The following is a 71444-nucleotide window of genomic DNA, read 5'->3' as shown; positions in this document are numbered from 1 at the left end:
TCCTTAGAATTTAAGTTTTATGTAGTAAATTGCATAGTTTTTGGGTTAAATAGAAGTCGAATATCAACTGCTAAATGAATGAAGCATTAACCTATGTCTTTTGTCCTAGACAGCAGATGCACAGTGATTTTGTTTTGCATTAGTATTTCAGGGCAAACTTCTACCAAATTCAAATTTTTAAGCTGTATTGGCAGTTTTTGCCTCTACATACACTGGACTTCTATAGGAAATGCAGATCTCCTAGCTGACTCGCTTTCTTTTAATTTCTTCATGAAATTCTCCCTCTGTTTTGATTTTATTCCCCTCACTACTTTGATGATACTATCATAAAAAATAAAAAAACTCTAAGCTTTTGTCTTGATTAACTATTCATTCTTATCATTATTTTTTTATATGCTCGTCCAAAATTCAGTCCATTCATTTGTTTACGATTTTTTGTTTGGCTGATACATATTCTAAGATGTATATAATCTAATTTCATAGCGTATTTCCTTTGGGTTGTATTTTAAAACTTAAATCCAATATATGAATCCAGTTTGAATATATTTAATTATGTCCATTAAAATTGGGGAGATTGTCACAGGCAATTTGATTCTAGCAAAGAGCAATTGTGTCACTTTCTAGGCATCTTATACCATGTCTTCTAACAAATATATCATTATTGTAGTTTTTATTAGTAATGTATGAGCATTTCTTATTTATAAAGGCTAGCTGAAGCATTAACAGGACTTGGTTATTTCTGCGGTCTCTGTTATATACGATGTTGTCAAATCAAGTGTTACTATTCTAAACAACTACAGGGTACCTGACCTGATTCCTACGCTGGTACCAAATGTATCCAAGTTTTATTAAGGTCTTTCCCCCTCACCCAGTTTTAGTCGTAATATTTTTCCTTGCTGCCCCTTTTTAGGCCACTGGAATTCTTGGACTTATGATCAAATTAAAGCCACTATCAAGTAGTGCTTCTGCACTTTTGCAAGTATGAATTATTTTAGATATTCAACTGTTCCATTTCATTCGATCAAGACTTGCTGTGTAAATTGGTTGTTTGAATATGAACCATGCAATGATAAAAGCAGCATATACTATTGCCGCTTTACTTAGTTTAAGAGGAGATTATTAATTGCATAACAATGTAACACTCAGGTGGAGGATCACTGATGCGAAGGCTGGAATTGCTCTCAATGATCACTTGTTCAATGATCACTTGTGAAGCTTGTTTCATGGCACGACAATGAATGAGGCTACAGAAGAGATCCAGTTACACTTGAGGATCTGACGTACCTATTTCACCACAACATGCATTTTTGTTCTTAACTTCATGTTCTGAGCTTCTATAACTTTGCTTTGGTTACTTATTCTATGTACGTAAAACTTCAACTGAACTATTTTGTCGTATAAAATAACCTACTGTTATTGCTAGAATGTTTGGGTTTGCATTTGCAAGCATGGGCCTGAATGGACATTTACATGAATAAGTGTTACTCTAGATGTATTGCTTCTGTAGATATCTCAAGCATAGCAACAACAAATAATTATTTATTTCTTTATGTGTTTCTTTGTTCCAATATGAGCCTTCTACATATGTTTACCGGACAAACTTCTGTCAGCAACAACAAAAACCCTGCACTGTTAGAATGTGGAGATGAATTCCTCACTGCATTAACACTTTTTTCCTCCTCTTTCAGTTCATGTCCAAAGAAACACACTTAGCTATTACACTTTTGTGTTAATGCTTCTGTTTAGTTTGATGTATCTTAATTTCATAACATAAAATATTTTTTTCAAAAATATTAATAGGAAAACATTCTTCACTCGCGCGGAGCGCGTTTTTTTCCCTAGTTATAAGTGTGTTATGTAACTACTTAAAATCTTAATGTGAATTGTGTGAAAAAGTCTTAATCTTTATAATAAAGATTAGAGAGAGTATATTTTATTAGAGTCCTTGAAATGCGTGTTACAATTGAGATACCGAACGGGGTAAGATACCCAAATGCGTCATTGGCTGTTAGCCTGTTACTCTCCAGGGAAACAACCCATTGGTCAAAGTCCACCAGTCCGAAGATCTTCTTCCAACTGTGTTTAACCCAACAAACCAATGCTTAATTAAATGCCGTTCACACATTAATAAATTATGATGCTGAGTCTATGATATATTAGTGGCATGAAAACACAGTTTCGTTTTAGATAATATTTGTATGATAGTAATATTTGTATCATTGTGTGTGATCATATTATTTAAAATATAAATTCTATTTTTTTAATACTTTAATAACGTATGTGGATATGAAATGTAATATTTGCAACCTAACTAACCTTAAATAATAATAAAATATTGATAAATAAAAATAAAAATAAATTTAATATTAATATCAAAATCAAACCAGTTATTGTATATATTACAAGAATAAAACTTTTTAACCTCATCATCAAAACACATAATAACAATATTATATGTATTTAAATATTCATTATTAAATATAAGCAGTATTGAACCGATTATCTATAAACAAATAAAAAAAATTAAGGTTACATTAGTTTTAAATTTTAGATTTTGAATGTAATAGTAAGTCAATTGTCACATTTCTGAATTACACATAAAATAGAGCATAACAGTTAAACAAACTTATTATTCTACTATTTGATCAATGGTCAATTGACCAATTATCCGGAATAACTATGGTAATAATTGAATCATTAGATTTCAGTCAATGTACTTATAATCTTATGCTAAGTTGTTTCATACAGTCGGTTATTTTAATAACTAGATTTACTAAGAAAACAGATCAAGGGGGAGCTGTATGATTAAGGTCAACTAATCCAAATGATTAAACATCATTTCCTGTCAATAACTTGTCTAATCCTTAAGACCAAATCGGCTTTGAGTTTGTGTAGATAGACTCTGAATTTCCTGCAAGAAATCTGAGAAATCTGGAAATCTGGTCATGCTGACCCAAGATTTTCATTTACGTCATATTAAAAACTTTTTAATATTCTTAAATTATTCTCCCATAAATAGAAGTGTGCATTGTAGTTTAAATGCAGTATCTAGCATCAAATTTCATGTTGAGTGCAAGCATGGTACACTTTGAAAAGCTTTCTTATCACCTTTTATTTGTAGTATTTTCTCTCCTCTTACTTCCATCCAGCCTTGCAACAAGAGCAGAAGCAGAAGCTCTAGTGACCTGGAAGAACAGCCTATCCCCGTCCACGTTCCTCGAATCTTGGTCCTCAATTGATCTCAACAATCTTTGTAACTGGACTGGCATTACCTGCAACTCCGAGGCCTCAGTATCTGAAATCAACCTTTCACAAAAACAACTCCAAGGAACGCTTGCTGAGTTCCGTTTCAATTTGTTACCAAGTCTAAAAACTTTTACCATCAGCCGTAACAACTTCACTGGGCCAATTCCGTCAGATATTGGAAATTTAACAGAGCTTCAAGACCTCGATTTCAGCTTTAATTATCTCAATGGTTCTATACCATATCAGGTTAGTCATCTTCAGAGGTTGCGCGCCTTAGACCTGTCATATAATCTCCTGGAAGCTCCAAATTGGTCCGAGTTTTCGCCCATTCCTTCCTTGAATAAACTTTATCTCAGGTCAAATAATCTTGCCTCCAAATTTCCAGGATTTATATCCGGTTGTCATAGCCTGACTTATCTTGACCTTTCACATAACTTTATAACAGGCGATCAAGCGCAAGAATCAGCATTCAACAAAATGATAAATCTTGAATCCTTCTCTATCCGTAATAATTCTATTCAGGGGCCGTTTTCACCTAGTATATTTTCTCTTGTCAAATTACGATTTCTTGACCTCTCAAGAAATAACTTTTTAGGTTCTATTCCCCGGAATATAGGATTGCTTCGTGATCTTGAATATCTTAGCTTGTTTTTTTAATTCATTCGAGATCTTTGATTAGGGCTAACAGATTTGTCCACTGACTCTCCCTCGGTATCTTTCCGCCAGAGAATTGATATCGCGACTAGCCTCTTCTAGATGTGTCGTCGTCCTCCTATTTTCTTGACGCGGGGTCTTCCTCCCTCTCTGGCGTTCTCCAATCGCCTGTCTTCTCCCCCAACCGTAAGCTGACCACCTGATGCGACCAGGTTACGCGGAACAATTCCATGCCTCCTTTCATCACGATGGCCTGACTGACTTTCTTCTTCATAAGGTTGTTTCCCAGAACGATGTGTTCTTGGCAAGAGAGACTCGAGTTGTCCGACTCGCTCCTTGAGTGCTTGCTGCTCTCTTACCTGACTTCTTAGATAGTGCAATTCCTTGAGTAAGTCGTTGTTGCTTATGAAGGTTGGCGATGAATTGGCGATGGGGCGTCGTAAGCCGACGAGCTCCCCATCGGTTATTATTATCGCCCTGTCTTGGGGAGTGTCGGTGTATTGTCGACGGGAGTGTTATTGCCTCCCCAAGATCTTGGATCGGGTGGCTGGTTCTCGCTCGGCGTTGTCTCGCCATGATTCGACATATTTCTCCTTGATAGAAAATCTTGAACTAGCCCCTCCTTCTAGCGCCAATTTGTTAACGGAGAAAACTTGGTTTGTTAACAAAGACGAGGTTCACGGCGTGGATCAAGATTCTTGGTGGCGAGTTTGCCAGAGGTGGTTGGTGGTTTGTTAGAGATGTGGCTGCAGTTGTAAGCAAGGTGTTCTAGATCGCTAACTGGAATAGCTCTCGAGAATGATCGATGCTTACAACCTGCCTACTTACCCCTATTTATAGGGGATCAAACCGGTACGTAGTTCTTTCTCCTAAGAGACCCATGTCGGTTGTGCCTCCCCTTCTGGAATCTTCCTCCCGAAAGGGGCCCAATACGATGAGGCCTAGCCTTGGGCCTTGTAGACTCTCGACCACCCAAGACTTACCCCAAATGTACGGACACTACTCTACTCCCTGACAAGGACAACCCGCTAGACTACAGAGATAGGGCCTTCCAGGGTGCGTCTTCTCTTTATCCTCTACCTCCCAAGGAGGGCAACTCCTCAGACTATAAGGTAGAGCTCTTGGTATACCAATAGTGGGATTTACCCCTGCCTAAGGGCGTCCCCTCAAACAAGATGCATCTCCCTCTGCTCTTCTAAACTACTGCCAACCAGACTATCCTCGGCAAGATGGCGCGCCCTATCTTTCCACAGGGTCCCTTCGAAGTTATGTTGATCTTGATTCTCCTGGCCTAAATAGTTCTTAGTTTATGGGCTTGGCCCATTCAGTTAGTCTTCATAATTTTGCATATAACACCTACAAATTTAATGAAATAGGCTCCTAAACTGTAACACCCCCATCTTAAATTAAGACGAGAGGTTACCTACGAATCCAAAACCTGCGAACAGAGCTCTAATATCCGACAAACATGAGTAAATAGGATCACTAAACAATAAAATCTTAATAACACTAAAGGTCCAAAAATCTTTATCAATATAACTGAGGGTAGCTCTCCATCACACGGTCCCGAATATCCCTCAATACCACGGAGACTGCTAATCACACGGCGGAGCTCATCAGTAATGGCGGTCAAAGTGATACGGCTCTCACGCTCGCGGTAGGGTGGAATAGCTGCCAAACGGTCCTCGGCCATGCGAATGATCTCCTCGACCCTAGAAATCAAACGGGGACGGTTGCCCTCATCATCAAAGTCCTCACGGTACAGCTGGTCAATCCGGTGCTGGAGAATCGTGTTCTGGCCCTCGAGTCGGTCAGTAAGTCTCACCATCTGCTCGTAAAGCGGGAACGGAACAGTAGTCGGGAATCCGGGACTAGAAGATGACGATGCCTGCCAACAGTTATATATATATACGCGGTTATAGTAAAAAGGGTGAGAAAACTTAAAAGATTCTAACGCCCCAAGTCCCACATGATCTAAGTTCATCTTAACCTCTAAATCCTATCTTATGTTCATTTATCCTATGTTGTTCAGTGACTCAAACCTGTCGCTCTGATACCAACTGTGACGGACCCAACTTAAATAACCGACTAAAGCATGCATATCGGTATATATAATTAAACTACAGAGTTATAAAGATTAATCTACAAGTCTAATCCACAATCCCGGAATCACCAGGAATGAGTATGAACAACAACTAAAGTTATTACAAACCAAATAGAATCCAAATTAAGTCTAAGTCAAACTACAGTTTTTAAATCCCAAAAGTTCAAAAGAAATTAACTAGGGAACTACGAGTTCCCAACCTGTCCCATCATACGGCGGAAAGCAATCCCGTTGCCTGAGGTGGTCTTACGAGCGGTCTGCTTGAAACGGGCCATTCTCGGGTTTCACTGAAGGGTTATAACAACAACAATATATATGAGCAAAAAGCTCAGCAAGTGAAAACAGTAAATAAAACAGTTCACAATATGCAATATATCAAGTGCAAAAGCAACAGCAGATATCACAAGGTATAAACACAAATAAAGGTGCAATGTGGGATATCAATTTATTGGAATTGGAAACACACAGCGCTACGAGCATTGGGGGGTGATCAGCCCACACCAAGCTCCGAACCACATAAAGTGATTCAACCAGGGAGGATCCTCGGCACACATTGGCCATAAACAGACATCAGGCTCCCCGCTACTGATGCTGCAATAATAGACTGGCGCCTCAGTCTTAATATAAAATTATTATCCAATTCCTTTTAAGGTCATTTCAAATCAACTCATTTTCAAAAGAAGGGGTCTTGATCAAAGACAAGTTATAAGCAAGGATGTTTTCAAAATACAAGTGATCTTTCAAAAGTAAAGGATGTTATTAAGATCAGGGTTCCAAATGAGATAATTCAGGTTAATGTGGGGTATAAAGTTCTCATTATTTATCAAGGACTATTGGAGTATAATCATGTGGTTGTAAGGTGATACCATATGAAAAAGGTAATTCAAGTGTTAAGGGTATTATTGGAATCCAAAGTCATGATCACAAGGGGTGATAAGGTAATTCAGTCCTAAATAAACAGTAATTCAACGTTCACAGGGTATACAATTGTAAAGCAAGTATAAAGGAAGAGTTTCACTTGCCTGGATAAAGCTTACTAGACTCCTGAATAGATGCTTCTAGAGGTTCCTTGCCTGGCCTCCTACTTGCACCTATAATTAATAGTATCCTCGTCACTAACTACCCCTTCGCGTATGAATATATATACATATATATATAAATAAATATATATACATATATATTAGATATACACTTAAACTTAATTAAAACAAGTAGCATGATCATCAAGTAATACACATAGCAAGTAAAGCATGGCACTTTGTTACTTAACTTATATCACTTATTAATCTCTAATTATTCCTAAGTCAATTAAGCATTTAATCAAGTAGCACATAAGGTCTAAGACCAATACTTCCTAACTATACCCTACTGACCTCCAATTAACAAATTAATAGTAAGGCACACTTGTGCCCCACCTCCCAAGACTTACAAGTGAAGTGCAACCTAAGTGACTCACTAGTATGCTTACCTTGGCGACACTTGGGTGCCTTCGTAAAAATAATGCATCTACACTAAGTGATTTGACTTGAACTAACTTGCACTCTCTAATATGACTTAAAACTAACTCATGGACTCAATATGAGGTCAAGGCCTCACTGATGACACACTAAAATGCAATGCATCCTAAGTTGGTACTAGAATGTGACTACATGTGTGACACTTGTGTTCTTAAGTGGAAATAAGGCATCTCCACTAAGGGTATTGACTCCAAACCAATTTCTAAAGGTTGACACAATATTAAACTAATGTTATGAAGTGGTGTGACTCAAAGGCATTGCCTATATGGGTCCTTAAAATTTAGTGCACTAAAGTAACCATTCTGCCTTGGCAGTTTGGCACCTCTTGGGGGTTTTGGCAAAAACAAGTGTTTACACTATGTGCCTTGGTGAAATTGTGACTCTACTGGATACTTAAGACTTAAATCTAAGTTGTGCACTTGGAATGACACTAAGGCCTTGCCCAGGCCTCCTTGGGCCTCTAAACAAAGTTGGCACAGAGCACCCTGCTCTGCTGTGGGGACTGCCATGAACTTAACAACTTGAGACTCACTAAACTCACCCACTACACCAAACTAATGACTCAAATAGCTTCCTAATACTTCCCTAAGCTCATCTAAATCAAGGCCCCATGGGGGCCTCATCAATTACAAGGTTTTTAACACTCAAAAGTGCAAATGACACAATTGTGCCCTGTTCTGGGGTGTACTCTGAAATGTGTGTGTGCATCTATGTAAATGATGGTTTTTATGACTCTTATGGCTACTGGAGACTTGTATACATCAAGTCCCAACTCCAGGAGACTTGGGCCTATGAGGGCCTAAGCATGACACATCTAATTCTCATGGTTTCTAAGGTGCAAAAATCTGCCATGGTGTGTGTGTGTCTCCTTCCACCTTAACACCCTCCAAAACTCCATATACCAACAAACCAAGCCACAAATCCTACTCTACCATGTACATATACCTACTGACTAGTCACACAAGGCAAGATATCTCAACATTTAACCATTTAAAAGCACAAAACCGAGGCATTTATATAGGTAAAACAGGGCAGAATTTTCATGAGTAGTTTTTAAGTACTTTTCAAGCCAATACACATACATATAGTTTCATTAAGCATTAAAACTAAGCATAATACATCAAAGCACTATCTATATCATCATTTTATGGCAAGAGCCGAGACATGCATTGATCAAAACCATGTTACAAACTCCAAATTCTCACACATAGCATCCATTCGAATTATCATGGCATGGAATCACTAGTTTCATACATTTCTTGTATAAATCATAACATGCAAGGTCTAAAACTTTGTAAAACAAATTGTAAAGGATTAAAACTTCTTGAAACCACAAGCATATCATCTATCCATCACAAAATCTTATTCACAAAACCCACTCCATTCGGCTCCCAAGAAGGTCATGGCCGAATGGTTTGAAACCAAATGCATGGCTTGACAATGGGAATGAATACTCCCTCAAGACCATGTTTTGTTCAAATCTTTAAGCCATCCATGAGTTTAACTTGAATCCACAAGAATCCAAGTCAAATTCTCTAGGCTCTTTGACATGCAAGTATAAACTAACCTCCAAAATGAAGATACAAAGCTAGGTGATGAAGATCTTGACTTGCTCAACTTGAATTAATGAAGAAGATGAAGAAAAAATGGTAGAGAGGGAGAGAAATGGGGTTCGGCCGAGAGGAGAGGAGAGGGAGAGAGAAGAGAGAGATGAGAGGGTTTTGGGTGAGTGTGTTGTGAGAAATGAGTGTGTGGTGGAGTGTTTTGACTCATTTTGACTAGTCCAAAGTGGTAGTGGAATGTGGAAGTTACCAACTTGTCCTTCTTGCTAGTGTTAGAGAATTTGCATGCAAGGGTAGAGTAGACATTTGATAAATAATAAAAGTGCGATTTAAAAAGTATTAAAAAAAGAGTTTTAATAAATAAAGTACCAATCTATAAATCATGAAATTAATACCATAAATAATATGGGATTTTAGAAGAGTAATAAAATAGTTTTCAAAAATTTTGGACAAGAAATGAATTTTAAAAGTAATATTACAAGTAGAGCTCTATTATACACATTCACATAAATACAAAGCACGAGTATAATACACGTAAAATCTCGAGAAGAATATATACACCAAAACGCTATTTTACAAGTTAAAGTTTATCGGCTACTCGCAATTTAACAAATATCACTAAATCGCATATATCTTTATTATTATTTAATCGGGTAACGGCAACGATCACATTTATTAATACAAAGTCAAAACCGTCGCAACTAGTAATATTATTTAATCGCGTAGCGAGAATTATTCGTCAAAAGTCACATAAGTACATTCTAACGATATACGAAAGTCATGTAACGATAAACGAGTCAAATTCACATAGTTTGGCAATTAAAACACGAAATTTAATATATCACCAAAATGAAATACTGTAATATATATAAGTCAAATATTACAGGCGTTACATCCTTCCCCCCTTAAAAGGATTCTGACCCCAGAATCTAAGTAAACAAATGAGGATACTTATCTAACATATCACTTTCTAATTCCCACGTTGATTCTTCAACCTTGGGATTTCTCCACAAAACTCTAACTAAAGGAACTGTCTTATTCCTTAACACCTTATCTTTTCTATCTAGAATGCTAACCGGTTGCTCGATATAAGACAAATCAGGCTCTATTTCAACTGGTTCATTCTCTATAATGCACTTGGTGTCGGGGTTGAACTTCTTAAGCAATGAGACATGGAAAACATTGTGAACGTGTTGCATTTGAGGCGGTAGGGCTAGTTCGTATGCCACTTTCCCTATTTTGCTTAGAATTTCAAAAGGACCAATGAATCTTGGGCTCAATTTCCCTTTCTTTCCGAATCTGGCTATTCCTTTCCAAGGTGACACTTTCAACAGAACAGCTTCTCCTACTTCATATTCAACATCTTTTCTGTGCGGGTCAGCATACTTTCGTTGTCTATCTTGAGCTGCAACCAATCTGCTTCGAATCACATCTATTGCTTCTCTTGTTTGCTGGATCAATTCTGGACCAATTACTTTCCTTTCTCCAACTTCATCCCAATATATCGGAGATCTACACTTCCTTCCATAAAGAGCTTCGTACGGGGGCATTCCAATGCTGGCATGATAACTGTTATTATACGAAAACTCAACTAAAGGCAAATGCTCGTCCCAATTTCCTTTGAAGTCCAAAGCACAAGACCTTAACATGTCTTCGATAGTTTGAATTGTACGCTCGCTTTGTCCGTCCGTTTGTGGATGATAGGCAGTACTCATCTTGAGTCGGGTTCCCAAATGTTCTTGAAATTGCTTCCAAAATCTCGAGTTAAAACGAGGGTCTCGATCTGACACAATAGATACTGGAACTCCATGACGAGTAACAATCTCTTTCAGATACATGTGAATCAACTTGTCCATTGAAAATCTCTCGTTAATTGGCAGAAAATGAGCCGACTTGGTCAATCGGTCAATGATTACCCAAATAGCATCATGATTAGATTTCGTCCTTGGCAATCCAACTATGAAGTCCATTGCAATGTGCTCCCACTTCCATTCTGGTATCTCTAAAGGCTGTATCAATCCACTTGGCTTCTGATGTTCAGCTTTTACTCTTTGACAAGTGTAGCATTTACTGATCCATTGAGCAATTTCCTTCTTCATATCTGGCCACCAAAAGTTTTGCTTCAGATCTTGGTACATTTTTGTGCTTCCGGGGTGAATAGAAAACTCTGAATTGTGAGCATCCTTCAAAATTTCATTCTTCAATTCCTCCACATTTGGTATCCAAATTCTTGATGAAAATCTCAAGATTCCTTGGTTGTCTTTCTGTGTGCAGATTTCTTCTCCGGTTAACTCATTCATCTTTTCATTCATCACTTCTTCTTGGCACTTCTTTATCTTCTCCATCAATTCAGGCTGAAAGGTCATGGTATGAATCATTTCTGTAGGTGCACTAGGAGCTCGAATTTCAATTCCCATCTTCTCAAATTCCTGTGATAGTTCTTGAGCCATAGTCAACATATTTAACCTTTCTTTGCGACTTAACGCATCTGCCACTACGTTCGCCTTTCCGGGATGATAGTTAATCGTGCAGTCGTAGTCTTTAATCAATTCCAACCATCTTCGCTGCCTCATGTTCAACTCTTTTTGCGTGAAAATGTACTTCAAGCTTTTGTGATCCGTGAATATTTCACACTTCTCGCCATAAAGATAGTGTCTCCAAAGCTTTAAAGCAAACACAATTGCTGCCAATTCCAAGTCATGAGTCGGATATCTTTGTTCGTGTGGCTTGAGTTGTCTTGACGCGTAGGCTATCACTTTCCCGTGTTGCATTAAGACACAACCTAATCCTTTGTACGACGCATCACTGTAGATAACAAAATCTCCTTGATCATCTGGCAAAGCTAGAACTGGAGCGGTGACTAATCTTTGTTTCAACTCTTGAAAACTCTTTTCACATTTGTCGGTCCATTCAAACTTCTCATTCTTCCGAGTCAATCTTGTCAACGGTACTGCAATCTTCGAAAAATCCTTCACAAACCTTCGATAATATCCGGCCAATCCCATGAAACTTCTAACTTCAGTTGGGGTCTTCGGCCTTTCCCAATTCATCACAGCTTCTATCTTTGCTGGATCCACTCGAATACCTTCACTTCCAACAATATGTCCTAAAAACTGCACTTCTCGTAGCCAAAATTCACATTTTGAGAACTTTGCATACAGTTTCTCCTTCCTTGAAGTTTCCAAAGCTATCCTCAGGTGTTCAGCATGTTCTTCTTCAGATTTTGAGTATATGAGAATATCGTCGATGAATACAATGACGAACTTGTCTAAATACTCCTTGAATACACGGTTCATCAAATCCATGAAGGCGGCTGGTGCGTTTGTTAATCCAAATGCCATAACTAGAAACTCGTAATGCCCATAACGAGTTCTAAAAGCTGTCTTTGGGATGTCTTCTGGTTTAATCTTCAATTGATGATATCCCGAACGCAAGTCAATCTTCGAAAAGTGAGTTGCTCCTTTGAGTTGATCAAATAAGTCGTCGATTCGAGGCAAAGGATACCTATTCTTGATTGTTAACTTGTTCAATTCTCTATAGTCGATGCACAATCTCATACTTCCGTCCTTTTTCTTCACAAAAAGAACTGGAGCTCCCCACGGGGATACACTCGGCCTTATAACTCCTTTATCTAACAACTCTTGCAATTGCTTGGCCAACTCTTTCATTTCTGCCGGCGCCATTCGATACGGTTGCTTTGAAACTGGTTCCGTGCCGGGTGCTAAGTCAATAGAAAACTCAATTTGACGGTCGGGAGGCAAACCAGGAAGATCGTCAGGAAATACATCAAGAAATTCATTAACTATCGGAATGCTCTCTATATTCGGGGTTTCTTTAGATCTATCAATTACATGAGCCAAATAACCTTCACAACCTTGCCTTAACAACTTCTTAGCTTCAATTATCGTCAAAAATGTCTTAGCTTGTTTCTGCCCTTTGAATCCTACTTTCTTGCCTTGTGGAGACTTAAGGATTATCTTCTTCTTCTTACAATCTATTTGAGCACCATTTTCTGCTAACCAATCCATACCTAATATAACATCAAACTCTCCTAATCGAAAAGGTATAAGGGAAGCAGGAAAACTAAAGCCAGAAATCTCTATCGTACATCGGGGGCAAATATTTCTAACAGATACTTGTTCTTGATTAGCAACAATGATAGATAAGGGTTCAGCTAAAGGTTCAGTTTCACAATTCAACTCGCCAACAAAAGATTCAGATATGAAAGATCTAGTAGCTCCAGAATCAAATAGCACTTTAGCATGGATGTTGTTGACAGAAAGCGTACCTGCCACAACCTCAGAACTCTGAACGGCATCCTTGATATTCATGTTGAATGTCCTTGCTTGAGCCGGATAAGAGGGATGGAAAACAGGAGTTGCAGACTCAAAAACTTGAGTAGAAGGTAGTTGCAGAATCGGAACAGAAGATGTCATTCCTTGATTGTAAGGGGTAGCTGCCAACTGCATCAACTTGCTGGTTCCAGGAGCCTTACAATCTCTCGATATGTGACCGGTCTTTCCACACTTGAAACAGGTAACAGACGGCTTCGAATTCTGGCACTCGTTTGCATAATGACCCTTCGAGTTGCACTTGAAACAGACAATATCAGCCTTATTACAAATTCCCGTGTGTTTCTTGTTGCAGAACTTGCATTCTGAATTTGCTTGTTGACTCCTTTGACCACTCGGTCCTTGAATCTTCTTCACATTCCTATTATCTCCCTTCTTGAAACCTCGGGGACCTCCTTGATTCTGAACTCCAAACTTCTTGAAATTTCTTCCACTTTGGCTCCCCTGAGCCGAACCTTCACCTTTACTCACAAACTTTCTCTTCTTGTTATCCTTCTCCTTCTGGTTCTGATCACTTTCTCCTTCAATTACCATTGCCTTCTGGACCACTTCAGCATATGTGGCCAATTCAAAAGCAGCCACTCTGCTTCGTAGCCAAGGCTTCAATCCTTGTTGAAATCTCTTCGCTCTTTTCTCGTCCGTGTCCACATAATCTCCCACGAACCTTGCTAATTCTGTAAATTTCTTCTCATATTCCCCAACAGTCATTCCCTCTTGCTTCAATTCAAAGAACTTTAACTCCATCTGAGTTTGCAAATACCTTGGAAAGTACTTGTCTAGAAATATCCTCTTGAATCTATCCCAAGCAATAACCTCACCTTCTTCTAAAGCACGGGCTGACTCCCACCAGTAGTTTGCTTCGTCTTTCAGAAAATATGACGCATACTCAACCTTCTTATCATCGGTTACAACAGCCAAGGTGAAAGCCTTCTCCATCTCCTTTAGCCAGGACTGAGCTTCAACAGGGTCTTGAGTTCCTCGGAACTCGGGTGGTTTCACAGCTTGAAAAGATTTGAAAGTAGTAGGTGGTGGTGGCGCTTGTTGTTGTTGCTGGAGTTGTTGTTGGAGTAGTTGTTGTTGTTGAGCAAGGGTAACAGATTGTTGGTGAAGAAGTTGCATAAGTTGAGCCAAGGTTGGTGGTGGTTCTTCAGTATTTTCATTGGTGGTGTTGCGGGTTCTTCGAGGAGGCATGATTCTGAATGTAGACAAGAAAAGCTTAATTGCAGTTCAATATATGCATACAAGTTATATCAAAGGAGAACATTGGGTACAAAGGTATTATTCAAGAGTTATTGACATGGTAACGGTTTATGGTAATTATTATGGCATCATGGTATGTGTGTGTATTATTAGAGTTTAAAGTATCGTATTGCAAAGGTACAATTATTCGGTCAAAGTCACATCATGGTATATTGGGAAAAGTTTAAACATGATCAAGTTCTAAAGGGTTTAACATGGCAATTCTATCTAAGCATGGTATAACAATATAATAGAAACATGAGATAAAAGGTCAAAGTGCGAGATTAAACATTAATCCAAATGATAAGTACGGAACAGTACGAACGGAAATAAAGTGCAAATAAAAGTCTTCCCGAAACAATCCGGGGGTACAAGTACGAAATGGAAAGTCAAAGTACGGATAGCATGATAATAAAGATAAATAGACTAAGGAATAGTCTAGGGGGATGGTGATGATGCTGGTGAAGCTGATGGACTGGCAACTGGCTCACGGAGACTGCTAATCACACGGCGGAGCTCATCAGTAATGGCGGTCAAAGTGATACGGCTCTCACGCTCGCGGTAGGGTGGAATAGCTGCCAAACGGTCCTCGGCCATGCGAATGATCTCCTCGACCCTAGAAATCAAACGGGGACGGTTGCCCTCATCATCAAAGTCCTCACGGTACAGCTGGTCAATCCGGTGCTGGAGAATCGTGTTCTGGCCCTCGAGTCGGTCAGTAAGTCTCACCATCTGCTCGTAAAGCGGGAACGGAACAGTAGTCGGGAATCCGGGACTAGAAGATGACGATGCCTGCCAACAGTTATATATATATACGCGGTTATAGTAAAAAGGGTGAGAAAACTTAAAAGATTCTAACGCCCCAAGTCCCACATGATCTAAGTTCATCTTAACCTCTAAATCCTATCTTATGTTCATTTATCCTATGTTGTTCAGTGACTCAAACCTGTCGCTCTGATACCAACTGTGACGGACCCAACTTAAATAACCGACTAAAGCATGCATATCGGTATATATAATTAAACTACAGAGTTATAAAGATTAATCTACAAGTCTAATCCACAATCCCGGAATCACCAGGAATGAGTATGAACAACAACTAAAGTTATTACAAACCAAATAGAATCCAAATTAAGTCTAAGTCAAACTACAGTTTTTAAATCCCAAAAGTTCAAAAGAAATTAACTAGGGAACTACGAGTTCCCAACCTGTCCCATCATACGGCGGAAAGCAATCCCGTTGCCTGAGGTGGTCTTACGAGCGGTCTGCTTGAAACGGGCCATTCTCGGGTTTCACTGAAGGGTTATAACAACAACAATATATATGAGCAAAAAGCTCAGCAAGTGAAAACAGTAAATAAAACAGTTCACAATATGCAATATATCAAGTGCAAAAGCAACAGCAGATATCACAAGGTATAAACACAAATAAAGGTGCAATGTGGGATATCAATTTATTGGAATTGGAAACACACAGCGCTACGAGCATTGGGGGGTGATCAGCCCACACCAAGCTCCGAACCACATAAAGTGATTCAACCAGGGAGGATCCTCGGCACACATTGGCCATAAACAGACATCAGGCTCCCCGCTACTGATGCTGCAATAATAGACTGGCGCCTCAGTCTTAATATAAAATTATTATCCAATTCCTTTTAAGGTCATTTCAAATCAACTCATTTTCAAAAGAAGGGGTCTTGATCAAAGACAAGTTATAAGCAAGGATGTTTTCAAAATACAAGTGATCTTTCAAAAGTAAAGGATGTTATTAAGATCAGGGTTCCAAATGAGATAATTCAGGTTAATGTGGGGTATAAAGTTCTCATTATTTATCAAGGACTATTGGAGTATAATCATGTGGTTGTAAGGTGATACCATATGAAAAAGGTAATTCAAGTGTTAAGGGTATTATTGGAATCCAAAGTCATGATCACAAGGGGTGATAAGGTAATTCAGTCCTAAATAAACAGTAATTCAACGTTCACAGGGTATACAATTGTAAAGCAAGTATAAAGGAAGAGTTTCACTTGCCTGGATAAAGCTTACTAGACTCCTGAATAGATGCTTCTAGAGGTTCCTTGCCTGGCCTCCTACTTGCACCTATAATTAATAGTATCCTCGTCACTAACTACCCCTTCGCGTATGAATATATATACATATATATATAAATAAATATATATACATATATATTAGATATACACTTAAACTTAATTAAAACAAGTAGCATGATCATCAAGTAATACACATAGCAAGTAAAGCATGGCACTTTGTTACTTAACTTATATCACTTATTAATCTCTAATTATTCCTAAGTCAATTAAGCATTTAATCAAGTAGCACATAAGGTCTAAGACCAATACTTCCTAACTATACCCTACTGACCTCCAATTAACAAATTAATAGTAAGGCACACTTGTGCCCCACCTCCCAAGACTTACAAGTGAAGTGCAACCTAAGTGACTCACTAGTATGCTTACCTTGGCGACACTTGGGTGCCTTCGTAAAAATAATGCATCTACACTAAGTGATTTGACTTGAACTAACTTGCACTCTCTAATATGACTTAAAACTAACTCATGGACTCAATATGAGGTCAAGGCCTCACTGATGACACACTAAAATGCAATGCATCCTAAGTTGGTACTAGAATGTGACTACATGTGTGACACTTGTGTTCTTAAGTGGAAATAAGGCATCTCCACTAAGGGTATTGACTCCAAACCAATTTCTAAAGGTTGACACAATATTAAACTAATGTTATGAAGTGGTGTGACTCAAAGGCATTGCCTATATGGGTCCTTAAAATTTAGTGCACTAAAGTAACCATTCTGCCTTGGCAGTTTGGCACCTCTTGGGGGTTTTGGCAAAAACAAGTGTTTACACTATGTGCCTTGGTGAAATTGTGACTCTACTGGATACTTAAGACTTAAATCTAAGTTGTGCACTTGGAATGACACTAAGGCCTTGCCCAGGCCTCCTTGGGCCTCTAAACAAAGTTGGCACAGAGCACCCTGCTCTGCTGTGGGGACTGCCATGAACTTAACAACTTGAGACTCACTAAACTCACCCACTACACCAAACTAATGACTCAAATAGCTTCCTAATACTTCCCTAAGCTCATCTAAATCAAGGCCCCATGGGGGCCTCATCAATTACAAGGTTTTTAACACTCAAAAGTGCAAATGACACAATTGTGCCCTGTTCTGGGGTGTACTCTGAAATGTGTGTGTGCATCTATGTAAATGATGGTTTTTATGACTCTTATGGCTACTGGAGACTTGTATACATCAAGTCCCAACTCCAGGAGACTTGGGCCTATGAGGGCCTAAGCATGACACATCTAATTCTCATGGTTTCTAAGGTGCAAAAATCTGCCATGGTGTGTGTGTGTCTCCTTCCACCTTAACACCCTCCAAAACTCCATATACCAACAAACCAAGCCACAAATCCTACTCTACCATGTACATATACCTACTGACTAGTCACACAAGGCAAGATATCTCAACATTTAACCATTTAAAAGCACAAAACCGAGGCATTTATATAGGTAAAACAGGGCAGAATTTTCATGAGTAGTTTTTAAGTACTTTTCAAGCCAATACACATACATATAGTTTCATTAAGCATTAAAACTAAGCATAATACATCAAAGCACTATCTATATCATCATTTTATGGCAAGAGCCGAGACATGCATTGATCAAAACCATGTTACAAACTCCAAATTCTCACACATAGCATCCATTCGAATTATCATGGCATGGAATCACTAGTTTCATACATTTCTTGTATAAATCATAACATGCAAGGTCTAAAACTTTGTAAAACAAATTGTAAAGGATTAAAACTTCTTGAAACCACAAGCATATCATCTATCCATCACAAAATCTTATTCACAAAACCCACTCCATTCGGCTCCCAAGAAGGTCATGGCCGAATGGTTTGAAACCAAATGCATGGCTTGACAATGGGAATGAATACTCCCTCAAGACCATGTTTTGTTCAAATCTTTAAGCCATCCATGAGTTTAACTTGAATCCACAAGAATCCAAGTCAAATTCTCTAGGCTCTTTGACATGCAAGTATAAACTAACCTCCAAAATGAAGATACAAAGCTAGGTGATGAAGATCTTGACTTGCTCAACTTGAATTAATGAAGAAGATGAAGAAAAAATGGTAGAGAGGGAGAGAAATGGGGTTCGGCCGAGAGGAGAGGAGAGGGAGAGAGAAGAGAGAGATGAGAGGGTTTTGGGTGAGTGTGTTGTGAGAAATGAGTGTGTGGTGGAGTGTTTTGACTCATTTTGACTAGTCCAAAGTGGTAGTGGAATGTGGAAGTTACCAACTTGTCCTTCTTGCTAGTGTTAGAGAATTTGCATGCAAGGGTAGAGTAGACATTTGATAAATAATAAAAGTGCGATTTAAAAAGTATTAAAAGAAAGAGTTTTAATAAATAAAGTACCAATCTATAAATCATGAAATTAATACCATAAATAATATGGGATTTTAGAAGAGTAATAAAATAGTTTTCAAAAATTTTGGACAAGAAATGAATTTTAAAAGTAATATTACAAGTAGAGCTCTATTATACACATTCACATAAATACAAAGCACGAGTATAATACACGTAAAATCTCGAGAAGAATATATACACCAAAACGCTATTTTACAAGTTAAAGTTTATCGGCTACTCGCAATTTAACAAATATCACTAAATCGCATATATCTTTATTATTATTTAATCGGGTAACGGCAACGATCACATTTATTAATACAAAGTCAAAACCGTCGCAACTAGTAATATTATTTAATCGCGTAGCGAGAATTATTCGTCAAAAGTCACATAAGTACATTCTAACGATATACGAAAGTCATGTAACGATAAACGAGTCAAATTCACATAGTTTGGCAATTAAAACACGAAATTTAATATATCACCAAAATGAAATACTGTAATATATATAAGTCAAATATTACAGGCGTTACAGTTAGGATATTTCATAACGAGATCAAATCAGAACAGATACAGATACACACATCATAGGGTACCTAATATGTGCAACAAATCGGATAACGTGTACGGCATATACAACGTCACCGTCAAATCACAAATCAAATCAAACTGAACTGGGTGCACCCATATATCCTGAACAAATAATCAAAATGGCCAAAGCATCCTCTTAAGAGCTAACAGAAGGATACGCCGTGACCAATCACACTGTTACGGAAGTGTCATGTCAATGGTGCCGCAAAGACATGGCTGTAGTACCCCTACAACTGGTTAACTCGGTATACCCTATATCTTTAAGGGTCCAAATAATTTTCACAGTTTTAAAAATCACTTGATACAGTCATACAGATATTTCATACAAACTAAACAAATCATAAATTGTATAATCTTTGAAAATCGGAGGACAAATATTTGAATATCTCAAAACAGATTTTTAAAATATTTTTCGAAAGTCAAAATAGCTGAAAATAGATTAGCATGAATAGCCATGAATAAAAGAGGACAAAATCCGTACGAATCAAAATAGTTTATTTCTAAGGGGAATAGCTGAATCAAATTGTAAGAGAAGTAAAACAGATTCTTTTATATTTTGGAATATAACTGAAAAAGATTTTGAGATAATTTTCAGAAATCAAACCAATCAAATAAATATTCGCTGAAGGAACAGAGTAAAGATACAACGAATATAACAAGTTGTAAGATGAATATCGCTGAATCAAACAGGGTAGAACCCGTACAAAAACGCCGAACAGAAAGGATCAAAATAGAGTAATCAAATTTACCTAACACTAATAGAAGTAGTGCTGAATAAAAGCAAACGAAATCCGTACCTTAAAAATAGCAAACGCAAACACTAACCAACCTCACAAGGGACCATCTAAACTCCCGAACCCCGACTTTATCTTAAACTCCAAATATCTCCCCGACTCCAATATGCCCAGAACAATAAACGAATGTTTTGACCTTCTAAACGATGTTTTTTGGAATAACGCAAAACACGAAAGTCGTAGAGAACGAAAAGACCTTTCCGAAAAGGTAAGGCTCGTCAAGAACGGAGTCATAACGAATCGGGAATTAAATAAAACGTCCGCTGATTCAGAACTCAAAGCGAGAACATGATCTGATTAAGTTTTGTAATTTTGAGAACAGTTCGAAACATAATCTGAGAAAACATTATGAACGAAAGTATAGGAGATTGAAAGAGCTTTCCGAAACATCAAGAATCATCAAATTCTGATAAGAATTGAATTTTCTACGAATTTTACAAGACAGCTGATTTGTGAGAATAAAGCCCTACGAATTTTTGTCATAAAAATGAAGAGAAGGTTGAGTAGCTCTCAAAAGTATATAAAAAGAATGAGAGAACAAATCAATATACTCCCTTTGTCCCTCTCGTTTCTTTATAGTTTTTTCACACTGATCAATATACTCCCTTTGTCCCTCTCGTTTCTTTATAGTTTTTTCACACTGTTTGACACGCATTTTAAAGCGCATATAAAACATAGTTCTATGATTTATTTTCAAAATTTTTCTTTTTTGTATAAAAATTTAAACATCAAATTTTTATCTAGAAGAAAAGGAAGTTCAAAATAATTTATTGAACTACGTTTTACGAGAGCATTAGAATACGTGTCGAGCCCCCGTCCCCCAATATAAACAAATGAGAGGGACGGAAGGAGTATATATACAGAGTCTTGAGATCCTAATTCTAAACCTATCCATTATCTGAATACAAGGCTGATCCATATTCTAAGTACACTATCTTAATTCAATTTTAAATCCTATTCATAATCTAATTTTAATCCTTTATTATTATTACCAACCAATCATCAATATACTTATATAAAGGAGAAGCATGGGGCGTTTAGGTGGCGCCTCTCAGAGAGCTCTTTTCAATTTTTCTAATTTTAAAGAATTTTTGGATGAAAAAATATCAAAAATAAAACATCTTTTGTAGTTTCGGATATATTTGAAGAAAGTTTCAGAATTACCTTTTTCAAAATATCAAAATCAAATCAGAATCTAAAACTATCATCGTATTTTTAGAAAAGGTGTATATCAAAAAAAATATCAAAAATAAAAACTGTCTTTTTTAGTTTCGGATATATTGGATGAAAATTTCAGAATTACCTTTTTCAAAATATCAAAATCAAATCAAATCTAAAACTATCATCATATATTTGGAAAAGGTGTATATCAAAAATAGGAAGTATTTTTGATAAGTCATTCTTTTCTCAAATCAACCCCTATAAATTAATGGCAGACTTCGTAAAATTTAACACACACAATTTTTTCTGAGCTTATTTGTCTTCTCCATCTAATGCAATAATGAGTTACAATCTAGATGTTTTGAATGACGATAGAGATGATTGGCTGATAAGAGTAAGAGTTTGTCAGATGTGGTAGTCGACAAATCCGAAAACGGGAGAACAATATAATCTTGACATGATATTGACGGATGAAAAGGTTAATAGATTAATTGTTAGGTATTTTTTTATAATATTTGTTTTGTTCATCGGATATGTTTGTTATTGTTAATTTTTATATGGTTTACTTTGTATACGGGAAAAGATTATTCATGCAACACTTTCACAATATTTGTTTGCTCAGTTCAAGCACATTTTAGGTGAAGGCTGTTTGTACAGCACAAATAAAAGTTGTTTCATAGGTAGTTATAGACCGAGATCTCATGGTTTTAAGTTGATGTTTTTGCAGTCAATCAATCCAAAAAACGAAAGAATCACTAATACACCGGTGCATGGATTGGAATTCATATATCCCGAGATGATTAATGTTCGCACAACTAGAACATAATGTTTATCCCTATTAAAACTAGGGATAGTTTCAGAGTTGTATCTCAATCTCTTTTAGACTTTTACGCACCTATGTTAAACACAACCAAAATTAAGATTTGTCGTGCTTTGAATCGTTAATTACATGCAGATTTTTATTTTTATTGTTTCACTCATGAATTATAGTTCAAATTTTGCAATTTTATATATTAATATTGGTATTGCATCGAGATGTTTATAATATAAAATTATTTTGTTCTATAAATAGTAATTTTGAATCATCAATATAAGTTTTATAGGTTGCCGCAAATTTATTTTATTTTATAAATTTTAATATTAAAACATTAATATAATTTTTATATCCCGCCGCAACGCGCGGCTTCTCAACTAGTTAATATTATTTTAAAAAAATACTGGATATTACATTCCTGATCAGACTAGTGATCGGATTGCAACCGCAAAGCAGCCTATATATAGTGACAATTAAATACAAAACAAAACAACTTCTTTCTTCTCTCTTGGGTTATTAAATACAAAACAAAACAACTTCTTTCTTCTCTCTTGGGTTATAATACTCAGACGGACAAGCTATATCTGAGGCGATTTTCTGGGCGATTAAACACACAATAAAAGCAGCTTCTTCTTCTTCAATTAAGGTCTATTCTACACCCAATCACATATACACACACACTCTTTAATATGACTAGTGAGTTCAATTTTTGGTGGTATTATATGATTATCATGTTCTCTTTTTAAATATTAGTAACGTTATTTTCGGAGTGGACTCTGTTGATGTTTAAATTTGATATAGATATTGTAATTGAAAATTTATGTTGATTTGTTGTTGTTCAGATTTCAACTATTAATTTGTGTGTGATCAAAATTTTGCTTCTACATCGATTATCAGGAGGAAATATGAGGCCGATCTTGATCAAAGGACACGAAAGGCCATTAACATATCTAAAGTATAACAAGGAGGGTGACCTCCTCTTCTCCTGCGCATTAGACAGAAACCCCGCTGTTTGGTACGCTGATAAGGGAGAGCTTTTAGGCACTTACCGTGGGCACATTGGTTCTGTTTGGGGTTGTGATGTTTCTAGGGATTCAAAACTTTTAATAACTGCAAGTGCGGATCAAACAGCAAAGGTATGGGATGTTCAAACTGGGTCTGAGCTGTTCACGTTTGAATTTAAGTCCACTGTGAAATCAGTAGAATTTGGTGTCGGAGATAAGCTTGCTGTCATTGCAACAGACTCCTTTCGTGACATGTCTTCTGCAATTCATGTCAAACACATAGCCAGAGATCCTAGTGAACAGTGCGGTGATTCTGTGATTGAATTCTCACCTGGAGGAAGAATCAATAGAGCTGTTTGGGGACCTTTAAATAGGACCATAATAAGTGGTGGTGAACAAGGCGTTGTTCGTGTGTGGGACGTTGAGACAAAGAAAGTGATTTATGAGTCAGACAAGGATACTGGTCATCAGAAGGCCATTACATCACTTGCAAAATCAAGAGACGGTTCACATTTACTTACTGCTTCCATTGACAAATCAGCTAAGCTTTGGGACATCAGATCAATGAAACTTCTCAGGACATACAAGGCTGAAGCCCCAGTTAATGCAGTTGCACTCTCTCCACTACTTGATCATGTCGTGCTCGGAGGTGGTCAAGATGCATCGACTGTTACAAACGATCCTCGTGCTGGCAAGTTTGAGGCCAAATTTTATTCCAAGGTCCTTGAAGAAGAAATTGGATCTGTGAAAGGACACTTTGGTCCGATAAATGCATTGGCATTCAACCCTGATGGAAAAAGTTTCGCAAGTGGAGGTGAAGATGGTTATTTGCGATTACATCACTTTGATCATGACTACTTCAACATGGCGATTTAATTCGAATTACTTAGATTGCTACGTCTTTTTTTTTTTCCCGGTTTTATTCAAGTTATTTTCTGGTTTTTATGTTGATCTTATGTTCTTTGTTATAAATAGAAGTGTGGTTCCTTTTAAAACTATTTACATAAGTTTTTGGCTTTTCATGTAATTTAATCAAAGTAAATGCCATGAGATCCTGAATATATCTACTTATCTATCTATCTACTTATTAAAGCAGAATCAGGGGCAAAATATACCAGAAATTGGATGAAAAATTTACATACACACCCTCAATTATTCATCAATTCCGAAATTGGCCTTCCGAAATTGGCCTGTAGTTTAGCTGTTAACTTGCAGGATTTTTGTAAAAGTAGGAATCAGCGATTCTTAGGTACCCCAGTGACCCCGAATCGGTTTCTCAGATTCTTGGAAATCCTCGGTCAGTTGATTTAGATTGTGGGCATATATACACCTATAGTCAGCCTCCGGCGGTGCAATCTTTTGGTGGTGTTTTTCAGCCTTTTCTGCTACAGCGATTCTTGTTAAAACATTCAGGTCGCTAGGGTTGTTTTGTTGGTAAAGGGAATTGGATTGTTGTATCTGCGGTTGTGGCAAAGGTAATTTTCTTGCCCTTGCTATTCTTTTGGGATGTCTGATTATAAATAGCCCTTCTAACTTTGTTCACCTGTTCTGTATGATGTGTGTCATTTGTGATTGAGTCGAGCAGTATATCATTTTGATGCATATTGTTAATTTCACTCTGGGAAATTTTTATGCTGATGTTTGGGCAATTAATTCTGGTTATTTCGTTAATTTTGTTTGTGGTTTGTTTCCACCTGCCATTAGAACTGTAAAGTAAAGTGTATTTATTGATCATGATTCAAGTGTTTGTTGATAATCGATGTGGGTGACAAAGAAGCTGCAAATGATGATGGTTCTTCACAAATTTTATCTGCTTTGCTTCCTTTTGTTGTGGCTCTCACCATGGTTGTCAAGTCGACGACTGCTGTTGCTGCTCTTGCTCAGCCCTCAACTTTCACCTGGTAACAACTTTTGTATGTTTGGTAAAATATTTTGAATTTTTTTTTTTTTTGTAAGGGTAAAATATTTTGATTGTGATAAGCTAATTTATTGTTTTTTAATGATTCCAAGTTGGATTTATTTAATGCTAATAGGTACTTGTTCAAGTGAGGAGATTTAACTGAGATTCAGGTTCTGGCATTTGTCTTGTGTTGGTATTTGTTTATGTACCGGTTTTGACAGTCATTAGAGATATGTAAGGTATTTATTCCTATTTTTTATTATTAGTATTACATCGTTTTCGGGTAAAATAATCGATGATTGTTTGTTTTAACTGTGTAATAGCCTTATGATCTGCCAACTTATGTAGACATGTGATAAACATGTTGACTGTGGTCTATATTTTAGATGAGGTAGTGTGTTTGTTGTTATTGCAAGACTTTTTGGAATAATCATTGTCAAAAAGAACTAACGATGAATGGAAATGAAGTTCTGAAGAAGTGATGATACAATGTTAAAGAGATAGCTTTTTGTTGAATTTTTCTGACTCTGGAATTAAACTGCGTTAGTATCTTCTTCTCTGATTTTCCTTATTTGGTAGACCTACTACTTTCAGAAGATACATGTGGTATTTGTTTGGTTGATTAATTTTGGTAAGATACAGTTTCCGTTTGGAATCAGACTATCCATTGAACAATCAGACTATCCATTGAAGATTTTATGCTCGCTCTTAAATGGTTGATCCACTGATCTTATTCTTACTTCATATGAGCTAAAGCCAGCTCTAGGGGTGTTTCTCGCATACAAAAAAATTTAAAAAAATATTATGAAACTATACTTTGCAGGAGTCTCAAAATAAGTGTAAACAGTAAACTTAAACACCTAACTTCTTAAACACCTAGCATAACACGGGTGAGCATATGGTCAATCATACCAAATTGAATAAATCGAAATTAAAATTTAAATATTTTTAGACCGGACAAACTGAAATATTTTGTCCGATCCAGTTCAGTATGATCGAAAAGAATTGATTCTTTTGGAAAAAGTAACTTAAAATTATAAATAAAATTAAGATTTATAATTTATTTAAAAACTATCAATGAATCATCAACACTTCTTCAAAAATAGATACATTTGGATTTATACATTAGATATTATAACTTCCAAAAAGTATATAAAAATATATAATATAAATATAAATTTATAGTATAATTTTTTTGACTATTTAGAATATAATTTTAACCCAAATATTTTTTTTAAAATCAAATTTTATTTCGATGAACTTTTCTAGAAAATTAAGATGGAAACGAAACTCATTCCTACAGTAAGGTTTCAGTTTTTCGGCTGCAATACGGTTTTGCTCATCATTAGCATAAATGGAGTATGTAGTAAATATGAATGAATGGCATGGGAATTCTTGGAATGGTATCAAGAATTAAGATTAAAGCACATTAGAAGTTTAGAACCATGAATGTTATTTTTGAAAATAGTAATCCTTCCGTTTCTTATCACGTTTCTCGTTTGATATGTCGGAACGGTTCATAATATGAGACAAATTAGTAATTTATGTCCAATTTATAAAATTAAATATAGTCATGAGTGATCTTGTTGGATTCGTATCTATGAGTACTTTAATAAGATGAAATTTTTATATTTAATGTTAATACAAAATTAAAATATATTGATTAAAAATATATATTGATAAACGTGATAAAAACAAATAGCAAAAATATTAAGAAACGAAGGGAGGGAGTAATAAATATGCTTTATGCTGAACTGAATTGAGTGCGTGGAAGCTTGGGGAGGCAGCTTACTATACGTGTATCTGTAAATGCAATAAAGACACAAATACTCACAGGAGATTATTTTTCAAACACTTAATTTCCCCCTTTCCTCCTCGTAATATTCAACTCAATTCATCACATCATCTTCTTCAGACAAACAACTATACTCACTTCGGATCATCACATCATCTTCTTCTTGACTTCAGATCCACATTTCAAACCCTAATCATTCGCTTGGTCCCCCCCTCTCTGTAATAATACAATTCTACACACAAACAATAACATCATCATCATCACATCCACATTCCAAGACCTAATTACTCGCCAAACCACTCTCGCTCTCATGGAGGAGGCCTTAGAATTGGCGAGATCGAATGATACCAAGAAGCGAAGGGCGGGAGTGGATCGGCTGCAACAGCTTCTTGAAGATTCAAGAAAGTGCTTGTCATCGTCGGAAGTGACGGCGCTAGTCGACACGTGTGTTGAGCTTTTGAAGGACACCGATTCTAGGGTTTCGGAGGGCGCGCTTTTGTTGCTGTCGTCGGCCGCGGAGTTGTTTAAGTTGCATTCTGATAGAATTATGACGGCGGTTGTTGATAGGTTGTGGGATGGGGAGCAGCGGGTTCGAGACTCGGCGAGGAGGCTGTTGATTACCCTTATGGAGGTAATTTATTAATTTTCTTGGGGAATGCCAGTTGATTTTATGGAATGTGATATAGTAGTTTCTATCAATCGAGTATCTTAAATTGATGACTACAACAAGTATTATCGTTTTGCACGCAAGTGGCTAAACTTTTATGCATGCCAAATTGCCAATCGGGTTTTCCCCCCTAATTGCCGTCTAATATGATGGCTAAATATTCTTTAATAACCGATTTAATGGCTCTGCTCCCTAAAGGGTCTTTGACAAAACCTCTACATATATATATAAGACATCTTCTTCCCCCAAGTACCTCTAACACTAAGAATCATGTCACGGCACAGGCCCACCTCATTTCTGTTTAGTTATATTCGAGAACATTCCCCATTACAGACGTGTCATTCTGTTTGTTATTTTCTATTTCTGTGCTTGTGGTAGTCACGTGACTAGTAGTGTCACCTAGAATAAGAACAAACTTGTGTATCAGAATTCAGTTATGAAAAATGATATGAACTTTTTACTCCATATTTCTCTCTAGCTTTCTTCTCAAGTTATTTCTTTCCAACCCTCAATATCCAGAACTAACCTAAATTGCTACAATTGGTATCAAGAGCCATGGCTGGGCCATCTTTAGCTAAACACGAAAAGGATCTTAAGCTCCTTGAAACCCATTTAGAAGATGTACGAAATAGTGCACGACAACAGGAGTCGGAATACAAGCAACATATGACAACTCTCGCTACACAGGTCACGGAGATGAATAACAAGGTGAATTCATTGTCAGCTGAGCTTAAGTCCGATAGGCAGGAATTAACAACTCAGATCAGAGATCTGGTGGAAGCCATGAAACGTCAAACGGTACAATCTCATCCCTCTCCTGGTAGTCATAATGGTAGTGCATCTTCATCTAATAAATCTGCTCCAAACCCAACCAGACCACTAGTCACACAACCTTTACACTTTGGGGGTACTGTTCCTCCTCTCCACTATATGTCTACAGGAAACCCACTTTATATGCACGCGCCGCCTGTTTTCTCACAACCACCACCATACTCCATACCACAAATACCGCTCAGTTCCACGATGACAAGCTTTGACCGTACTCCACCCTTCACTGTCCCTCCCACCACCACAACCATACCACCCATTCCGACCACAGCTTTTCAACTGCCGTTCTACCAACAAAACCCACAGTGGTTCCCATCCTTTAGCCAAGGACCACATGTGATTCCATCCTCAGCCACCGACAATACCAACCACAGATCGGTGTTAAATGTACCATACAAGTTACCAAAAGTGGATTTTCCGAAATTTGATGGCAGTAATGCTCGTAGTTGGGTATTAAAGGCAGGGAAGTTTTTTATGCTCAACCCTGGAATGGACTCGCCTACTAAGGTGGTATTTGCTTCATTGTATTTGGAAGGAAAAGCGGACCACTGGTTCCAAACTCTACAAATGCAGCAGGCAGGCATGACATGGGAATTTTTTGTCGATCGCTTACTACAACGCTTCTCCACTGGTAATCAGGAGAACCTCGTGGGGAGATTCAACAAATTGACTCAAACAAGCACTGTCAAATCTTATATTGCCGAATTTGAAGAGCTTCGTGGCCTGATCCTGACTAGACATGCCGCTCAGCCAGAAGAGTTTTATGTCTCCAGTTTCCTTAGTGGGTTGCGCCCAGACATACAACAAGCATTATATGTTTATAAACCACAATCTCTCATTGAGGCAATGGAGAAGGCCAAAGAGCAAGAGGTATTTATGGACTTGATGGAGAAACGTGTCAAAACGGTGAGCCGCAACACTTCCTCACACTTTAAGGACCCCATCAAACCACCACCTCCCACCCAAGCATCGAAATACCCAGAGGTGAAACGCATTTCACCACAGGAGATGGCACAAAGACGTGAGAAAGGGTTGTGTTATAACTGCGATGAAGTGTATGTACGGGGTCATAAATGCCAGAAGCCACAACTTTATTTGCTGGTGGGAGATGAGGAAGAAGGGGATTGCGATGAGGACTCTGCCATTGAAATACACAGTGGTTCCGACAACGAAGCGGGCATGTCAGTGCATGCCCTGCAGGGTACTCAAGGATTGCATACACTTAAGCTGGATGGTCAAGTTAAGAAGAAATCAATTACTATGTTAGTCGATACCGGCTCGACTCACAATTTCATCTCGCAATCCTTGGTTAAGTCACAACATCTGCCTACTATTCCTTGTGCTGAAGTCAAAGTAACTCTGGCTGATGGATCCATTACTAAATGCACACGCAAGGTTACGAAGCTGAAATGGCAGGCTAATAATATTGAGTTTACAGCTGATTTTTACATTCTTCCGTTGGGAGGGTATGACTCAATATTGGGCATCCAGTGGCTTCGCCAGGTGAGCCCAATTTGTTTTGATTTTGCAACTAATGAAATGTCATTGGAGTGGCAGGGCAAACGGGTTGTGCTCCAACAGTCCAGGAAAACTGCAAGCAGTACTAATGTATTACTAGACAGTGATAACATGGGAAAGATTGGGGAACAAGCTTGCTTCCCGGTCCAGCTTTCAGCAATTGAAGTTACAGAGGCCACTCCCACACAAACAATTGACATTCCAGAACTGGTACAGCCTGTTGTAGCTGCTTTTCCTCAGCTTTTCGAAGCACCTAAAGGCCTTCCTCCGAGCAGACCTCAGGACCATATGATACCCATAACGGAGGGTAGTGCACCAGTTAACCTGAACCCGTATAAGTATCCTTACCTGCAGAGAATGGAGATTGAAAAGATGGTGAAAGAGATGCTTGACAGCGGCATAATCAAACACAGCCAATCTCCATATTCCTCACCAGTCTTACTTGTCAAGAAGAAGGATAACACATGGCGTTTTTGTGTAGACTACAGGGCTCTCAATGCAATTACCACTAAAAACCGCTTCCCTATTCCGTTGATTGAGGACATGCTTGACCAGATTCACGGAAGCAAAATATTCACCAAGCTTGACTTGCGTAGTGGTTACCATCAAATCCGGGTTGATGCTAAAGATACTTTCAAAACAGCCTTCAAGACACCACTAGGCCACTATGAATTTCTAGTGATGCCTTTTGGCCTCACCAACGCACCGGCCACATTCCAATGTATTATGAATGAAGTTTTTCGAGAGGTGATTGGGAAATTTGTGTGCGTTTTCTTTGACGACATATTAGTGTATAGTCCATCTCCGGAGGAGCATATCCAGCACCTACAGCAAGTGTTCCAACTGTTGGACGCTAACTGCCTTCGTGTCAAACTCAGTAAATGTGCGTTCGGCCAGACACAAGTGGAGTATTTGGGCTATATCATCAGCAATAAAGGTGTTGAGGCAGATCACAAGAAGATACATGCCATGACTTCTTGGCCGACACCGACTTGTATTAAGTCCCTCCGTGGATTTTTGGGCTTAACAGGGTACTACCGCCGATTTGTTCGACATTACGGAGTTATCAGCAAGCCGCTGACCAACCTTCTTAAGAAAGGGGCATTTCAGTGGTCTAATCAAGCTCAAGAAGCTTTTGAACAGTTGAAAACAGCTATGACCAGTACCCCGGTGATGGGTATTCCTGATTTCTCTAAACCATTTGTCGTTGAAACGGATGCGTGTATGTTTGGTGCGGGGGCTGTACTCATGCAAGAAGGCAGGCCTCTTGCTTACTTTAGCAAGGCTTTTTCAAGTCGCAACATGGGCCTCTCCACCTACGAAAAGGAGCTTCTCGCGGTTGTCCTAGCAGTCAACAAGTGGCGTGGTTATTTACTCGGACAACCGTTTACTATTCGCACTGACCAAGAAGCAATTAAACACCTCCTCAGCCAGAAAATAACGACTCTCATGCAGCAAAAATGGCTCACCAAGCTGCTGGGTTTTGACTATACTATTGTCTACAAGAAGGGCAGAGACAATGTAGTTGCAGATCCGCTGTCCAGGCTCAATACTGGCTCTGCAACACAAACACTAGAAGCTTGCGCGATTTCAACCATCATTCCACAGTGGAAGCTAGACCTGCGAAAAACTTGGGAAAATGATCCAGAGTTCCAAGCTGTAATTGCTCAAATGGCTACAGACCCTGCATCCACTAATTTCACTTTGGCTGATGGAGATCTCCGTTTTAATGGCAGATTGGTTGTGGGATCAGATGGTTCCTTCCGTAAACAAATTTTTGATACCTTACATGGAGGCCCAGAAGGGGGCCATTCTGGCATACAAACATCTATAAAGCGCGTTGGTAACTTATTTTGGTGGCCTTCACTGTCTAAAGACATTAAACAGTGGGTACAGCTCTGCGAAGTGTGCCAACGCTGTAAAAGCGAACATGTTCCATACCCCGGATTGCTTCAACCCATTCCAATCCCAAGTCAAGCCTGGGACACTGTTACCATGGATTTCATAGAGTCATTGCCAAAGTCGGGGGGAAAGGACACCATTCTGGTCATCATAGACAAGTACACAAAATATGCTCACTTATTGGCTCTCCAACACCCTTTTACAGCAGCTCAGGTTGCCCAAACACTGCTGGACAATGTGTTTAAGCTTCACGGCCCACCTTCTTCGATTATCACTGATAGAGACAAAATCTTCACTTCACAATTTTGGTCAGAACTGTTCAAAAAGATGGGGGCGACATCAAAATTAACATCGGCCTATCACCCTCAAACCGATGGCCAAAGCGAGCGGTTAAACCAGTGCATTGAGATGTATTTACGTTGCTTAACCTACCAACGCCCTCACCAGTGGCACCGTTGGTTACCCATGGCTGAGTGGTGGTACAACACCACCCCACATTCTGCAATCGGCATGACGCCCTATCAAGCCATCTACGGCCGCCCAGCTCCCACTTTTAATTACCATCAAGCTGGAAGCTCCACAAATTCTTGTGTCAATGACTTTATCCAGCAGCGTACTGAAATCCACAAGCTTCTTAAAATGAATCTGCAAAAAGCCCAAGAACGAATGAAGTGGTTCGCTGATAAACACAGAACTGAAAGAGTATTTGATGAGGGGGATGAGGTGTTTGTCAAGCTTAAAGCTTTTAAACAAACTTCTCTCAAGGAGGCTAAAGACAATAAGTTCACCCCGCGCTTCTTTGGGCCATACAAGATTATTAAGAAAATTGGTCAGGTTGCTTACCAGCTTCAACTGCCAGCAACTGCAAAGGTTCATCCAACTTTCCATGTTTCCCTTCTCAAAAAGAAAGTCGGTTCACATGCTATCACTCAACTTGATCCTCCAGTGCTCAATGACACTCCTGCCCCAGCCTACCCTCACCTTATCCTTGATCGCAAGATAGTGAATCGGAATAATGCTGCTGCTGTCTCTGTTCTCATTCAGTGGAAAGGAATGGCTCCGGAAGATGCCTCATGGGTTGATTACAATGTACTCCGGCGCCACTATCCACAGTTCGTCGATGAGGACATCGCCGCTCAAGAAAGGGGCATTGTCACGGCACAGGCCCACCTCATTTCTGTTTAGTTATATTCGAGAACATTCCCCATTACAGACGTGTCATTCTGTTTGTTATTTTCTATTTCTGTGCTTGTGGTAGTCACGTGACTAGTAGTGTCACCTAGAATAAGAACAAACTTGTGTATCAGAATTCAGTTATGAAAAATGATATGAACTTTTTACTCCATATTTCTCTCTAGCTTTCTTCTCAAGTTATTTCTTTCCAACCCTCAATATCCAGAACTAACCTAAATTGCTACAAATCAATTTCAGATCTCGGCCTTCACTTGCATACAAACACATTTGAGTTTAAAAAGATGAATCACCTCATAAATATCATTAATAATTAGTTGGTGTTAATAGTGCACTGAAAAATGGGAGAGAATGACAAGACTATAGACAGTAGTAGGGCTGAGCGAGATGTTAATTGAGTACTTATATGATGCTTCACTATGTTCAGGGAGTTATGTTGTGTTTGGTTGGGAAGAATAGAATGGAATGAGTAAAAATACTTGAAACTAATAGATATAGGAAGAAAATTTTGGAAAAAAATTGAGGGAGGGCAAAATTGCTATGATGAGATTTGTGAAGAAATTGAGGATATGAGAGAATGGAGCATTCCATCTCAAATTGGAGGTGTGATATCTAGCTTATGATGTATGGAATGGAATGGAAGAAAGAATGGAATTTTTTAAAAATTATGCATAAGATAGTTCATTTTTCCATTCCATTCCTTCCGGAATCATTCACCCCAACCAAACACAACATTAGTTTATTGCTTCTTTCCTACACTTTCACTTGAATTAGTACTAATTAATAATTCCTTCTCTATCTTGTAAAATTTCTCCTTCATTGCTAAGCATATCTACTCTGATTAATTTTCAAACAAACTTTACTACTGAGATAGGATTGTTTGCTGGGTAGGAGCACCATAGAATGAGTAGCTCTATTGCTATATACTGAAGGGTGCGGTGGCATCCTCGGTTATATTTTAAGTGCTACTTCGAATTTAGTTGTTGGCTTTTGCAATTTATTTTCATTCACAATGTTTTAATAATGATACCCCATATTAGGTGAGAGATATTAGTGCCAGGCTGGAGCAGATTCAGATTCAACCAGCAACTTCCGTCTCTTCCATCTCTGAAGGACTTAATAGTAATCTTCTCCACCATGCACCTGATTTAGAAGTATAATGTATTAATGTGAACTTTTTATTTATATTTATTTCCATGTGTAGTAAAACGATCACATCTTTTAAGAGCTTAGTACAATGTTATGTACAATGTGTAATTAATTAAGAGGTTTGTACATAGTTTAGTATGAAATGGAAAAAGTTTGTACAGAAGTTTATTTGTTCACATTACAGCTGAGACGAGCAAGCAAAAACCATCAGAGAATTCAAAGGATAATGATAAAGGAATTGAGCCCCTACTGGAACTGCCGGAAGATATTATCTTTCTACAAATTCTGCCTAAGTTGAACAGCCTAGATGTTCTTCCCCTGGTTTTGGTGGCTAGGAGTTGGGCCTCCTTTCTTTTGCATGAGGGACCCAGACTGATGTTATTCAACCCACCTAAAAATCCTACACCTAAACACACTTCAATTTTATTTGATGTAAGCCCGATTCCGTACTCTGTTTCAGTTTTGTTATCCCCAGAGAGCCGCCAACTGTGTCAGTCTAGGTGTATAATTGTTCCAATCTTGAATTCTGGTATAAAACATGCTGTTCCAATTTTCACTGACTACCCAGATTTTTTAAAGCAGGGGGAAGTCCCAACTGTAGTGGGATCTTCCAGTGGTATTATATGCCTCTATATCACCAGTTCTCCCTCTAGATACATCCTGCTAAACCCCTTAACAAAACATTATAAAGAGGTTGGGGCCCCTTATATTTTTGTACCAGATTGTGAGCAAGCTTCTGTAACTTCTGGATTCTTTTATGATGAATGGACTGATGACTTAAAGATCGTACAATTGTTGAGATGGGATCAAAGGCTTACGAGCTTGGATGCTCCGGGACCCAAAAAGATACATGCGCTTCGCGTTTGTTCTGTAAATTCTGCAAATTGGGAAGTTGTTGACTTGGGGCCAATGAAAGTCTCCGATCGTCTTGGTGGTGTGTTATTTTTGCCGAAAGCTCTCGTCACATTTGTAGATGCGTTTGCTACAGAGCCGGAGATTAACTTTTGGTTGGATTTTCGTGATTGCCGTCTAAAGGCAGTTCCGGAATTAGAAGGGGCTGAACTCAGTATGAAATCGGTTTGGTGGAATAACCAGGTTGGTGTTATTGTTGGAACTGACAGCATTTATGTCCTTGATGAGGAGTTTGCAGCCTGGTATTACTGCACAGTGCTTCCGGACGTGGGAAATTGTGTATTCTGTTTAGATGAGAACAAAATTGTGGGGATGGGGGCTGGGGAAAGCGGAAGCGTAAATGATTACAATATTCTTAATTCCACAAGCGGCGAAATCCAACATATAATCTCGTTGCCTTCTTGCAGGGTTTTTCCGTATGTTCCTACATTCTACTATATCGAGGGAATGGCTAATTTTTAGACTTTTGCAAGTCACAATGTAATAAAAGAATGTAAACAGTACATAGCAGCAATACCTCTCTATAGCATATAGTTTCAGATACAACATGTATTGTGATGCCAGCTTGTAGAGTACAAGTATTATTCTAGGTGATTGATTGTTGAGAATAATAGAGGCAACCGGTTGCATGATGGTATCCTTGAAACTTTCATAATTACTAATATCGAACTCAGATAGCATGCAATTTTTCCGGAGATCATATTCTTTAGCTATCAACTAACTCTACATTATATATTATGTCCCAGATCAATGAGTTTGTTTGCTATAATGTCCTATTTTATATGTGATTTAGGAATATGTTCCATTAACTTGTTATCACCCTCAAATCTAAAATCTATTCTTGACAAAGAAACAAATTATGCTAACAAAGAAACAAAAATCTTCTTATAAATGTGCACTCTTCTATCCAAGAAACAAGATGTGCTTAAAAATGTGAACTTTTTGCTGACAAAGAAACAAAACCAGCCGAAAAAATTTCGCGTGGCACAACATCTAATCTAAAACTCATATCAACAAAGCCATCAACTTGGACAAAATTAAAGAATGTGTATCAGTGTATGTATATGTAAAAATATTAAAAAAAGTAGAAAAATATAAAAAAGAAAGCTCAAAACCTTGAGTTCAACAGCAGCAGACACTTTGATAGCATTAGTAGGAGCAAGATCATCTGCCTTCATATGGGTAATGACTCTTTTAAGTAGACAAAGAGATCATGATATAAAGCTGTTGCTCTTATAATACTTGCACATACGGTGTATATGCTCCGAGAAGACTGGGCAATTGCGGCAAAGCTTTCTTATATACATGTTCTGAAAATTTGAACAAAACCCAGCCTATCTGTTCACCTTCACGCTCTCGATCAATCTGCAGAAATGAAGGCGAACATACAAGCCCTTTTTATAATACCGGGAAAAAAATATATGAAGTAAGTGGGAGGCCAAGAGCTATTAAACTGATTTAACTTTAGCAGTGCACCCCTTCATCTTTCTTTCATAGGTGTTACGAAATCACGAAAAGAAAACACCAAAATTCAAGAAATTGAGAGAAATTATTTAAAAAGATGTGAAGCATGCCACGTAACCAAAACGAACCAAGAGCTATTAAACTGATTTAACTTTAGCAGTGCACCCCTTCATCTTTCTTTCATAGGTGTTACGAAATCACGAAAAGAAAACACCAAAATTCTAGAAATTGAGAGAAATTATTTAAAAAGATGTGAAGCATGCCACGTAACCAAAACGAAATCCTCTCCAGAAACCTCCTTTATATAAATATAAAGATTCCTTCTCTATCTTGTAAAATTTCTCCTTCATTGCTAAGCATATCTACTCTGATTAATTTTCAAACAAACTTTACTACTGAGATAGGATTGTTTGCTGGGTAGGAGCACCATAGAATGAGTAGCTCTATTGCTATATACTGAAGGGTGCGGTGGCATCCTCGGTTATATTTTAAGTGCTACTTCGAATTTAGTTGTTGGCTTTTGCAATTTATTTTCATTCACAATGTTTTAATAATGATACCCCATATTAGGTGAGAGATATTAGTGCCAGGCTGGAGCAGATTCAGATTCAACCAGCAACTTCCGTCTCTTCCATCTCTGAAGGACTTAATAGTAATCTTCTCCACCATGCACCTGATTTAGAAGTATAATGTATTAATGTGAACTTTTTATTTATATTTATTTCCATGTGTAGTAAAACGATCACATCTTTTAAGAGCTTAGTACAATGTTATGTACAATGTGTAATTAATTAAGAGGTTTGTACATAGTTTAGTATGAAATGGAAAAAGTTTGTACAGAAGTTTATTTGTTCACATTACAGCTGAGACGAGCAAGCAAAAACCATCAGAGAATTCAAAGGATAATGATAAAGGAATTGAGCCCCTACTGGAACTGCCGGAAGATATTATCTTTCTACAAATTCTGCCTAAGTTGAACAGCCTAGATGTTCTTCCCCTGGTTTTGGTGGCTAGGAGTTGGGCCTCCTTTCTTTTGCATGAGGGACCCAGACTGATGTTATTCAACCCACCTAAAAATCCTACACCTAAACACACTTCAATTTTATTTGATGTAAGCCCGATTCCGTACTCTGTTTCAGTTTTGTTATCCCCAGAGAGCCGCCAACTGTGTCAGTCTAGGTGTATAATTGTTCCAATCTTGAATTCTGGTATAAAACATGCTGTTCCAATTTTCACTGACTACCCAGATTTTTTAAAGCAGGGGGAAGTCCCAACTGTAGTGGGATCTTCCAGTGGTATTATATGCCTCTATATCACCAGTTCTCCCTCTAGATACATCCTGCTAAACCCCTTAACAAAACATTATAAAGAGGTTGGGGCCCCTTATATTTTTGTACCAGATTGTGAGCAAGCTTCTGTAACTTCTGGATTCTTTTATGATGAATGGACTGATGACTTAAAGATCGTACAATTGTTGAGATGGGATCAAAGGCTTACGAGCTTGGATGCTCCGGGACCCAAAAAGATACATGCGCTTCGCGTTTGTTCTGTAAATTCTGCAAATTGGGAAGTTGTTGACTTGGGGCCAATGAAAGTCTCCGATCGTCTTGGTGGTGTGTTATTTTTGCCGAAAGCTCTCGTCACATTTGTAGATGCGTTTGCTACAGAGCCGGAGATTAACTTTTGGTTGGATTTTCGTGATTGCCGTCTAAAGGCAGTTCCGGAATTAGAAGGGGCTGAACTCAGTATGAAATCGGTTTGGTGGAATAACCAGGTTGGTGTTATTGTTGGAACTGACAGCATTTATGTCCTTGATGAGGAGTTTGCAGCCTGGTATTACTGCACAGTGCTTCCGGACGTGGGAAATTGTGTATTCTGTTTAGATGAGAACAAAATTGTGGGGATGGGGGCTGGGGAAAGCGGAAGCGTAAATGATTACAATATTCTTAATTCCACAAGCGGCGAAATCCAACATATAATCTCGTTGCCTTCTTGCAGGGTTTTTCCGTATGTTCCTACATTCTACTATATCGAGGGAATGGCTAATTTTTAGACTTTTGCAAGTCACAATGTAATAAAAGAATGTAAACAGTACATAGCAGCAATACCTCTCTATAGCATATAGTTTCAGATACAACATGTATTGTGATGCCAGCTTGTAGAGTACAAGTATTATTCTAGGTGATTGATTGTTGAGAATAATAGAGGCAACCGGTTGCATGATGGTATCCTTGAAACTTTCATAATTACTAATATCGAACTCAGATAGCATGCAATTTTTCCGGAGATCATATTCTTTAGCTATCAACTAACTCTACATTATATATTATGTCCCAGATCAATGAGTTTGTTTGCTATAATGTCCTATTTTATATGTGATTTAGGAATATGTTCCATTAACTTGTTATCACCCTCAAATCTAAAATCTATTCTTGACAAAGAAACAAATTATGCTAACAAAGAAACAAAAATCTTCTTATAAATGTGCACTCTTCTATCCAAGAAACAAGATGTGCTTAAAAATGTGAACTTTTTGCTGACAAAGAAACAAAACCAGCCGAAAAAATTTCGCGTGGCACAACATCTAATCTAAAACTCATATCAACAAAGCCATCAACTTGGACAAAATTAAAGAATGTGTATCAGTGTATGTATATGTAAAAATATTAAAAAAAGTAGAAAAATATAAAAAAGAAAGCTCAAAACCTTGAGTTCAACAGCAGCAGACACTTTGATAGCATTAGTAGGAGCAAGATCATCTGCCTTCATATGGGTAATGACTCTTTTAAGTAGACAAAGAGATCATGATATAAAGCTGTTGCTCTTATAATACTTGCACATACGGTGTATATGCTCCGAGAAGACTGGGCAATTGCGGCAAAGCTTTCTTATATACATGTTCTGAAAATTTGAACAAAACCCAGCCTATCTGTTCACCTTCACGCTCTCGATCAATCTGCAGAAATGAAGGCGAACATACAAGCCCTTTTTATAATACCGGGAAAAAAATATATGAAGTAAGTGGGAGGCCAAGAGCTATTAAACTGATTTAACTTTAGCAGTGCACCCCTTCATCTTTCTTTCATAGGTGTTACGAAATCACGAAAAGAAAACACCAAAATTCTAGAAATTGAGAGAAATTATTTAAAAAGATGTGAAGCATGCCACGTAACCAAAACGAACCAAGAGCTATTAAACTGATTTAACTTTAGCAGTGCACCCCTTCATCTTTCTTTCATAGGTGTTACGAAATCACGAAAAGAAAACACCAAAATTCTAGAAATTGAGAGAAATTATTTAAAAAGATGTGAAGCATGCCACGTAACCAAAACGAAATCCTCTCCAGAAACCTCCTTTATATAAATATAAAGATATAGTATAAAGATATAAAGAAGATAAATAATAAATTAAAAAATTATTTAAACTCGTCCCGGGACGTTATAAGCTAGCATGATTGATTAACATGTTAATTCAACAAACAAATCCAAAACCAAACTGAAAAAAATCGCGAAAAACTCACAACATTTCCATGTCTCGTCGTTTCTCACATCCCACCGGAGAAACCCCGCGCACATCCCAGATCTAACAACTCACTTCAAAACCCTAACTCCATGGGCGATTTCAATCTCGCTCTCCTACTCATAGCAATCATCGTCTCCTTCCTCGTTTTCATCATCAACATTTATCTCCTGATCAATTATCAACACCCCGATGATAAGAACCAAGCTTATTTCCCCAAATTTGTAGTTGTTCTCGGCTTGACTGTCTCGCTTTTGTCGATTCTCATGTTGCCTGCTGACGTGGCCAATCGGCAAGCTTGTAAACACGCTGTTTACAACGGAGCTTGCAATTTCACGCTGCCGATGAAGGATTTGTGGCTCGCGGTTTATATCGTTGATGTCGTGCTCGTGTTTTTCTTCGTTCCATTTGCGATGTTTTATTACGAGGGCGATCAGGATAAGTAATGCGGTGGAGTTAGTTTGCGTTGTGTGAATTTGTGTAATGCTGTGATTTTGTGTTGATGTGTGTGGAATGTGTGTGTGCAGGAGTGTAGGGAAGCGGTTGAAGAGTGCGTTGGCGTGGGTGGGTACGAGTGCGGTGGTTGTGGCTCTTGTGCTCGGGATTCTGTACGGTTAGTTTTGGCAGTTGCCAGTTTAGTTTGGGATATATAAGTATGATTATCAGATTATGTCACTCGTAAAACATTTATAAGGATAATTACGTGCATTGTTATTTAAGTATGTGTATGTCTGTCGTAAAAGCATCAATTAGTGTAATTAAGTGCATTGCTATATAAAAATGAGTATGTCACTTGTAAAGCATATATAAGCGTAATTAAGTGCATTGGTATTCAAGTTTGAAATGTCACTTGTAATGTAGAAGCAATCAAGTGCTTCACTATGAGTATGTTACTTGTTGAATCTATTAGGTGCCTTGCTATACAAGTATGAGTACTTGTAAAGAATTTATAAGCGTAACATAATTGAATGTTAGACTGTTAATTTTCTGGAAGTTTATAGTTGCGAGTTCAGGTAGATAGAGTGAGGTTGATTTGTGGTTAGATTTGCCTTACATTTAGTTTAGGTTGAATCGGTTACGTAGTTACATTGCTATGTAAGTATGAGTATGTCACTCATAATTTTTGAAGCATTAAGTATCTATAAGGACAACAAACTGAATATTGGATGGTAATGTATTGTCAAGTTTATAGCTGGGGTTTCTATTTCATTAATCTGAGGTTGATTTGTAAATTTAGGTTTAGTATGTGTAAAATGCATTGCTCTATCAGAATATAAATATAATGACGTCACTCTTAAAGTATCTATAGTTACAAGATGCATTGATTTTTTATTTTTTCTCGTGTTGTAAATGCTGGATGTGCGTGGTTCATGATCCATGATTTAAAGCTTCTTGACCCATGTTATGGTTGAGAGTACTTGATTCTCTTGGCCTTTTTTCTTGCTTGAATTGATTATTTATTGTTAATTCGTTTCTCGGTTTTTCAGGATATTTGATTTGCTTTTATGCTATCTAGGGCTTACATGCTTTACTGAATTGACCTTTTACCATGTCTTAAACTAAACATGACAATTTCCAAAAAAGTATAGTAAAGTATTGATAATAATGACATTGTATCCCAAACTTTTTTGTATACTACTCAATATTGAAATGTGTTCCAGAATTAATGTTCCACTTTTTTTTCCAGATAGCGAACCTTTGCTTAAGTGATGTTGTCTTCATCTTGCCTGGTTATGTTGATAATATTTTGCTTTCCCATTTAATCACCAGGTCTTGTTGGAAAAGTAGACTTCACTGTTAGACACCTCACTTCTGCCACAGAGTCCTTTCCCAGTACTTGGTCAAGTTTTACAAGTGGCCAGCAATGTATTGGAAATGGTGCACGTGAGGTGAGGAAAGAGATGATTAGACCTCTTCTATGTTTTTTGTTCTTGCTTAGGACTTCTGTAAAATTGTAATGGCTTGTTTCTTTATTTTAAGAATTCTGTTGCTCCTTCTCATTCACAGTGTTCTGCATTCACTGGCGATTCTTCATTAGAAACAACTTGGACAAAGCATGCCACTTTCCCAGAATATATTGTTGCTCTGGCCACAATTGTTGGCTCTGTACTTTTCTCAGTATGTTTCACTCGGTTCCTTGGATTTTTCTGATGACTATTGGCTACACTGTAACAGTGTGACTATTTGTCTATGCTGCAATATGAATGTGTATAATTAGTTAATTACTACTCTGTATCACACTCTTTGTCAATTATCATAGATAGTGAGTGACATGGGTTTGGTGACTCTATTTCTTCGAGGTGCTGACTTAAATCTAGACACAGTATTAATTCTTAAACTTCACTTTTGTAAAAAGATAACTTCAGTAATTCTTTATATATTAAAATTGAAGGTCTTAAGTTGCTTAAACATGACAGATTTGGTGACTCCTTTTTTAGATAAAGCATAAACAAACCAATTCTTTGTGGCTATGGATTCATTTGATCTTTAGTTCTGTGTGAAATTCTTTGTGGTTAGCTATATTATTTGGCAAGGGGGTAGAGGGTTGAAGTTGTAGAATTTTAACATAATCTCTAAAAGTGTCACCTAGATGCCACATAGATGTCACCTAGTTAATTATAGCTATGGGAGTTTACCACTGGAGATGCTCTAAGAAAACTGTATGAAGTAGGTTGAATGAGTAAGAAAAGTAGGTATAGTGGTGGGACTCATCAATATTTAATTGATAGATCAGGAAATGTGGAAGAAAGTAGTGGGTGAGATTCGTTTTTATATTATAAAAGTTTAATTCTTTTAGAAAACTTTGATATGTAATGAATTGTGAGGGACATCCAAAAGAGGGAAGCGTAAAGATATGGGTGGGACAGAGGGAATTTCATCTACTAATATGTAACCTATTCTGGGATTAGGTGTTCTCCTAAGCTAGCATGTTTTGATGTGTCAACCAAGAGCATATTTTGTTTTTTCTTTTCCTTTTAAATGAATTTAATTCGTCTTCTATGTCTGTTTAGATATTTGGCGGTGTTGGAATTGCTTGTTTACCGCTGGGACTTATCTTTTCCTTCGTAAGGCGTCCGAAGGCTGTTATTACTCGCTCACAATATATCAAGGTATATATTCAACTTCTATAATTTTTGGCAAAGGTAGCAGTGGATTTTTTTTGGGTGTTTGACTCTATCTTATATAGGAAGCTACAGAACTAGGTAAGAAGGCCAGGGAATTGAAGAAAGCTGCCGATGCTTTGCATCAGGAAGAAAAAAGTGGATCTAAAGGAAGCAAGTGGCGTAAAAATACCAAAGCATTAGAAAAGGTACATTAGTCTGAACATAACTGAAATGCATTCAATTTATTCTGGAAAGGAATGCATATCTTCCTGAGACTCTTGAGAGGTTTCCTGGACTTTGTGTGCTCACTAATGCCTCTTCCATTTAATGCAGGAGGTGCATCTTCTTGAAGAAGATGTCAAGGCATTAGAAGAAATGTATCCTCAAGGTGAACAGGTGATGAATATGAAGTTTTTGCCTACTTGATAGTGTCTGTTTTGAACTATAAAATCTGGTTGTATTAATATTATGTGTTATATATTTAGGCCGAGACAACATGGGCTATGACTGTTCTTGGGTATTTGGCCAAACTTGTGTTGGGAGTTTTGGGGTAAGAGGTCTTGGTTATGCTGTCTCTTTTAATGTTGATTGTTGAGCACTATCGATAGATGCAGTTGACAGGACTAAGTTTTAATATATGAGCTGCATGTTTCTGTTGTTTAACCTTCACTGTTCACCTGTATTTTTGTACTCAAGCCATTCTGTTGAGCATGAACAATTACAGTATGTATATTTCTCGAGAGGAAAAGTATCTGCTGATTTGTTTAATATTTTTTATGGATAAAGTGACGACGAAAGAAATTGTGGCAGATTCATCTTTTATGGAAATATTACTTTGTTTACTATATTAAGTTATATTACAAGTTTACACTATGAATATGATATAGAAAGATTTAGTTTGTTTCATACAAATATAGTCAAAGTTGTTGGTGTGAAACATGGGTTGGGGCTGTATCTCTTCCACAAGTCTTGGCTAGTTGAAACTGGTACCTTTAACCTGTTAGGCAGAAAAATTAACTGAATAGATAATTTTTTCCAATTTAACAATTTGTACAATAAGCATCTATGGTCATATTCTTCTTGTTATCCTCTTTTGTATGCATAAATAGTAAATAGGGTGGCTGTCTGTATTATATATAAAGATGATGTGTATATATCTACATTTGTTTTAGTGTACTGAAATATCAAGGTAATGCTAACACAATTATTTTAATGATGGATTATAGATAAAATTTGATAACTCTACACTTATTTCTTTTTGTTTGTTGTCCTCTACTATTTTTTATTGTTTTTGTTTGCTGTGTGCGCCAAAATCTTTGCTGAATTACAATGTTCATTCCACTTCTTTTTGACAGGTTGGTGGTGTCAATTGCTTGGATTATACATATTGTGATATATCTATTGATTGATCCCCCTCTTTCTTCATTTTTAAATGAGGTTTTCATTAAGTTGGATGACATTTGGGGTACTACAATAATTTTGAAGCGACCCACTTTTTAAATATTGTTTTCCCTTTTGAAATTATATCACAAATGATCATCATGAAATTTATTTCTCCAATTAGGTCTGCTGGGCACTGCTGCATTTGCATTCTTCTGCCTGTATCTTCTGCTTGCTGTGATTGCTGGGGCAACGATGCTGGGCTTGAGATTGGTTTTTATCACCATACATCCTATGAAGTAATAATATTTTTGGTGGCTTTGTACTTTGTGCTTTATATTTAGTAGGTTATCTATATTCTATATCCATTCAACTGTTAATGTGACAATTATTTATTCTTTCACATTGTGACAGGTGGGGAGCAACTCTCATGAACTCCTTTCTCTTCAATGTCGGTCTCATTCTTCTTTGCTCCATCAGGTTTGCATTTTCGTACATTTAAATCCCAGGTTCAATTAAATTAAGATTCTGAAAATTAATGGGTTACTACTACTGGCCTGCTAAGAAAACTCAACTGCATGGAAACTTACAATTTTTTCCAAATATATTAAACTTACAAGTTCATTTATATTTCATGTACAGTATTTGTCATTTTTGTATACCCAGCAACAGTGTACAAGGCTACAAGCATAATTGTAGACGGGGAATGTTATGATATATATGTGTATAGGCCATTGTTCTTAAACTAGGTCTTGGCACCCCTTCAGTTCATTAAGTTAGTTGCATGTCTGCTTTTACTGATTTAGCTTTCACTCGGCCGCTTAGATGTAATCACTTATATTGAATTCCAAGGTTTGGACTAAAAAGAGACATAATAATCTTTAGAAGCAATTTTATTACACTAATTGACTTGTAATTATAAAAGTTATTTGTTTCCATAATAAATTGTGTATTCACACTTATCAAAATATAATTAATAACTTATGCGGGAAGGAGGATTGAACCCTCAACCTCCCACCGGAAGAGAGGGTGGATACTGGTATAACAATATATCGGATTCAGGACCATTGCCTATTTGTATATTGTGAAGTAGTGTACAGGATCTTTTTAATTTTATATCCCGGTAACTGCTTTAGGAAATAGCGTAGAACAGTCATCTCGGTAGGAATATAATATTATGAATCTTGTCTTTCCTTTCTGTATAATTCTTGTTAAGTGACAGCTTAGAGTGATTGTTGGTGCACTCCGTGACAGTGTCATTCAGTTCTGTTCCACTGCATTTGCATACTATGCTCAAGCTACCTCTGCTCAAGAAATATTTGGTCACACCTTGCAATCTCTCCGTGGGATCAAATATCTATACAAGTTAGACAACTTTTTAAATATGTTACATAACATTAGAATCAGTCACCTAATGATACTAAAAGTAATGAATTTGCATTCAGGTATAACGTGTTCCAAATTACATTTATTGTTTTAGCCGGATTGACATTTGTGTACTACGCAGCCTTGGTAAGAGATTCTCTCAACTACTGTTGATTTTTAAATTAAAAATATTTTTATCTGAAAGTTGTACACAAAGTTGTGAACATGCTAGTGTGAGTTTTTTTTTTTTTTTTTTTGTCATTTTCAGGGCTGGAGAAGAAAAAAGCCCAGAGGCAGGTTCCAACTTTCCAGTTGAAGAGGTTCCGTTGTTGCGCGTAACTAATATACTAATCTTCTAACAGAAGTTCCACTTGGTCAGTTTATCTGGCTCCGGATGGCCCAGATCTTACAGTTCCTGTGTTGCTAACTTTTTTGTATGTATAAGTTACCTGGTTGATTTTATACTATGTGCTCTGCAGGAAGGAGGAAACCAGGAAACCAGTGGATACTTAACGGCTCTTGATGTAAGAGGCGATGTAATGTATAGTGATGAGAAGTGAGAACTGAGGCATTATACGTTTACATAATTCTTTATTTTATGACAAGTTTTTTACTTGACTAACTCTAAACCACTTTAACCCATGAACAGCTTTCCTCTAATTAGGAAATTAACATGATAATAGATTAGGTGACATTTGTTACAGACCTTCAACATATATTATCATTTATAAGGTTTGACTAAATTTATAAATAAGGGAAGTGTGGCTTTAGAATGTGAGATTTTATGAAGGTTATGTATATATTTTATTTTCAGTGTCAATTCATTGCCCGGTTAGAATTGTTCTTATATACACTATTAAAAGTTTCGGCATATATAGAAAGGTTATTTTAGGACTTCTTGCTATGAAAAAAATCATGGAATATGTTAATAATTCTTAATAAATAAGTTAAAAGAAAATATATACTCATTTAAATGCGAGTTATGACAGACAAATTGTGTTCTGAAAATTCTAATTTATTCCTAATTTATACAAGAATTCCCAATTAATTTTTAAAAAATATTTTGTCGATTTACATACTACATTTCGGTTTAATTAAATATTTTAGATTTATCTATAAAATTCAGGTAAATACTAAATCATGGATTAGACGATTAATTTTGATTCGCCATTTCTATAATAATGCATTCAAATCTATACTATATTATTAAATTTACAAATGTAATAATGTGATCATGAGTTATATAGTCTGATAAAGTGTTTATAATCATTTGATCACTTAAATTCTCATCTGTATAATAATTTATGAAACTATACGAGTATCTAACCCTTAACCAATGAAAAAAAAAATTCCACTTTTTCAGACCATCGAATGAAAAAATATACTATTCACTGAGTCCAATATGAATATAAGTTATTATTGATATTATATTTTATCAAAACTATTAGAAAATAAATATGAATAATGAAAGAATAAAAATATAGAATGCCGGTGCCATATTATAAGCTGGAATATAAGACAAGTATTAGGACAAATCCATCTTGTCAGGCCTTTTCTTTCGACAATAATTTGTGCTTTTAACAAAAAGCCCAATGGCCTATCACACGTATTGGGCTGTTAATAGGCGACTTACAAAGCCCAATAGCCTACAATACTCTTATTGCCATCGTGTGTTTAATGTTTACATCTGCTCAAAACAATGGACATAGCTCTCTTCTCCCCATCTTCACTCTTTGCTCAAGACGATGATAGCTCTACAGGTGCTTATATAAACATGTATGTATATATTTATATGTTTGAGTTTTTTTATCTTCTAGCTGATGTGAATTTTTGGTGGTAGATGAGGAAAATGCTGAGGCCCAGCAGAAATTTGTGGAGAGAAATCATCAGTTTCCTGGAATGGTTTGCTTTCTTAACCCTTTTTATGAGTACCCACTTTGTGATTTTCTGTTTTTATCGTGATTGATAGGTGTTTTTAGCTTAGGTTCTTGGTTGCTGTTAAGGGTTTTAGTAGAAGCTTTGAAGATCTTTACTTGCTTTTGTGTTTTCTAAAGTTCAATTTGGGTAGTTATTTGAGTTTAATGAAAATATAATGTGGGTTTTGAAATGTTTTGATTAAAATTTGAATTTTGATGTTTAGTTTAGGTATTCTTATGTTAAAGACTTGAATATATGTGAATATGATCTAGTCAAGCACTTTTCTAATACCTTTTGAATTAGATATTGAGAGAGCTGCAGGTTTAGCATGGTAATTGAGTCAAGTTTGGGGGATTTTTAGGTCTCAAGTTTGCACCATCCGACCGACCCCTAGAGTTCTCAAAAATTATATTTTTGGTGTTGAGGTTGAATATTGCTGAATAGACAGGCTCTTAATAAACTTTTTCTGGTTATGGTGCGCTGCATCTGTCTCCACCGAGGCTTGAGACCTTGACCTCCTATCATTACCAAGAGGATATGGGTATGCTATAGGATAAGCCTAGCAATTGATTTACTCTTTAATCCCAAATTGAGGGCTTTCGAGTGAGGGAGAGTGTCAAATGTATATGGTCCAGTTAAGTTCTTTGCTTAACACCTTAAGATTTAACTAGAGCCAGTAACTTAATACTACCTCCATCCCAAATTAGATGAGCTAGTTGACTTTGGGCACGTAACTTAAGGTGCATTGACCGTCTAGTTCCGAAGTTTATTTTTCTAAATTTTCTTTTGTAAACAAAAATTTCATATTTAAAATTTTATTTGTAAAAATAAAATTTTAAAAATAAGTAATGTAGCTATGCGGTCAATGGACTTTAAAATGCGTGCCCAAAGTCAACGAGCTCATCTAATTTGAGATGGAGGGAGTAGTTTGGCTTTCTCTTGATACTAACTATCAAGTAAAAACATATTTGAATAGTTTAAAATATATTACTAGGGCAAATGAAGTCTTATGAATGAGCCTCTTCAAGTATATTGAGTTTATTTTACCAATTATGACCACTGTGTGCTGTTTGGCCCATTTGCAGGAGTTACTTATACGAGAATTTACTTTTCACCAGTTGAATGCTAATTTACTTTGGCCAGGATCATTTGCATTTGCAGAATGGTTAGTTCAGCACAAGTCGTGGATAGAAGGAAAACGCATAATTGAATTAGGGAGGTGTGTTTCTTTTCTAATCACAGTTATTCATATGTTAAGAAAAGGTTTTGTATATATCCTATCTACGAAGAGTCGTATTGTTCCTATCTGCAATCACTAGTCAGCTGCTTCTATGCAAATTTATCATTAACTCCTCTGACTTGTGCAGAAGTTTACTTATATATTCTACTTTCATCTAATTCTTGGCCTAAACTATCATTATGTGGAGCAAAGTATATCAAGAGTCTCATATGAATGTACTTGGTACTTATATTTGTTATGATTAGCATTATTAAAGAATCAATATTTTGGAATGAAGCTTTATCATATCAGAACAGTATTTGCTGGTTACTACTAGTACCTTACTAGGAATTGAACTTATTTGGTTTTTGGAACTGTAATCTAGACCTTCATTTTTAATTTAAACTTCTTTAGCTAGTTGCTTACAACCTATACATACAACGGATTTTGAAGATCAGCAAATGTTAAATTGCCCCCAGGAACTGCCATTAACATGGTTTTAGGCGTGAAATTAGATGCAGGAATGAAGAAGAAAAAAAATAAAAAAAATAAAGAGACAAACTGACAAGATGATCAAAATTGAAGAGATAATCTATACGTGCAGCTCCCATACCATGTAGACTTGAGTAAAGCATGTATAGAAATGTGACTGAATCATCAACATAATATCTTTTTACAGAAAATGAAGTCATTGTTCTACATATATGAGCTGCACAATGTCTTAGCTTACTAACAGAATGATAACAGAATTCATTACATTGAAATGACCTTGCTGTCCTTTACTTGTTTATGAAAAGACTAGAACACCCCTCATTAATTGTTGGCTTAGCTTAATTGTTAACTGTGTTGCTGATTGAAATTATATAATAATGGCAGTGGTACTGGAGGTTTGGCAATCTTTCTTTGGAAGTTGTTTCAAATTGATATTACGACTTCAGACTATGATGATTCTGAAATCGAAGATAACATAGCTCATAATTGCAAAGTTAATGGGGTTAATCCTGTTCTTCCTCATATAAAGCGTAAGCACTTATATCTCCAATTGTTTTTACTGTTTATCACATACTGTGCACAGTTTTATACTTTTGTACATGATGTTCATCATATTCTTTCCCCAGTCACTCCTCGTGTCTCTGTGTGTGAGATGTGAGAGAGGTTTTGGGGGGGGGGGGGGGGGGGGGATTCTTTGACTTAGTTGTAGGCTTCAGCTAAGATAATTTTTTATTAATTAATTTAAAATTAAAATTTGCGATTTGCTTTCTTTAGCTTCAATTTGTTTCTAAGAAATAGTGTCGGACTCTCAGATTCATGGGGTGATGCCTTTCCAACTGCTTGTCCAGATTGGGACTTGGTGATTGCCAGTGATATATTACTGTGTAAGTGACTAATCTTAAGTCTGCCTCTGAATCGCCAATTCGGCATGAATGTTGTTTCTTATTTTATATTGAATGTAAGCGAATTGAAGTAAAATTTGATCGAGTGTTTTGAAGATATCATAAAGTTTTGCCCTATAAAAATGCATATCAATCTTTACTTCTTGCCCCAATATAATTAGGAAATCAACCTGGACCTTCTGCGACCATTTAGGTAATTGAACTAGTAAAGCGTGACTTTCTTATTGCTGATAGCTGAGGAAGACCGAAGTATCAACTTTTCTGTCATCATTTATGTAAAGTGTAAGCATATGAAAAAACTTAAGTCATATAGATGTAATTTGAGATCTTAAATATTCCCATTGCCTTGATTGTTTTTGACCTTGCATGTGGAAGTATTGAGTACTTCAGAGTGTCAATTACATTGTTTATCAAGATAGATGTATTTACAAGAGACCACTTTGGACAATTCACCAAAATTTCAATCACGCTTAATTGTCCTCTCTGTCACTAGGACAATAGTACGTGAGAAGCATTATATAGTTTTCCATAATAGAGTTTTTCACTGCAAAATGGAGAATGTGGGATAAAAGAAATAACCTAAGACGTGCCATCTTTGTAGAGTGTTTTTATCTCACTTGTTGGGCCATAGCCCATGTAAAGATAAGACTTAATAGAAAGCCCATAACCGATGTAAGCCCATAGACATAACACGTGAGCAGCACGTATGACGACTAGTATAAATATGATGTAACTATACCCGGAAAAGAGGTTGGAATACAGAGATTGTAACAAAACACTTATAATATATACATATACTTACATTTGGCGCTAGAAGGAGGGGATCTCGCCCTTCCAACCAAAAAAATTTCAAAGTCCTACAAGCATGGTGATAATCGGAGACAACGAGGAGTACTACGACTCGCCGCCGCAACCAGCGACGCGAGATGTACCCCCGATCCCCGAGAGGCCATGTCGAAAAACAAGCTCCGCTACCAGGCGCTTGCAGTTTGAGAATGATGAGACTCAAGGCAGTGAGGAGGAAGGCCCGGCGGCTTCTGATCCTACTGGCCGGAGGAAGCGCCGCAGAGGCACCATGAGAACTTTGGTTCGAACACCGCAGGGGAAACATGTGCTCTCTAGCGACGTTAGACTCCACTTGGAAAGGATGAAGGCCTTAAAAAAGGCGGAGTCCATGGGTGGAAACGCCGGGAAAAGGAGCGAGGAGCATAACCTCGAAGCTCTCGACAGAGAGAGACGTATTTTAGAGGCTGAACTCAGACAGAGGCAAGAAATAGCAAGGATCAGATCTGAGCTGGGGAAGTACCCTGCCTTTGGAACATCCTCGGAGTACCAAACTGACGATGAAGATCGGTCGTACAAGCCTCCATCTCGAGGTGGCGACTCCGCAGGCTCGTATAGTTCCTTTCGCAAGAAAAGGATGGACGAGTCTGACGAAGAGTACCAGGAGGTAAGCTCCAGATACGCTGAAGGGAGCAAGCATAGAGATAAAGACATCTCCAAGCTGCAAAGTGATTTCGCTGTGTTTAAGGACTTCATGAGGACTCAAACCGGCGGGGTGGAACTCCCATCAGAAAGTCCTCTCTCTGAAGATATCGAAAATGCAAAAATAGACAGGCACCTGAAGATTCCATCGATTGATCAGTTTGACGGATCCACGGACCCGTCAGACTTCATAAATCTCTTTGATGGCAGGATGAGTTTCTGTGGACATCCCGATGTGGCAAGGTGCCGCTTCTTCTACACATGCCTTAAGGGCACAGCACTTCAGTGGTTCAACAACTTGCCACCTCGCTCCATTGATTCCTGGGAGGTGCTAAAAACTAAGTTTCGCACCAGGTTCTCTAGCAACAAGAGAGGCGGAAAGATCACTGCGTCTCTAATGACAATCCGCCAAAGATCCTCCGAATCTCTAAGGGACTTCTTAGGACGTTTCAGAGCCGCAGTAGCAGACATCCCCAATCTCATAGATGAACTCGCGGTTAATTACTTGGCTGCGGGAGTGGACAAATCTCGCCATGGACAACTGTTGGAGGAATTTTTTGAAAAAAGCCCCCGCAGTTTGGAGGCCGCATTAAAGATACTTGAAAGGAGGTTGACACTTCAGGAGGCGGTAGGTAGCATCCAAGACACTTCACCACCTCACAAGAAGTGGGACAAGTCATCTCAGTACAACAAATGGGATAGCAGAAAGGCAGACTCTAAGGCCTTGCCACCTATTGAGAAAAAGGACTTGCCAGAGAAAGGGCCTGCCACCAACGCATCTCAGCGTCCCCCAAGGCAGTGGCCTCCAAGGCCTCCAAGAGAGGAAAAAGATTTCACAAAGCTTAACACGGAGATCGCTTCAATTCTGGCAATCATAAAGACAGAACCAGATTACAAGCCTCCAAGACCAATGAACCCAAACCGCCCTCCAAGCAACAAATACTGCGACTATCACGAGGACAGGGGCCACACAACTGAAAGATGTTACCAGCTCAAGAATATGATAGAGGACAGAATTCAAAAAGGCCAGTACACGCACTTTGTGCAAAGGGAGAAAAGTCCAGAAGCGGTGCACACAAGGGATAGAATCATTGACGTGATATCTGGTGGCCTAGCGGCAGGCGGGGCGTCGAACAACGCCAAGAAGGCATACGCTAGAGAGGTGTATAGAGTGGATAACAAGCGCCCCAAAAAGAACCCATCTCCAGTCATTTCATTCTCGGATGAAGATTATCCAGAGGGTATCATTCACACCCATCAGGATGCACTGGTCATCACAACTAAGATTGGGGCCAATACGGTCAAGAAGATCTTAATCGACAATGGAAGTTCAGCCGACATCTTATACCACAGTGCTTTCACCAGGATGGACATGGGGGACAGAAAACTAGAAGACGCAAGGAGCTCACCCCTATATGGGTTCACGGGTAATGAGGTAAAAGCTTTGGGCACAATTGACCTTCCGGTCCTATTTGGCTCGCCACCTCAACAGACTTGGCAAATGGTGAAGTTCCACGTCGTTAATGCAATATCAGGGTACAATGCCATTATAGGCCGCACCACCATATCAGCCCTTCGGGCCATCACCTCAATAACCCATCTGAAAATGAAATTTCCAACAGAGTTCGGAGTTGGCGAAGTGACAGGCGACCAACGAATGTCGCGCCAGTGTTATATCACGAATGTAATTCCTAAGAAAAGATTGGCAACGGCTGCTGACATGGTGGCAAACCAAGTTCAAACTATCGAGTCTGAAGAGAACATGGTCCTTGATCCTCAATCAATTCTGGAGGTCCCCAAGCCCCCACTACATGAACCTGTTGAGGCAACAGAGCAGATACCTCTTGACCTGGCAAGGCCGGAGAGGACAGTTACCATAGGGACTGCCCTTTCCAAAGAAGTAAAAGAAACAATAATCAGCACCTTAAGGGAGTATTCGGATGTTTTTGCATGGTCCCCAAAAGACATGCCGGGTATACCCGACAATGTTGCACTCCACAGATTGAACATCAAACCTGAGATAAGGCCTGTAAAGCAAAAGAAACGCCTCTTTTCTACTGACAAACAGGAAGCTATCAGCGCGGAGCTTGACAGGTTGCTGGAAGCAGGGTTCATCAAAGAAGTCCAATTCCCCAAATGGCTTGCCAATGTGGTCTTGGTAAAGAAAAGCAATGGAAAATGGAGAATGTGCGTGGACTATTCGGATTTGAATCGCGCATGTCCTAAGGATTTCTACCCTCTTCCGAACATAGACCAACTCATCGACGCCACGGCAGGTCACGAGGTCATCTCATTCATGGATGCCTTCAGCGGGTATAATCAAATTAAACTAGCCAAGGAGGATCAAGACGATACCGCCTTCATAACCCACAGAGGGGTGTTTGCCTTCAAGGTAGTCCCGTTTGGTCTCCTGAATGCCGGGGCGACATTCCAACGGACTATGGATACTGTTTTTGCTCCTCAGTTGGGACGCAACATGCATGTCTATGTAGACGACATGATCATCACTTCCGTTAAATCTCAAAATCATGCTTCAGATCTCAGAGAAACTTTGGAGAGGGTAAGAAACAATTCAATGCGACTTAACCCCACCAAGTGCTCTTTTGGTTTGGCTGGGGGAAAGTTTTTAGGTTTTCTCCTCACCAACAGGGGCATTGAGGCAGACCCGGTTCAAATCTCAGCAATTCAGGGTATGACAGCCCCGAAATCTATCAAGGAGTTACAAACACTGACCGGCTGTATCGCGGCGCTCCGCCGCTTCATACCTCAATCTGCCCGACGCAGTCTACCACTCTATGAAGCTATTAAGAATGCCTCAAGGGATAACAAACTTGTATGGGATGAAAATTGTGACAAATGCCTCGCCAGCATCAAAGAGTTCCTGGCAAGCCCTCCCATACTCGTCAAAGCAACTCCGTGTGAGCCACTAAAAGTCTACTTGTCAGCTTCTGACTTTACCACAGCGGTAGCTCTTGTGAAAGACGTTGGATCAGAACAAAGGCCAGTATATTATGCTAGCCATACATTAAAGGAAGCAGAACTCAGGTATGCACCCGTAGAAAAGTTGGTATTCGCCTTGGTGATGGCGAGTCGAAAGTTACGCCATTATTTTCAAGGTCGGCAAATTTCAGTTATGACAAACCAGCCAATCAAAAGGGTACTTCATCGCCCTGACATGACCGGTCGCTTGGCAGCATGGACCGTAGAGCTAAGCCAGTTCGATCTCGTCTTCTTGCCACGGTGCTCCATGAAATCTCAGGCCTTGGCAGATTTCATAGCCGAGTGCTCTTTTAGCATCAAAGAAGATGATCCTTCCACCAAGGCATTTACTGACAAGGCATGGACGCTCTTTACTGATGGCTCATCCACCGCAGTGGCAGGGGGAGCAGGCATCATTCTCACAAGCCCGGAAGGCTTCAAAGTACAACAGGCAATCAAGTTCATGTTTCCAACAACAAACAATGAGGCAGAGTATGAGGCTCTCATCGCTGGACTAAAACTCGCCCAGCACCTCGAAGTAAAAGTCATCGACATATTTTGTGATTCACAGTTGGTGGTGAAACAAATTTCTGGAGATTTCAAAACAGCCAATGACAGGATGGCAACTTACATGACCTTAGCCTCACGGCTACTGGCTTCATTCAAAGTATGGACAATCAACAACATAGAAAGATCAGTTAACCACTGGGCTGACGCACTGGCAAGGCTCGCTACTTCAAACACCTCGACAGTTTCAGACCCAGTTTACATCAAGGAGCTCAAAGCCCCTTCAACCAAGGTTGTGGAACTTTACTTCACTGAAATGGTGTCAGACTGGCGAACTCCAATTATGGATTACATCAAGGACACAAACAGTCCAACAGATAGTAAGGAGCAGAGGAGCATCGCTCTGAAGGCCCGCCAGTACTGCTTGATCGGGGAACAGCTATACAAAAGGGCCTTAAGTGAGCCTCTACTCAAGTGCGTGGGACCAGAGGAAGCTCGACTAGCCATGATTGAGATACATTCTGGAATATGTGGGGATCACTCAGCAGGGAAAAGCATGGCTCTGAAAATCATTCGCCATGGAATTTATTGGCCGTCGATTAGGAAAGACTGCGACACCTTCACAAAGACTTGCAAACCTTGCCAGCTGTACAGTTCGGTAAGTCATCGCCCTTCAGTCAACTTCAATCCAGTCACTTCACCATGTCCTTTCTATATGTTGGGAATCGACATAGTAGGACCATTACCAAAAACTACTGGTCAAAGGCAGTTCATCATTGTGGCTATAGATTATTACACCAAATGGGTCGAGGCCAGACCACTTACTCGGATCAGAGAGAAGGAAGTGATAAACTTTTTCATGGAGTCCATTGTTTTTAGATTTGGGGTTCCTCGCATTATTGTCACGGATAACGGCTCCCAGTTTACGGGAAAAGATTTTGAAGGGGCCGTTAACGAACTAAAAATCAAGCACCTCAAGGCATCGGTGGCATACCCTCAGGCCAATGGGCAGGTTGAGATAACAAATCGGGCTATTCTCCAGGGACTCAAGAAAAGGCTGATGGAGGTGGAAGGGAACTGGGTTGACGAGTTGCCAAATGTGCTTTGGGCACATCGCACCACTCCAAGGTCAACTATCGGGGAGACTCCATTTCGAATGGCTTATGGGACAGAGGCTGTTCTCCCATTAGAAATCAGTCTGAATTCACCAAGAGTTGAAAATTTTACTCCAGAATCTTCTGAAGAGGGGCTTCGTCTCAACACTGATCTAATTGAGGAGGTGCGGGAGTCAGCAAGTCTTAGGGTGGCGCAGTACCAGCAAAAGGTGGCACAGTACTACAATGCCAAAGTCAACCCCAGACACTTTCAGGTAAATGACCTTGTTCTCAGAGAGGCCGCAGCATCAATGCCGGCAAAAGTCTCCAAGCTGTCAGCACCTTGGGAAGGACCCTATAAAGTCTCCAAAGTGATAAGGCCCGGCACGTATCGCCTTTGCCACCTTGACGGCTCGCCAGTTCCCAACACTTGGAATGCAATCCACCTTAAGAAATATTATCAGTAGCGATTCTGCTCACCAAATCGCCACCCAACCACTCTACTACAAAAACTTTGTCTTTTGTTTAATTATGTTATGTTCTAAGTTTAAACTATGAATCTTTTGGCACTACCTTTATTCTGGGAGTATCCCTTTCCAGTTCAAGTTTATCTTAAGTAATTATCTTTCGTTGCTATGTGTCATCTTCTATTAGTTTAAACTACTTTCACTTTTATATATAAAATATTGCTGCCTTTTGCACTTGCTTAGTTTTTTAAAAAAAAGAAATGTGGGTCATGCAACGCAATGTCATCAATCGAAACGATCTATCATACGGTATTTATTCCCATATAACGAATTAGAAATCCTTCGTGTTTACCTTTTGACAGCACAGGTAACCATATCTCCAGTAAACGCCTCGACGGCACGACAGCTCTAAAAGAGCAACAAACCACCAAAAGAAAAAGAGAAGAAGAAAAAGAGGTAAAGACCATTCTGAAAAGTGCAGACCTGCGTCAATGATACATATAAAAATAAAGACCTCACAAAGACAAAAGGAGACATTAAGATGGTCAAATCTTTAATAAACACTCCAACGGCGCGGCATCTCCAAAGAAGCGGCACCCCACAGAAAAAAAAAAAAAAAGAGCAAAAGAAGTGTTCTAAGGATACATCCAGAGAACAACAAAGAAAAATAGAGATTCCGTAAAGTCTCCAAGCAAATTGCAGACAATAAAGAGTACCGCAATCAAGCAAACACGAGGCAAAACCATAACAGAAGAAGGCACAGCAAAATTTCCCAAAAGACAAGATAGATATTCAAGCATGAAGATTGTCACAACAGCAAAAGCACCAACTGGAAAGTGTTTGAAAGCTACCAGGAAACCAAAAGTAATTCTTACAAACATTCTCAGGGGCATTCCCCTGGTTAATCAAAGTCTTAAAAGATATAAAAAGAGCTCAAGGCTCCTCAACTTGATTGGACGAAGCCCCCACTGCAGCCGCCAGGCCCTCACAATAGGTGGCAAAAGTAAGACTCTGCATGTCATAACCTGCAGCAACGGCGCGGTCCCAACACAACTGGTAACCTTCCTCCAAAGTCGTTAAAGCTTCGTCCTGACTACGTGACAGATCGTCACGGACCTTAACCAACTCTTCATCCAACTTTGCCTTCTCCTTTTTGACAACCTCCAGCGCGTCAGCATGTTCTTTCTCTTTGGCAGCATTGACAGCAGTAAGGTCAGCCTCAATTTTTTGATAAGCAAGAATCAATGCATTTAGGGAACTCTTATCAACAGCAAGAGTAGCATTCCTCTTCTTCAACTCACTAACTTCAGCAACCAGTCGCTCCTTATCAGCAACACCCTGCCGCTTCGCCGTCTCAAGTTCACGACGAACAGCAGCTACATCTTCAGCCTTGTCAACCTCTTTCCCAAGGTCCAACACTCGGTCAAAGCCCTCAACCAACTACAAGGAAAGGGAAGCCCAACACAATTAACAAAAAGGAGGGGGCAAGAGGAAAAAATCCCCAGCAGTAGAAACACAAGAGTCACGAAGTATAGATAACCTGATCGAGGTGGACTCGGAGTTTAGCCATTTCACTTTGATAAGAGCGACCTGCCACAGAGGAAGATCCGATAGCTGGCGGAGCAACAGAGTCCTTGGATTTCTTATGATGGTGATGGTGAGATTGAATGTCGGTATCCTTCCGATGCCTTTTCCGATCACGAGTTTTCACAACCAAGTCAGTAGTTTCCGCAGCAAGCTCAGAATCAACAGCCACAACTTCAATCTCCTTAGCACGAGAGGTCACTTCTTTCTCCCCAGTTTCCGGAGTTTTGGCCGCCATAGATGTAGCACCAAGCTGTGCCAGTTTAGCAAGCAACGCTCCACTCGGCATTTTTGACTTAGACTTCACCAGTGACCGCAAGGGTGTCCCAGCCACTACAAAAAAACAACAACAAAAAAAAAAAAAAAACAAGATCAGAAAGTCAGGGTAACAAGACAGACAGACCAAAAGTCGAAACAAATTCTTACAACAGTGCTTAGTTAAAAACTTAATGTCAGATAAAGTATCAGTGTTATAAGACTCGGTTTCCCCGTGAAAATCGTTCAAAAAGTCCTCCGGCAGAGATGGCATCTGATTCAATTCTTTCAATCGCCACTTGGGTATGACACTCCATGGACGAACCAAACTAAGATCATATCCCTCCATGTAAGTCCATTGGCTGTGCCATATGGTATTGGAAGAAGGGGCATCCACAATCCGCACTCTACCAGCCTTCTTATCCAGATACAACAACCCATTGGTATTCTTAACCCGATAAATTGAAAACAAGAGTTCCAAAGAGGGCAACTCCCCCTTCTCATGACAGCGGGCAATGAAACCCACAATCTGAATAATAGCGTTCGGAGACAATTGCGCGAGACCACACCCTAACGCCTCATAAACAACACCAAAGAACGGGTGCATGGGGAGTCGGAAACCATACTCGAAAAAGACGACAGGAATCGCTTGCCATCCTTCGCGAGGAGGGCACCACATCTTGTCAGTACGACGGGGGAGATGGTGGATATACCCCAAATCAAAACAACAGTGCTGAGAAAGCCTTTTGATAGCAGAACTGCGAGCACTCAGATTGGACCGGTGGTTAAAAGAGGGGCAAGCACGGAAATAACCCGTAGCATTCTCCACAGCCACCTCGCCTCCACCAGAAAAACCCCCATCAAGATCACTCCCCCCAGCCAAAACAGAACTCATCGATCCACTGGCTCCCAACGGGTTAAACTCCCTTTCCAGAGAAGCCAGGCTATGAGACGTTGAATGACGGACCACGGTGGGAGGAAGAGGGGTTAGACTCTCGAAAGTACGCGACAAGCCCGGGGACCCACCAGCAATGGCCTTCACAGAAGGAGCACGGCGACGAGGGAGTCTCGAGGAGGACATACTTCAACCCAACAAGAGAAATACAAGCGAAACAAAGAAGAAAAGATCGACTCAGAAGAGAAAAGAGAAATTACCTAGAACAAGGGAGCAATGGAAATCTTGAACAAGAAATAAGAGAAGCCGTCTGAAGAGAAATTTAAAAAGGCGGAAATGAAGAGACTAGCCCTAAGTCGCCAGTTTCCAAGAATATCAAACTTCACGCACAGTCTTTTCAGTTTCCCAAGGTTCAAGAAAGATGGGAAAAGAAAGTGACATTTAAAAATTGGGTAAAACCAATTCCATTTACCCAAGAAAATTCAAAAGCAGAAGAAAGAAAAACGGACAAAAAACAACAAAACTCTCGCAGCATCTAAAGATCCAGCGGACTGGGGGAGGGACAAATGTTGGGCCATAGCCCATGTAAAGATAAGACTTAATAGAAAGCCCATAACCGATGTAAGCCCATAGACATAACACGTGAGCAGCACGTATGACGACTAGTATAAATATGATGTAACTATACCCGGAAAAGAGGTTGGAATACAGAGATTGTAACAAAACACTTATAATATATACATATACTTACATCACTATTCTCAGTTTCTCACTTGCACTTACATTTAATGCTTGATTCCTTACAAACTGTGTAATCAGAATTACTGACTTCTGTACTTGTGTGTGTTACTGCAGATGTTAAACAATACAACAACTTGATAAAAACCCTATTGTTTCTCTTACAAACTCACAAGTCAAATTCTGATGAATCAGTTCAGAGGAGGAATGACAGAGATAATGGTATGTATTTTGAACTAATTTTCAGGTTAGAGAAGTTATGATCTCTTGTGTACTTATTTATCTGATTTGATATATCATCTTGCAGTCGAATATACAGGGGCGGCTCGCCCTTCATTCTTGATGAGTTGGAGACGCAGAATTGGTAAAGAAGAAGAATCAATTTTTTTCAAAGGTTGTGAAAATGCTGGCCTCGAAGTGCAACATCTAGGATCACGAGTCTACTGCATAAAGCCCAGAGAGATAGAGGCTAAAGAAATAGCACAATCCTGTTGAATTTAGTGAAATCTAAGTCTGTCTTTACTTTCCAAGAGTTCCAGTTGGTTCTAATTATATAAATCCGCTGCCGTAGAACTTTTTTCTTTTAAAAAGTACCATACATGGACATTCTCACCCCCTTGGTTGTTTACGACTCGTTTTTTTTTAGCTTGATTGAAGGATTTTCTTACCAAAAATTAGGTTCGTCAGACTGGGAAACTACATTCTTTGCTTAAGAGCATCTCCCGTGGGAATTGGATCTATAATATAATATTTTGTAAAATTTATTGAAGGTGTAAAACATTTTGCAAAATTTGCTGATGTGTAAACATTTTGTTTTGTGGCTGTATTAATCTGTTAATTTTAGATATAATATATTATTTATTTCAAATTCAAATTGTTATAAATAAATTGATTTGTTTTAAGGGTAGCGGTACACAGCACTCGATTGTTGTGGAAGAGTTAAGTAACACTTAGTTTCTTGGCCGCTGGATGCATCCAGCGGTCATGATTATATTAAAATTTTAATATGTCCTTTTAGCGTTGGACATGTTAAAATTTTAATATGATCCTGGCGCTGGATATATATGCAACGGTCCAAAAACTGTGAGTTTTTTAATCAGTCCTTGGCATATGACTGCCAGGAACGTGGACCCTTGTTTTAATATGGTTATTGATGATCTGATATTTGTTATAGATGTACAATGATTTGATAAAATATTCATTCATAAGAACTTGGTTAAAATAGCTGCTAAAATATTGACTGACAATAGTGATTTTTATAAGATTATTTCATGCGCAAATCACAGGCGAACACGAATATGCATCGACCTGCCAATTATTTTAATAAAATTTCAGGATTCGGATATATTATGATGATGTTTGGCTGGCCATTATAAGCCGAATTCTGGATTTTTAAATTATAAGCACTTATTTGTATCGTTTGTGTAAAAAGTCAAGAAGCACTCAATCTTTAGGATTACTAGCTTTTGTTTCAGGACTTCTGCTTATTTCCCAAACAGTTTAATCACTTATAAGTCTTAACTTGCTTCTGACTTCTACTTCACTTTTTTATTTTAAGCAAAAAAACACTTATTTTAAATTCACCCAAACGGCCCCTATATGTATACAGGCAATTAGCCATATATAGCCAGGAGAAAGCCCGGTGGATACAGACTTGCATGCATGGCCATGCAGAGCCAGAACAGTAGGAAACTTCGTGGATCCTTCTCTTTTCGGCTTCTTTAAAACGGTTCTTTATATATGATTTTTAATGTTTCTGAGATTCATGTCGTTTTTGTCAATTTGTGCCTCTCTTACCTGCAAATGGAAGTTCAGTAAACCAAAAATTCCAATACTGACTGGCTGCATTTATTAATTAGGTGGTTTTAACAAATAAACCGTGACAACTCTTTTAGTTCTGAATCAAAATAAAATAGTAATTTGATATAATCAATCACTTCGTATTTTGTCCATTCAATTATTGAACTCATAATCGGTCGGGCTTAGATGTTTAGTCGATTTTGGAGGTCTTAAGTTAACTAATTATAAAATGTGACTTTGGTGAATCGCTTAAATGAGTTGAAAGTCTGAATTTTCTACCTGCAGATGGTGTTGATTATGACTGTAGAACGTGGTTTTTGTGTATATGTTACGAGTTACGTTGTTGCAACTTACACAAGAGTAACGGTCCACAGCCACATCCATTAATAGCTGTGGAACACTTAATTAAGTGTTCCAAATTTTGATCCGTTGGATGAATATCCGGCGGCCAGGATCATATTAAAATTTTAATATGTTCAACGCCGTTTTAGCCAACAGAATTACCAACGGAAAAAACTGTCACTAATATCTTTGTTACTAAATTTTTCTCAACAGAATATGTATTTCGATAGTAATAGTAATGTTACAACGGATTAACAACGGACTGTGAGGCTGCTGACTTTAAAAAGAAACATAATATCCCAACGGATTTTCCGCTGGTAACTTGCCACGGATTTTCCGTTGCCATTACCGACCAACATTCCGTTGGTAAAGAACTTTGCCAACGGATTGCGCACAGTTATGCTCAGTTTAAATTTTTATTGTTTATAATTAAATTCCGTGCCAACGGAATTAAACGACCGATCTACTTTATCAACAGATTCCTAACGGAACAAATGCTGACCGATCTACTTACCAACGGATTCCCAACGGAACAAATGCTGACCGATCTATTTTACCAACGGATTTCCAACGGATGACATCTGATCTACTTTAGCAACGGTTTCCCAATGGATAACATTTGACTGATGTAATTTAGCAACGCTTTCCCAACGAATAATATGATGACCGATCTAGTTTACCAACGGATTACCAACGATAATACTAACATCAGATTTCATTCTTATCTTAGTGACGAACTAAGCTCCAAGTTACCAACGGAATTTCCGTCGCTAAATCCGTAACCAATCTGTTGGTATTCGGATGCTAAACCCATCGTTGATAATCCGTTGGTATTCGGATGCTAAAGTCCCTTTTTTCCAACAGATTATTCCGTTGGTAACCTTTGGTAGGTGAACTGTTGGTAATCTGTTGCTAAGAGTTTGACCTCGTCCCCTACAAAAATTGGTCGGCATTCGGTTGGGAAATTGTAACATAATTGTTTTTGTTGGTAAATTTGGTTGGCAATTCCGGGTTTTCTTGTAGTACTGACTTCTATGTGAAATTCGGCACACACATAAATAACATTTTGTTCTTCTAATAATCAATATTAGATACAAAATGTTATGGGTTAAATTTAATTAGAATGAGTTTTACGTATTCACATAAATAACACTAACTAAAATATCCGATCATCTCAATATATTATTTTGTCATCTTGTGCAAATTTTTATAATTAATTTTATGCACCTAGAACTATTTTAAGTTATAATCGCAAAAGCATCTTCGGAAGTTTCTTTATTTGAGCTCTTAAATAAAAAAGATTAAGATTATTGGTCCAAACAGAGTTCCAAGAAATTTAAAGACTCTTTATAAAGTTAAGAGTGTTTATTCACTCATTTGTTTTAGGAGTCTCCGCACGACTCTTAACTTATTTGTTTATAATAAAAATTTTATTTTATCCTACTCATCCATTATTTTTCATTCTTTTTAAGTTCATATATTAATGAAATATAAAATAAAGGAGTATAAAAAGTATTGGAGGTAATATTTTTAAATATGCTCTAGACCGGTTTCTTAAGTTTTGAGATACAGGAGTATATAAAATATTTTTTCAGTCAAAATTTCTTCCCTGATTATATCGACTAATTATATAAATATAAAATAAAAATTACAAGTTAATTGTCCTACGGTATACGAGCTAATTTTTTATAATTATTATGAAATGATGAATCTTAGAAGATCCCATCAACAAGGCCGGTCCTAACAATTATACAAGACTTTTAATATGAATATAAAATAAAAATTACAAACAACTTGATCAGATATATCAAAGCAGAAGATTATATGATCTTATAAACACAAAACTAGCGGCATAAGTACATCATATTCAACAAAGTACTCTCATACAAATCATATATATTAGAGAAAATTTATATTTTAATGAAGGATAAAATAAAGGAGTATAAAGAGTATTGGAAGTAATATATTTAAATATGCTCTAGACCGATTTCTTTTTAAGTTCATATATTAATGAAATATAAAATAAAGGAGTATAAAGAGTATTGAAGGTAATATTTTTAAATATGCTCTAAACCGATTTCTTAAGTTTTGAGATACAGGAGTATATAAAATATTTTTTTAGTCAAAATTTCTTCCCTGATTATATCAACTACTCCCTCCGTCCCAATGAATTGTATACAGTTTCCTTTTTGGGATGTCCCATCAATTGTATACATTCCAAAAGTAGTAAATTTTTATGATATAAAACATCATTACATCAACTATTTTCTTCCACTATCTCCATTCTATAATAATATAAACACTATTACACCCACTATTTTCCTCCACTATCTCAAATCTATTATTAAATATAAATAGGTCCCACCACTATACCCACTTTTCATCTAACTTTACTCATTTCTTACACAATTTCTTGATCTCCGTGTCCCAACCATTTGTATACAAATTGCTGGGACGGAGGGAGTAACTAATATAAATATAAAATAAAAATTACAAGTTAATTGTCCTACGGTATACGAGTTAATTTTTTATAATTATTATGAAATGATGGATCCTAGAAGATCCAATCAACAAAGCCGGTCCTAACAATTATACAAGACTTTTAATATGAATATAAAATAAAAATTACAAACAACTTGATCAGATATATCCAAGCAGAAGATAATATGATCTTATAAAAACAAAACTAGCGGCATAAGTACATCATATTCAACAAAGTACTATCATACAAATCATATATATTAGAGAAAATTAATTCTAAAGTCCCTGAACTATAGACACTTTTTTTTAGGTCCCTGAACTATAAATGTCAATTCATAAGTAATTCAACTCGTGATTTTTTTTCCTATTTGGGTTCTTCCGTTAGATGGTTTGACGCCGTTAGTTCTTCTTAAGTTCATGAGAATCAAAGATAACTTTGAAGGTGATTCCGGTATCCAAATTTGAAACTTGAGTAATCAAATTGCTCGTTTTTCAATCCCCTATCCATCTATACCATCAAAATTTAGTTTGGTAATTTCTGAATTTTGAGTTGAATATTAGTTTTCATTTTAATAGCTTTTATTCGAATTATAATGATGTAGATTGATAGATCGTGTGATTATGAGCATGTTCATATAATTTTCGTGATTTTTAATGTTCAAATTAGCCTCTTCCGATAATTCGAGCTCACCGGATTTGAGCTTTTCCGACCAAGTTCGTCGGAAAAACTAACGACGTCAAACCAGATCTAACGGAAAGACCCATGTAGGAAAAAATTAAGAGTTGAATTACTTATGAATTGACATTTATAGTTCAGCGACCTAGAAAAAAAAATGCCTATAATTCAGGGAGTTTAGAATTAATTTTCCCTATATATTAAACAAACAAGTAGCATTATATTAGATTTTAGAGAAACAAGTAGTTACTACATTAATTTTGGAATAATATATGAACAACTAAATCAAAATCAAAAGATCGAAATTACTTTTGTTTTTCTGAAAATTGAAGTCCTAATTAGAACTTGAAAGATGATTACGTGATTAAATTGATCGTATAGTGTAGGCCGTGCACCAGTTTACGTAGCCTGCTGGTAGAGTTTTATGAGAAAAAAAACCCCAAAAAATTGCACGTTTAGATTAGTCATTAGAGTTTACTCTTTGGTAGTGCTACCTTTAGATTAGTCATTAGAGTTTACTCTTTGGTAGTGCTACCTTTAGATTAGTCATTAGATTAGTCTAATACTACTCTAATATCGGTTTTTCTATGGTGTGCCCATGGGCACATGCTAAGCGCGGAAAATTTTGTGCTTGGATCATTTTGATTGGCTCTTATCTCATGATAATGGTGGACCCCCCTGCAAATACACCAAACACACCAATCAAAATCTCCCAAATACAAAAATTTCCGCGCTTAGCATGTGCCCATGGGCACACACTAGCCAAACCGATAAAATATTTAAGTGGAAGCTGCAAAACAAATATAATCTCAAAAAAGTAATAAAAATACTCAAAAGATCACAAAGAGAGAATATATAAGTTGAACGTTACAAAAAGATTTAAGATGCAATTGATTGAAATATACAAAATTACAAAAGATACCTTCCAACTAATATCTACTCACATCAATTTCTTAAATCTTCTCAATATATTCAAGATTTGCATCTTTTATTCTCAAACAAAATTATTCCGAACCTTCCTGGAAATTACCCAAATATCTTCTATAAATAACAACCTCGAATGCATTCGTACAAATCACAATCACAGACACGAGCGCCGCTCATAAAAATCCAAAATAAATTTACAAATACCGAAAAAAATAATAAGAATGTCTGTAAGCGCGAGGGAGCCATGGCTGATGGAGAACGGAAACGTGAAGGTTTTGACGAGGGAGCGACATGGCCGAACTGCTCAGAACATGTCGTCGTCTTCGCTTCGCAAGAAGTCCGATATGGCCCTCGTTTCCAGAGTCCCGTATAGCTGTCTGAGAATGTTTTTAAGTAATGTTCAAGAGGTTGTGTTGGGGACTAAGCTTGCTGTTCTCTTCATTGCAATCCCTCTGGCCATTGTAGCTCACTATTTCAACTTCGGAAAAGTGAGTTCGTTACTGCTCCCAGTCTTCGTCTCATTTTCTTTACAGTTTTTTGTTGCTTAACACGCATTTTATTTTTAATTTTTTATAAATATTCAAATGATAAATTTTATTATAATTAAACTTTTTTTAAATAATTTATAGAACAACACTCTATCAAAATATTATAATACATGACGTCTCCGGATAAACAATCTAACGGACGGAGAGAGTATTTTTTTCTTGATCAGTTTTAGTATTTTACGATTCAATGTAACAGTGATATATTGATTTCTTACGAGCATATATTTGTGGGCCGACACTTTATTTATGTTCTATATATTCATGCTTATATATATTATAGTCACTAATAAATGATTTGTTTGAAACAGACGTGGGTATTTGCTTTCAGCTTAATTGGCCTCACTCCATTAGCTGAGCGAATCAGTTTCTTGACCGAGTAAGAAACCGATGTTACATACATACAATGATCTTATAACATTAATTTAATTCTTTTCAATTTAATATAGCATCGTTTGTTTTCTCATTTCTGGTTATTTCTATGCAGACAAATTACATTCTACACTGGCCCCACAGGTAATATAATATTGGAAAATGCTAGAGACCCCAAATATCTATCCCAAAATTTTTTCCCAAATGACGTGGCGAAATTTCATTGGTTGCATTCATTCTTATAATAATGAGGCCCCCCTGCAGATTCATCAATCACCCAATCAAATTTCACCACTTGTTATCCACGTCATTTGGTAACAAATTTTGGGAAAAAATTTTGGGTCTCTAGCATTGCCCTATAATATTTGTTTCTATCTTTTAGTATAAGCTGTCAACCTGTCAAAACATATAATTCGGGTAATTCAAATCCGCATCCAAATTTGATAATATTTTGAGAAAAAAATTATTCGAGTATGAATCCGACACATAATATCAATTTTGTTAATATAATGAAAAAATAACTGCTAATTTATTTTAGAAATAAAAGCTAGAATATAGAGTATTTTTAATATAATATATTAGTATATAACATATATGTAATTTATTTTTTGAGATATATGTCTACGGAAATATATTGAACAATGAGAAAGCGCACACACATGTATATATTATTAATTAATTACTAAATATATTTTTCAGAAAAAGTAATTACTAAATATATATAAATTTTTATTTTCACATTTGAATATTAACGGTTATATCTATATCCAAGTTTGTATCCGGAATTGTCGGACGAGTATACGGATAATATTAGTTTATTTCGAATAAAGATAATATAGCTAAATTTTGGATACGAATACAAATATTTCGAAAGAATTTCGGATTTTCAAATTCTTTTTACGGAGTCACTTTTATATTTGGATATGATTTTTTGTATAAAAATTCTAATATTATATGAATTGTGTGTAAATAAATTGCAGTTGGAGGGCTTCTGAATGCAACATGTGGGAATGCTACAGAGCTTATAATAGCACTGTTTGCTCTGTGGCAACACAAAGTTGATGTTGTCAAGTACTCACTCTTAGGTTCCATTCTTTCTAACCTCCTTCTGGTTCTTGGTACCTCTCTCTTCTGTGGTGGCCTTGCCAATCTACATTCCGAGCAAAAATACGACAGGGTACGTATTTATCGATCATTTGCTTCGAGTTTTTTCTTTTTTTAAAAAATTTCTGGTAAATGAAATAGTTTAATATGTTGAATGTAAACAGAAACAAGCGGATGTGAACACTGTGCTTCTGTTGCTGTCATTGCTATGCCACATTCTGCCATTGATGTTTCGGTATGCTGGGGATGCTGCGGCTTATAGTTCGAGTGATGCACTCCAGTTGTCAAGAGCAAGCAGCATACTAATGTTGGTTGCATACATTGCTTACCTTTTTTTCCAGTTGTGGACTCATCGCGAAGTTTTTGAAGCCCAAGAGGTACATTTTTCTTTACTTGTATTGTGGATAAGAAGATGCAACTCGTGTTATATGAATTTAATATATATGGTTAAAATGGTTTTTGGAATTTGTATTTTGTCGTGCTGTTTAGGAAGAAGATGATGATTTGATTTCGGATGAAGCACCTGTTATAGGATTCTGGAGTGGATTTATTTGGCTAGCTGGAATGACTGTTGTTATATCAGTGTTATCTGAGTATGTTGTTGGCACTATTGAGGTAATTAAACAGTGTATCAACTTATTCCCTTCATTATTAGCCGATTAGAATTTGATTAATTTAATGGAATCATATAATTTTTCTGTTCTATTTGTATAGAATTGAGTAATATAAGAATTTTACAGGAAGCATCAGCCTCCTGGGGATTATCTGTTAGCTTCATCAGCATCATTCTATTGCCAATTGTCGGAAATGCAGCTGAACATGCTGGAGCAGTCATTTTTGCTTTCAAGAACAAGCTGGATATAACTTTGGGTGTTGCTCTTGGTTCTGCAACACAAATTGCCTTGTTTGTGGTCAGTTATCATTACGACTATTATCTCACACAAACATGTGACTATGTGTCCTCGTGTTCATGAAATGTCAATGATTGTTTTATAAACATGTATATGAATGCAATCTGCAGGTTCCTGTCAGTGTAGTTTTCGCCTGGATATTGGATATCAACATGAATCTTGACTTCAATCTCCTCGAAACTGGCTCCCTTGCTCTGTCAGTTTTAGTCACAGCATTCACTCTACAGGTAAATACGGTAGTAGTAGTACTTCACTATGTTATAATTATTTAAATTTGTGAAACACGGATCGATTCCAAAACAAAAGCCTCATGCTTGTGCTTCTGCAGGATGGCACTTCTCACTATATGAAAGGAGTGGTTCTTCTGTTGTGCTATGTAGTTATTGGTGCATGCTTCTTCGTTTCAAACGGTTCAACAAGTAGGCATTTTCTCACTACAAGCTCCTTAAATCCTTCATTTCATACCTCAACTTCTGATATAAATATATTGCATTCAGCTAAACAAGGGAATGGTGTCAATCTGGGACTTAACTCATCTAGCAAGGAGCTCTTCAGAATCTGATAAACTCTATATAGGTAAACAAGTTTTTCACTGAAGTCACAAACAATATATGTAATGTACGCGTCTCTGAGCTTATTTGACTTGGTTTTCTTGCAGATTTGGGATCTGTGGAGCCATTTCATATCAGAGTTCAGTGAAGAGGCATCAAAATGATTCTTTGGTTGAATTTCTTGGTCTCAACTGCAGAGGATGGGATATTATCCCTGTAAAAGTTTGTTTTGAATATGTATTCGGCACAATTTTGCGGATGTTTAGGAATTTTGTGCTGGATATATCTGTGTTATCTTCTTCCTATGCATACATTGGACCTGACCACATATATTTGAAATGCTTTTTAATTTCTTCTCCATGATTTGGTTTGGTTATTATGTGTTGTTTCTTCCTTCAGCTGCGCCAAAATTTGCCCAAGCCTTGCTGAAATCTGTTACTTTAGATTAAATTTATATCTGTGAAATATCATATTAAGGCATCTTTTTCAACAAATAAATTCGAAATTTTGTTTATGATGGTGCATCCTGACACCACTTGGCTATTGTTTGACATTGTTGCAAGCAACAACAAAATTTTTTTTTACCAAAAAACAGGTGTTTGATAAATCTAAAAACAAATTTCTTAACCGTACTTTTTAGTTCAAAATAAGTCCTTCCATGATTTAAAAAAAATCCTTTTCAGCTTTTGCCGGAAATAATCATAGTTATCATTGTCAAACCTTATAAAAACAATTTTTTTTATATTAAAACTCGAAAGTGTGCAAATACCAAAAAAAAAAAATCTAAATAACTATCAAATTTCTACTAGCAACATTTTTTTACTAGCACCTTTTTCTGACATCATAACAATGATTAACAATTTTTAACAGCACTTTTTTACTAGCACCTTTTTCTGACATCACAACAATTATTAACAATTTTTAACAGCACTTCCAAACATAACCTTAATTTTATGAATCCTTCCCGGTACTCCAGTGTGCATACTAACGATAAGTGCTGTTTTGGATAAAAATTCGTAAA

At 37.6% G+C, this 71444-nt stretch overlaps 7 protein-coding genes across 8 annotated transcripts; 6 read left to right on the top strand and 1 right to left on the bottom strand.

Moving 5' to 3' along the window:
* Positions 1 to 22989: 22989 nt before the first annotated feature.
* Positions 22990 to 24559, top strand: LOC108217849 (eukaryotic translation initiation factor 3 subunit I-like). Its single transcript, XM_017390737.2, has 2 exons — positions 22990 to 23128; positions 23380 to 24559. The coding sequence occupies exon 2, from the start codon at positions 23388 to 23390 to the stop codon at positions 24360 to 24362; it is 975 nt and encodes a 324-aa protein (XP_017246226.1). The 5' UTR covers positions 22990 to 23128; positions 23380 to 23387; the 3' UTR covers positions 24363 to 24559.
* Positions 24560 to 27111: 2552 nt separating this feature from the next.
* On the top strand, positions 27112 to 36038 carry LOC135151935 (uncharacterized). The gene is made up of 3 exons (XM_064091095.1): positions 27112 to 27812; positions 34328 to 34409; positions 34621 to 36038. Exons 1-3 carry the CDS (start codon positions 27492 to 27494, stop codon positions 35808 to 35810), a joined length of 1593 nt encoding a protein of 530 aa, XP_063947165.1. The 5' UTR covers positions 27112 to 27491; the 3' UTR covers positions 35811 to 36038.
* A 1174-nt stretch (positions 36039 to 37212) lies between these two features.
* On the top strand, positions 37213 to 39093 carry LOC135152030 (uncharacterized). The gene is made up of 2 exons (XM_064091386.1): positions 37213 to 37464; positions 37676 to 39093. Exon 2 carries the CDS (start codon positions 37867 to 37869, stop codon positions 38863 to 38865), a length of 999 nt encoding a protein of 332 aa, XP_063947456.1. The 5' UTR covers positions 37213 to 37464; positions 37676 to 37866; the 3' UTR covers positions 38866 to 39093.
* A 1171-nt stretch (positions 39094 to 40264) lies between these two features.
* On the top strand, positions 40265 to 46802 carry LOC108216675 (LIMR family protein At5g01460). Its single transcript, XM_064090997.1, has 15 exons — positions 40265 to 40773; positions 40859 to 40944; positions 42102 to 42220; positions 42339 to 42449; positions 43343 to 43441; positions 43519 to 43641; positions 43769 to 43831; positions 43921 to 43985; positions 44791 to 44900; positions 45000 to 45114; positions 45230 to 45295; positions 46070 to 46180; positions 46261 to 46327; positions 46449 to 46554; positions 46660 to 46802. Exons 1-14 carry the CDS (start codon positions 40424 to 40426, stop codon positions 46494 to 46496), a joined length of 1533 nt encoding a protein of 510 aa, XP_063947067.1. The 5' UTR covers positions 40265 to 40423; the 3' UTR covers positions 46497 to 46554; positions 46660 to 46802.
* A 982-nt stretch (positions 46803 to 47784) lies between these two features.
* On the top strand, positions 47785 to 61536 carry LOC108219533 (uncharacterized). Of its 2 annotated transcripts, XM_017393026.2 has the most exons (7): positions 47786 to 47940; positions 48021 to 48082; positions 49183 to 49316; positions 50193 to 50338; positions 50621 to 50692; positions 60832 to 60936; positions 61022 to 61536. In XM_017393026.2, the coding sequence occupies exons 1-7, from the start codon at positions 47880 to 47882 to the stop codon at positions 61207 to 61209; spliced, it is 768 nt and encodes a 255-aa protein (XP_017248515.1). In that variant the 5' UTR covers positions 47786 to 47879; the 3' UTR covers positions 61210 to 61536. The 2 variants fall into 2 exon arrangements, with proteins under 2 accessions (XP_017248516.1, XP_017248515.1); XM_017393027.2 differs by lacking the exon at positions 50621 to 50692 and having other exon boundaries at positions 47785 to 47940.
* On the bottom strand, positions 57858 to 60727 carry LOC135152394 (uncharacterized). Its single transcript, XM_064092587.1, has 2 exons — positions 58783 to 60727; positions 57858 to 58682 (listed from the first exon to the last, which is right to left on the bottom strand). Exons 1-2 carry the CDS (start codon positions 60160 to 60162, stop codon positions 58176 to 58178), a joined length of 1887 nt encoding a protein of 628 aa, XP_063948657.1. The 5' UTR covers positions 60163 to 60727; the 3' UTR covers positions 57858 to 58175.
* Positions 61537 to 67078: 5542 nt separating the features above from the next.
* On the top strand, positions 67079 to 70781 carry LOC108216635 (vacuolar cation/proton exchanger 3). The gene is made up of 11 exons (XM_017389454.2): positions 67079 to 67428; positions 67797 to 67864; positions 67973 to 68001; positions 68838 to 69034; positions 69126 to 69338; positions 69451 to 69576; positions 69702 to 69872; positions 69983 to 70099; positions 70201 to 70291; positions 70370 to 70448; positions 70531 to 70781. The coding sequence occupies exons 1-10, from the start codon at positions 67162 to 67164 to the stop codon at positions 70432 to 70434; spliced, it is 1344 nt and encodes a 447-aa protein (XP_017244943.1). The 5' UTR covers positions 67079 to 67161; the 3' UTR covers positions 70435 to 70448; positions 70531 to 70781.
* Positions 70782 to 71444: the final 663 nt, after the last annotated feature.

This window comes from Daucus carota, chromosome 4, assembly GCF_001625215.2.
Source record: "Daucus carota subsp. sativus chromosome 4, DH1 v3.0, whole genome shotgun sequence".
NCBI lineage: Eukaryota > Viridiplantae > Streptophyta > Magnoliopsida > Apiales > Apiaceae > Daucus > Daucus carota.
The sequence above is the reverse complement of the archived record's forward strand: the minus strand, read 5'-3'. Positions and strand labels throughout refer to the sequence as shown.

Coding starts and splice junctions, on each gene's coding strand:
- LOC108217849 (XM_017390737.2), top strand. CDS start 23,388: ATGAGGCCGATCTTGATCAAAGGACACGAAAGGCCATTAACATATCTA.
- LOC135151935 (XM_064091095.1), top strand. CDS start 27,492: ATGGAGGAGGCCTTAGAATTGGCGAGATCGAATGATACCAAGAAGCGA. Junction 27,813..34,327: donor TGTTGATTACCCTTATGGAG/GTAATTTATTAA, acceptor ACCCCATATTAG/GTGAGAGATATTAGTGCCAG. Junction 34,410..34,620: donor CATCTCTGAAGGACTTAATA/GTAATCTTCTCC, acceptor TTCACATTACAG/CTGAGACGAGCAAGCAAAAA.
- LOC135152030 (XM_064091386.1), top strand. CDS start 37,867: ATGTTATTCAACCCACCTAAAAATCCTACACCTAAACACACTTCAATT.
- LOC108216675 (XM_064090997.1), top strand. CDS start 40,424: ATGGGCGATTTCAATCTCGCTCTCCTACTCATAGCAATCATCGTCTCC. Junction 42,221..42,338: donor TTGGAAATGGTGCACGTGAG/GTGAGGAAAGAG, acceptor TCTCATTCACAG/TGTTCTGCATTCACTGGCGA. Junction 46,181..46,260: donor GGGATCAAATATCTATACAA/GTTAGACAACTT, acceptor ATTTGCATTCAG/GTATAACGTGTTCCAAATTA.
- LOC108219533 (XM_017393026.2), top strand. CDS start 47,880: ATGGACATAGCTCTCTTCTCCCCATCTTCACTCTTTGCTCAAGACGAT. Junction 49,317..50,192: donor CGCATAATTGAATTAGGGAG/GTGTGTTTCTTT, acceptor TAATAATGGCAG/TGGTACTGGAGGTTTGGCAA. Junction 50,693..60,831: donor TGCCAGTGATATATTACTGT/GTAAGTGACTAA, acceptor GTGTTACTGCAG/ATGTTAAACAATACAACAAC.
- LOC135152394 (XM_064092587.1), bottom strand. CDS start 60,162: ATGTCCTCCTCGAGACTCCCTCGTCGCCGTGCTCCTTCTGTGAAGGCC. Junction 58,683..58,782: donor TCCGAGTCCACCTCGATCAG/GTTATCTATACT, acceptor CTTTCCTTGTAG/TTGGTTGAGGGCTTTGACCG.
- LOC108216635 (XM_017389454.2), top strand. CDS start 67,162: ATGTCTGTAAGCGCGAGGGAGCCATGGCTGATGGAGAACGGAAACGTG. Junction 67,865..67,972: donor CGAATCAGTTTCTTGACCGA/GTAAGAAACCGA, acceptor ATTTCTATGCAG/ACAAATTACATTCTACACTG. Junction 70,100..70,200: donor TCACAGCATTCACTCTACAG/GTAAATACGGTA, acceptor GTGCTTCTGCAG/GATGGCACTTCTCACTATAT.